The following is a 72,089-nucleotide window of genomic DNA, read 5'->3' on the forward strand; positions in this document are numbered from 1 at the left end:
AATACATTGAATTACTACTTAAGTAGTTTTTGAGGTATATGTACTTTACTTTACTTTACTATTTATATTTTTGACAACTTTTACTTCAACTTCATTATATTCCTATAGAAAATAATGTACTTTTTACTCCATACATTTTCCCTAACACCCAAAATTACATTTTGAATGCTTAGCAAGACAGGAAAATTGTCAATTTCACTCACTTATCAAGAGAACATCCCTGGTCATCTCTACTGCCTCTGATCTGCTTCATTTGTAAAGTGTTGGAGTGATGGAGTGTGCCCCTATCTATCCATCAATAAAAAATGAAATAAAAAATGGTGCTGTCTGGTTTGCTTAATATAAGGGATTTAAAGTGATTTTTACTTTTGATACTTAAGAAATCTCTACAGGATCGGTGGGTCCCCCGCGGGACGGTTGAGCTAAAAAAGGCTAATGTGATTAGCATGAGGTTGTCCCAGGACATAGACATATCTGATATTGGCAGAAAGCTTAAATTGTTGTTATTCTAACTGCACTGTCCAATTTACAGTAGCTATTACAGTGAAAGAATACAAGGCTATTGTTTGAGGAGAGTGCACAGTTATGAATTTGAAAATGTACTAATACACTAATCAGGCACATCTGGGCAGTCTTGATACAACAGTTTGAACAGAAATACAATAGTTCATTGTATCAGTCTAAAAGTTTGCACATACACTGCTGCCATCTAGTGGCCAAAATCTAAATTGCGCCTGGGCTGGAATAATACATTATTGCCTTTCTCTTGCATTTCAAAGATGATGGTACAAAAAAAATACAAAGAAGCGCATGTTTTTTTTTGTATTATCTTTTACCAGATGTAATGTGTTATATTCTCCTACATTCATTTCACATTTCCACAAACTTCAAAGTGTTTCCTTTCAAATGGTATCAAGAATATCAAGAATATGCTTATCTTTGCTTCAGGTCCTGAGCTACAGGCAACCAAATACTTTTAGACTTTTACTGAAGTAGTATTTTAATGGATGACTTTCACTTTTACTTGAGTAATTTTCTCTTAAGGCATCTTTACTTTGACAAGTATGACAATTGTGTACTTTTTCCACCACTGGATTTGGGCACTGATAAACGCCTAAATTGGAATGTAGTGGCTGTACAATTACATGCTACACATGACGTCAGAGCTCTGCCCTTCCCAGCGCTGTATGGGTTTTGACTGACAGGCGTTCTGAACTCGAGCACCTTGTGTGACAAGAAGTTGCTCCCATCCCTCCTGCTAATCAGGCAACTTTTGCACATTATTTGTTATCTGAGTGAGGAAAATGTTGTAAATGAAGAGGACTCAAAAAAGCACTTTACAGTTGAAGAATCTTCTCTGAGTCATAAAAATCCATTGAAATGACTTAGGAACTATGCACACTTTGGAGAGCTGTGGCCACACCAGTTAGTCCTCTCACTCAAATATTGTTATCATGTTACTGAATGTATCCAGAATATTTTCAGATTTCATTCTCACAAATGCATCGAAAAGTACACTAAATGCACTTAAAATCAACAGTGTAATGTTTGGTTTCAGTCTTGTGTTTAGTCTAATAATTTTCTCCAAACGGTTCCCTTTCAATTGTTACCATGGTTATACACACAGTGGAAGTCAGAAGTTTACATACACTTAGGTTGGAGTCATTAAAACTAGTTTTTCAACCACTCCACAAATTTCTTGTTAACAAACTATAGTTTTGGCATTTCGGTTAGGACATCTATTTTGTGCATGACACAAATAATTTTTCCAACAATTGTTTACAGACAGATTAACTAACTTATAATTCACTGTATCACAATTCTAGTGGGTCAGAACTTTACATACACTAAGTTGACTGGGCCTTTAAACAGCTTGGAAAATTCCCGAAAACGATGTCATGGCTTTAGAAGCTTCTGATAGGCTAATTGACATCATTTGAGTCAATTGGACATGTACCTGTGGATGTATTTCAAGGCCAACCTTCAAACTCAGTGCCTCTTTGCTTGACATCATGGGAAAATCAAAAGAAATCAGCCAAGACCTCAGAAATAAATTGTAGGCATCCACAAGTCTGGTTCATCCTTGGGAGCAATTTTCAAACACCAGAAGGTACCACATTCACCTGTACAAACAATAGTACGCAAGTATAAACACCATGGGACCACGCAGCCGTCATAACGCTCAGGAAGGAGACACGTTCTGTCTCCTAGAGATGAATGTACTTTGGTGCAAAAAGTGCAAATCAATCCCAGAACAACAGCAAAGGTCCTATATCCTATATCCACAATAAAACAAGTCCTATTTCGACATAACCTGAAAGGCCGCTCAGCAAGGAAGAAGCCACTGCTCCAAAACCGCCATAAAAAAGCCAGACTACGGTTTGCAACTGCACATGGGGACAAAGATCATACTTTTTGGAGAAATGTCCTCTGGTCTGATGAAACAAAAATAGAACTGTTTGGTCATAATGACCATCGTTATGTTTGGAGGATAAAGGGAGAGGCTTGCAAGCCAAAGAACACCAGCAGCATCATGTTGTGGGGGTGCTGGTGCACTTCAAAAAATAGATTGCATCATGAGGGAGGAAAATTATGTGGATATATTGAAGCAACATCAAGACATCAGTCAGGAAGTTAAAGCTTGGTCGCAAATGGGTCTTCCAAATGGACAATGACCCCAAGCATACTTCCAAAGTTGTGGCAAAATGGCTTAAGGACAACAAAGTCAAGGTATTGGAGTGGCCATCACAAAGCCCTGACCTCATCCTATAGAACATTTGTGGGCAGAACTGAAAAAGTGTGTGCAAGCAAGGAGGCCTACAAACCCGACTCAATTACACCAGCTCTGTCAGGAGGAATGGGCCAAAATTCACCCAACTTATTGTGGGAACCTTGTGGAAAGCTACCTAAAACATTTGACCCAAGTTAAACAATTTAAAGGCAATACTACCAAATACTAATTGAGTGTATGTAAACTTCTGACCCACTGAGAATGTGATGAAAGAAATAAAAGCTGAAATAAATAATTCTCTCTACTATTATTCTGACATTTCACATTCTTAAAATAAGGTGATGTTCCTAACTAACCTAAAACAGGGCATTTTTACTTGGAATAAATGTCAGGAATTGTGAAAAACTGAGTTTAAGTGTGTTTGGCTAAGGTGTATGTACACTTCCGACTTCAACTGTATGCTATTTATATTTCTTCTGTAAGAAACATGTCCATTTAGTCCTATCTGTATAGGCCAATTCCCACACGTGTAAAGGGCCTTGCTCATGGGCCAAAAGGTAGGGGAATATCTTTAGGATTTGATCCCAGCAGTCCTCCAGTTGCCAGATCAATTCCCGTTTTTCCCAGCTCCCGGCCCTGGATTCGAACTGGCCACATTTCGGCTACAGGTCCAACTACTGGGCTAATCATTTCTAATCTACAACGCCTCCATTCAGGAGCGCTGATCTAGGTTGATTTTGAGATATAATGAATATCATTATATGGACAGTAAGGACCTGAGCCTAGATCAGCAATCCCAATCTGAGACGCAGGAGTGTCTGGCCGGTATCCTCTACAGATCCAATTGGCATGTAATAACCCAGGCCTTAACACAGCAGCATGGCAAAAGCCTATTCGACTATTGAGATGTACTCTTCAAGAAGAGCGTGTCTGTCTTCTCCTTTGAGCGGTCTATAATTGGTTGCGTTACCCTGCTCAGACGTTGCATGCGTTAACCAATGGTTGCTTGCCACGTCATCGACTTGCTTTAACATATGTGGTTAGCTGATATGTAAAATACCTATCCAGGCATTGTAAGATCTGGCAGGCGTCAGCAACGCTTGAGCAAAGGAAAATGCCCTATATCTTCATTTGATGTCCGGGGGTTTTTACCCTTTGGAACGCTTCACCAATCAGGGCCTGTCTAACCAGAATGACCCCGCCCACAAATCTGCATATAATTGCACCCACTTCAACTAATTTGGCTATTGCGGTTGTGCCTTTGAAGACTAAACATTAAAAAGAATTCGCTGCTCATTTTAAAGGAGCTTTTATTCACCCACAGACGGTTTGATCTTAATAAAAAGATGGACAATGACAACACAATCTGTCCAAGGTTGATACAAAAACGTTTACTCTGTATATAAAAACACACACACACACACACACACCTACACAGATATCAGAGCAACAGTCTTTCTTTTATTCATTGCGGTTCTTTCACACATCCCTAAATATACTGTATTTACATCATCATTAAAATCAACTGAATCTCCACTCAAACAGCCAGAGGAAAAAAGCATAGCAATATAGTTTTAGAGAAGTTTCTTGTCCCAGTCCATCCTACCATCCCAGCCCTCCATCACATATGAGGGATGGTTCCAGATCCAGGCAGCAGGTCCGGTTTGTCTCCTTCTGTCCCCCTACAGGCTTTCCCCTCCCTGGGGCTCTCTAGTCCCTGGAGGCCCCCGATCATGGAGCCCAGGGTGCCGAAGCTGCTGGCACAGTGCTCCACCTGGGCTGACACGGACACACACAGGGCCCCCTGCTGGGCCTTGGAGCCCTGAGGCACGGGAGTGGTAGCATTCTCACTGAGGCTCTGCACTGTCACACAGGACTGAGTACAAGAGAAGGAAGGGGTAGAAGGATGGAAGGTAGGAAGGGAGGGAGGAAGGAGAGATGGAAGTGGGAGGACGGGAGAGTGGCAGAGAGAGAGAGGGTAGGAGAAAGAAAGAAAGATAGGGGAGGAAAAAGTTGAGAGAGCTAGTTCCAATTTTGGGCTGATAATCAACAGGTGTAATACATTAATGTACAAACGCAGTTTGCCTAGAGTGTAATGCACTCACGTTCGCCATAGAAATGTCGCTCCCCACCAATGTCTTCTTTTTTCTGGCTAGATTGGGGTTCCAGTGGCACACAAGACTGTCGTTCTGAACACTGTAGTTCTTGTGTCCGATCAGCCAATATGTGTTCATTTTCCCTTTACCCTGGGAGAGAGGCGGATATAATACTTTAGATGATTTAGTATGCTCGCTTTATTTTAAGATTGCGCAGTAATGTATACTGAATCTTGAAATCAGCTGAATGCAACAACAGCTTTAAGCACAACTTTTGGCTATTCATAGCCTTTAATATCCCTCCAGAAAAGTGGAGTAGCTCAGATAATGACTGTTGAACAACTCATTTACAATCCGACAGGATATCAGGAAAATGAAGAAGTCAACTGTCATCACACCAACATAGAAGAGAGAAGTGGTGTGTAATGAACTGTAAATAGAATCATTTTCATTGAGTGCTGGTGAAGTGTTTAATTATGTGGAGTCGATCCAGACTCTAATTAACTAACAAGTTAAAAGTGACTCAAAGCCCTCAGTGTGACTCATTGACCCATTAGAGCAGGGGTGTCAAACTTATTCCAGGAAGGGCCTAATGTCTGCTGGTTTTTGTTTTTTCCCTTTCAATTAAGACCTAGACAACCAGGTGAGGGGAGGTCCTTACTAATCAGTGACCTTAATTCATCAATCAAGGACAAGGGAGGGGCAAAACCCTCAGCCTGCCGTGGAATGAGTTTGAGAAAAGGAGGATATACACTGAGTGTACAAAACATTAGGAACACCTTCCTAGTATTGAGTTGTACCCCCTTTTGTTCTCAGAGCCTCAATTCGTCAGAGCATGGATTCTACAAGGTGTTGAAAGCATTCCACAGGGATGTTGGCCCATGTTGACTCCAATGCTTCCCACAGTTGTGTCAAGTTGGCTGGATGTCCTTTGGGTGGTGGACTATACTTGATACACACAGGAAATTGTTGAGCGTGAGAAACCCAGCAGCGTTTTTATTTTTAGATTTAACCTTTATATAACTAGGCAAGTCAGTTAAGATCAAATTCTTATTTACAATGACGGCCTATCCCAGCTAAACCCGGACGACGCTGGGCCAATTGTGGCCGCCCTATGGGACTCCCAATCACGGCCGGATATGAAACAGCCTGGATCACAGTTCTTGACACACTCAAACTGGTGTGCTTGGCACCTACTACCATACCCTGTTCAAAGGCACTTAAATATTTTGTCTTGCCCATTCACCCTCTGAATGGCACACATACACAATCCATGTCTCAATTTTATCAAGACATACAATGATTGAAGTGGATTTAACAGGTGACATCAATAAGGAATCATAGCTTTCACCTGGATTCACCTGGTCAGTCTGTCATGGAAGGAGCAGGTGTTCCTAATGTTTTGTACACTCAGTGTAAGTGGTATGTATCAATCTGAGTGGTCATAACTTCAAAATCATATCTTATTAAACTGTCAAGAGGAGTGAAACAAGGTTGTCCACTATCGGCATATATATTTATTATGGCCATCGAAAAGTTAGCTATTAAAATTTGATCCAACAATACCAAGGGGCTAGAAATCCAAGGTGTCATTGTATGCTCATGACTCATGTTTTCTTTTAAATCCGCAATTTGGATCCCTGCACAGCCTCATAGAAGATCTAGATCATTTTTATAAACTCTCTGGATTACCATCAAACTATGGTAATAGTATTATAACTATGACACTAATATTATCATACATATCATATTTACTTATGGCCCTGCTTACAACATTTTTTAAAAATGGGCAAAACATATTCCACTTTATTTGGAACAGCAAGCCAAACTAAATTAAATGGAAATATTTATATAATGAATATGAATTCGGAAGGCTGACATTATTAGAAGCATTAGATCACTTGTTTTGGTACTGTAGCTTTTTATTGGTTGCAGGTTCAGGAATGGCTGAAGAATTGCAACATTTACCTGGAGCTAAGTCTGCAAATAGCACTGCTGGGTGACTTGAAAAGCCATTGTCAATAGATCAATAATATAATAATACTCCTAATAAACATGTTTATCTTTAATTTACAATCTGTAGAAAATATGAGAATACAAACTTTCTGAACTTTTCTTAACCATTACAGTACAGTTGAAAAATATATAACAATTAGAAATCAAAACTGGATGGTTTTCAGAGATAGATGGGAGGGGTTGAGGGTAGCTGGAATAAAATGAAATAAAAACCAATAAAAAAAGAGAACTAATGTAAAATATACTGCGTCCGTAAAATGTATATAGTATGTACAGTGCATTCGGAAGGTATTCAGACCCCTTCCCTATTCCACATTCTGTTACATTACAGCCTTATTCTAAAATGGATTAGCTAGAATTTGTAACATATTGTACGTTTTGCAAATACATAACATATAAGAGTTCCCACAATATGCTGAGCAATTGTTGGCTGCTTTTCCTTCACTCAGTGGTCCAACTAATGGTGGGAACCACACATGCGGAGATCATCCATTCACCTACTCTGTGTCTCACAAAGACACGGTTACTTGAACAACAACAAAAAATCGCACATTTGGACTCATCAGACCAAAAGGACATAAACTCAGAAAAAAAAGAAAGGTCCCTTTTTCAGGACCCTGTCTTTCAAAGCTAATTCGTAAAAATCCAAATAACTTCACAGATCTTCATTGTTCAGGGTTTAAACACTGTTTCCCATGCTTGTTCAATGAACCATAAACAATTAATGAACATACACCTGTGGAACGGTCGTTAAGACACTAACAGCTTACAGACGGTAGGCAATTAAGGTCACAGTTATGAAAACTTAGTACACTAAAGAGGCCGTTCTACTGACTCTGAAAAACACCAAAAGAAAGATGCCCAGGGTCCCTGCTCATCTTCGTGGACGTGCTTTAGGCATGCTGCAAGGAGGCATGAGGACTGAAGATGTGGCCAGGGCAATAAATTGCAATGTCCGTACTGTGAGATGCCTAAGACAGCGCTACAGGGAGACAGGACGAACAGCCGATCGTCCTCGCAGTGGCAGACCACGTGTAACAACACCTGCACAGGATCGGTACATCCGAACATCACACCTGCGCGACAGGTACAGGATGGCAACAACAACTGCCCGAGTTACACCAGGAACGCACAATCTCTCCATCAGTGCTCAGACTGTCTGCAATAGGTTGAGAGAGGCTGGATTGAGGGCTTGTAGGCCTGTTGTAAGGCCGGTCCTCACCAGATATCACCGGCAACAACGTCGCCTATGGGCACAAACCCACCGTCGCTGGACCAGACAGAACTGGCAAAATTGCTCTTCACTGACTAGTCTTGGTTTTGTCTCATCGGGGGTGATGGTCGGATTCGCGTTTATCGTCGAAGGAATGAGCGTTACATGGAGGCCTGTACTCTGGAGCAGGATCGATGTGGAGGTGCAGGGTCCATCATGGTCTGGGGTGGTGTGTCACAGCATCATCGGACTGAGCTTGTTGTCATTGCAGGCAATCTCAACACTGCGTTACAGGGAAGACATCCTCCTCCCTCATGTGGTACCCTTCCTGCGGGCTCATCCTGACATGACCCTCCAGTATGGCAATGCCACCAGCCATACTGCTCGTTCTGTGCGTGATTTCCTGCAAGATAGGAATGTCAGTGTTCTGCCATAGCCAGCAAAGAGCCCGGATCTCAATCCCATTGAGCACGTCTGGGACCTGTTGGATTGGAGGGTGAGGGCTAGGGCCATTCCCCCCAGAAATTTCCGGGAACTTGCAGGTGCCTTGGTGGAAGAGTGGGGAACCATCTCACAGCAAGAACTTCCAAATCTGGTGCAGTCCATGAGTAGGAGATGCACTGCAGTACTTAATGCAGCTGGTGGCCACACCAGACTGTTACTTTTGATTTTGACCCCCCCTTTGTTCAGGGACACATTATTCAATTTCTGTTAGTCACATGTCTGTGGAACCTGTTCAGTTTATGTCTCAGTTGTTGAATCTTGTTATGTTCATACAAATAATTACACATGTTAAGTTTGCTGAAAATAAACGCAGTTGACAGTGAGAGGACGTTTCTTTTTTTGCTGAGTTTACAAATTGTAATTTATAACATATCATACAAAATGGGTGATGGACATCACAAATGTGTACATACCATACAAAACGTAACATATCATACTAAAAGGAGTGTCTTGGATTTACATAAAGAACAATACAAAATACTCTGAGACCAGATTGAGAGATCATCCACTACTGGAGTGCTTATTGTGAATTGGCAAGAATACATCGTAAAAGGTTATCTATCAATGGAGCTTCCTTCCCTTCATGTCTAATATGGAACAACTCCTTGTTTGCCACAGGTGGAAAGACACTGGCTAATATTACCTGGCAACGCCAAAACATCAGTCAGGTGGGGCAGATCGTAAGGGACGGAAATATTATACCATTCCAACAGCTGATATCAGAGTTTGGCCTGAATAATATAGCATTTCTACATTATTTACAGCTCAATGCTGTGTATTTCCTCAAGGGTTACTGATGTGGGATCTAAAAATGCTTAAGACAACAAACTGAGGGATGTTGCTATTGGTAAAGGAACGGTTTCCGCCCCATAGAAGCTGATTGGCCCTCTAGGACTATGACAATGGACTAGATGTTCACTGGGACACTATCAGAACATGTAAACCATAGAACATAACCTAAATATATCAGTTCATAACCTAATGAATCAATAGTTTTTTATGTTTTAGACGCATGTATGCTGGTCCTGGTGGGGCCTGGTCCATCCCATCGCTTTGGGCTTCACCCAGCCAACGACTCGGCGCGGGTGGGGGGCAAGCGCACCCACTGATAAGAGCAGCCATTCGTATTGAGACATCTTAGCGAGCATGCATAAATATGTCAGAGTCTAGATATGAAGTCATTGTTTTAGCAGTATCCACATCGTTTTTAAACTACAGGAACAATAAACTATGGAACAATAAATCAGCACAATCTACTTTCTCGGTTTTTCAAATTGCACGCGTCTTGGGAGCTAGAATTGGGATCATGTGCAGTGCCTTCAGAAAGTATTCACACCCCTTGACTTTTTCCACATTTTGTTGTATTATGGCCTGAATTGAAAATGGATTAAATAGAAATTGTGTGTCACTGGCCTACACACAATACCCCATAATGTCTGAAATCCCTTGAGTCAATAAGTATTCAACCCCTTTGTTATGGCAAGTTTGAATTTGTTCAGGGGTAAGAATATGCTGAACAAGTCACATAATAAGTTGCATGGACTCACTCTGTTTGCAAAAAGTGTTTAACATGACTTTTGAATGACTACCTCATCTCTGTACCCCACACATCTGTAAGTCGAGCAGTGAATTTCAATCACAAAGACCAGGGAGGTTTTTCCAATGCCTCGCAAAGAAGGGCACCTATTGGTAGATGGGTCAAAATAAAATAAAAATTCCCTTTGAGCATGGTGAAGTTATTAATTACACTTTGGATGGTGTATCATTTCACCCAGTCACTACAAAGATACAGGTGTCCTTCCTATCTCAGTTGCCGGAGAGGAAGTGAACCGCTCAAAGATTTCAACATGAGGCCAATGGTGACTTTAAAACAGTTACAGAGTTTATTGGATGTGACAGGACAAAGCTGAGAATGGATCAACAACATTGTAGTTACTCCAAAATACTAACCTAAGTGAAAATAAGGAAGCCTGTACTGTCACGACTTCCGCCGAAGTCGGCTCCTCTCCTTGTTCGGGCGGCGTTCGGTGATCACCGGCTTTCTAGCCATCGCCGCTCCATTTTTCATATATGCATTTGTCTTGTCTTGTTTTCATACACACCTGGTTTTCATTTCCCCAATCAATCTCATTGTATTTAACCCTCTGTTTCCCATCATGTTTTGTGTGTAATTGTTTTCATGTCAAGCGATGTTCTTTAGAGCTTTACTTTATTTTTTCCGAGCGAGTTTGTTTTGTTGTGCTCCCGGTTTGGAACTAAATAACGTACGCTTTACTTATCATACTCTGCTCTCCTGCACCTGACTTCGCCTTCATACACACCTTGACATGTACAGAATATGCATATTGTTTGCAATAAGGCACTAAAGTAAAACTACAAAAACGTGGCAAAGAAATTCACTTTATGTCCTGATGCAACAAATCCAACACATCACTGAGTACCAATCTTAATATTTTCAAGCAATGGTGGTGGCTGCATCATGTTATGGGTATGGTTGTCATCGGCAAAGACTAGAACAGTTTTTTAGGCTAAAAAGAAACAGAATCGACGCTAAGCAAAATCCTAGAGGAAAACCTGGTTCAGTCTGCTTGCAACTTACACTGGGAGACAAATTCACCTTTCAGCAGAACAATAATATCTATGTGTGATAAGCTCTTAGAGACTTAGCCAGAAAGACTCACAGCTATAACCGCTGCCAAAGGGGATTCTAACATGTGGTGTGAATACTTATGTAAATGAGATATTTCTGTATTTTCAATAAATTTGCTAAAATGTCTAAAAACATGTTTTCACTTTGTCATTATGGGGTATTGTGTGTAGATGGGGGAGAAAAATATATACATTGAATCTATTTTGAATTCAGGCTGTAACACAACAAAATGTTTAAGTCGAGGGGTATGAATACAGATACAAAAAAGTATTATGTCGGGCAATGTGCAATATGGAAACTTTGTAAACACGGAATTTGTGGAAAGTGCATGGAGGAAGCCATCTTTATGGCTGTCTAAACACAACCGTTCTCTCTATACAATAAGGCCAGTGTTTCTTAATCCCTGTCCTGGGGACACACATCTTTGTTTTTGCCCTAACACTACACACATGATTTCACTAATCAACTCATCATCAAACATTTGATTAGTAGAATAAGGTAGTGCTAGAGCAGCGTTTCCCTAACTCGGTCATGGGGACCCGAAGGGCTGCACGTTCGATGTTTAGTTGATTATTTGAATCAGCTGTGTAGTGCTAGGGCAAAAGCCAAAATGTGCACCCTTTGGGGTCCCCAGGCGAGGATAAAGAACTACTGCAATAAGGCAATCTCAGCAGTTTCCTTATAGGATGTCACTTCTTGCAGCTGGGGGGAAGTAATACATAAGGTGATGGGTCAGGTCATAGGTTAGGTTAGCCCTTTCATGTAGCATTGGAGTCATTCCACGTCCCTTTTGATTAGCTAAGGTGCAGTGGTGAAAGTAAGCTGGTACTGTCCGGGATGGAATACTGGCAAAATAAATAATGACGGTACACCGTACCGATTAAAGATGAGCCAATAGCAATAATAAGACCAAAGATTTCAATGAACCCGAAGGCTTCTACACTGGAATTTATCATTACGCATGCCGGCTGCATAAAAAGTTAGCTAATGGACGTGTGGGCTCGTCTCTGCGCGAGGACAGCAGTGGAAACATCAACCTATACTCAAGCCAGGTTACAAGTGTCTCAATCGCCAAACCTCATTACAATTTCTGGTGTTTTTCTGGCATATGTCTTTTTCCATTCATCAAATGGCTGGTGTGCTGTTGGACGCTGGAATTATTTTAGTGGATGAACGTGTGCAGGTAGCCTACGGGGCCTTCGAAGTGATTTGTTTGACAGTCAGATGAAAATGTTATGACTGGTTCTGCTTAACGGGATGCCACATATAAGCTGAGACCCCGATAGTCAATACACGGACGCAGAGCCCCCTCCTTCTTCTTCACAAAAAATAAATTTGAGGAGGCGGGTGAAGTGGAGGACCGAATGTACCCCTGACGCAGGGATTCGGAGACATATGTTTCCATAGCCTCCGTCTCCGCCTGTGAGAGGGGATACACATGACTCCTGGGAAGTGCAGCGTCTACCAGGAGGTCTATCACCCCGTCGATGATGTGGTGAATGAGTCGCCTTCTTTTTGGAGAAGGCGAGAGCCAAATCGCCAAATCGGCACCAACGGAAACCCCTAAACACCTACCTGAGTACACTCGCGACCACCCCGTGAGAGCCCTCTGTGACCAAGAAACAGTGGGGTTATGACAAGCTAACCAGGATAGGCCCAGCACCACGGGAAACGCAGGAGTCAATGAGGAAGAGACTAATTCTCTCCGTATGACCCCCCTGCGTCACCATGCCCAAAGGTGCGGTGACCTCCCTAACCAACCCTGACCTTAATGGTCGACTATCTAATGCGTGAACGGGGAAGGGCACATCCACGGGAAAGATGGGGATCCCTAAACTATAGGCTATAGCGCTATCAATAAAATTCCCAGCCGCGCCTGAATCGATGAGCGCCTTATGCTGGGAATGCGTGGAAAATTCAGGGAACGTGACAGACACAAACATATGAACAACAGAGGACTCTGGGTGAGAGTGGTGCCGGCTCACCTGGGGTGGCGCCAGAGCGCCCTGCCTGCTGCCTCGCTTCCCAGAGGAACCAACCCGGCACCGAACAGCAGTGTGACCTCTGCTGCCACAGATGGTACACGAACATGAACCCCCTCTGGTCTCCCTGCGCACCTTCCCTCCCAGCTCCATGTGCATCGGAGAGGGAGTGCGGGAGGGTGGAACCACCAGACCCCGGTCTGAACGTCCGCGAATAGCCAGCAGGTTGTCCACCTGCTGGTCGAACGTGAGGGTGGTGTCTCTGCAGGCCAGCTCCTGATGGACATCCTCACGCAGACTACAGCGATAATGGTCGATCAGTACCCTGTTGTTCAATCCCGCGTTGGCAGCCGGGTCCTAAACTCCAGGGCGAACTCCTGGGCGCTCCTCGTCTCCTACCTTAGATGGTAGAGGAGCTCTCCCGCCGCTCTACCCTCGAGGCTGGTGGTCGAAGACTGCCTGGAAACGGTAGGTGAACTCCTCAAACTGGTCCAACGCCGCATCTCCCTCTCTCCACACGGCGTTGGCCCACTCCAGGGCTCTCCCGGTAAGGCACGAGATGAGGGCGGACACCGTCTCACAATCCGATGGAGCCGGGTGGACGGTGGCCAGATAAGGTCTAACTGCAACAAGAACCCCTGGCAGTTCGCAGCCCCCCCGTGGTATTCCTGGGGCAAGGAGAGAGGGATCCCACTGGGTTCAGGTGGGAAAGGGGCGCTCAGGGGAGACCCAGGTTGTGCTGGCGGAGGCGCTGGAAGAACTTCCTTTCTCTCCCAGCGGTCCATTCTCTGGACAACTCGATCCATGGCAGCGCCAAGATGGTAGAGCATAACTGCATGATCCTCCACCTTAATGGCCGGGGTACCCTCTCCTGCTGACTCCATAGTTGTGGTCAGAGATTCTGTAATGGGTGCATGTCGGTGGCAGGGAAGTCAGGCGCAGGAAAACGAAATTGGTATAAACGGAGTTGTTTAATAAGTGCTCATACAACTCCAAAACCAAAATAATCAAAAATAATGTAAGTGGGTACAAAACCCGTCGCACACCGACACATGAATTGCATGTACATACAATAAAACACTCTCCGACAAGGACATGAGGGGAAACAGAGGGTTAAATACACAACATGTAATTGATGGGATTGGAACCAGGTGTGAAGGAAGACAAGACAAAACCAAACCAATGGAAAATGAAAAATAGATGAATAGATGATTATTCTACAACGTAGAAAATAGTGAAAAATAAAGAAAAACCATTGAATAGGTGTGTCCAAACTTTTGACTGGTATTGTATATCATTCACAAGTGATAGGCTAATATTGTCACTCATTACAGTATTCTTGATTTAATCTTGTCTTAATATGTACTAAATAATATATGTGTGAAATTTGCTTTTGATTTAGAATGGACCATCATCATGCACCTGTCTCGAGACAGGGGCAGCGGAAAAAAATACTTGCCCTTAAATAGCGAATGAAGAACGCTTTTCCAGTGGGTTCATTTTCATGCTAGCCAGGTAGGCTATACTCCTGTTGTAAAGATAAGCAATGTGCTTAATATTAGGAAAGATGAGAAATAAATAGGATATAGTAGGGCTAGTCTATAGAAAGTTGATGGGACTCCTCTTTTTCATAGAGGCTATCACTCTGTTTTCTCACGCAATTGCATAGCATATAGAAATGTTGTGCAACATGAGATCATGGGCTCTCATGAAGTGTTTGATTTGATTTTTGATTACATTTGCATTGATGTCAGAGTGATTAGAGGGACAATAGAATGCTGAGTGTCAGGCAGTTAGCAAGTTTGGTAGGCTACTAATGACCAGCAGCAGCATCAGAACTTGGATGAAATGAATTTGACTGCTGTCATGACTCGTGACCGCTGGTGTGGCGGTAATACGATCACCGTAAAAGCCCTACAGACGACTCATACTAAATTCTTCCACTGCTCTGCCGTTTGCTACATACCTTAGTCTGAAACTGCCATCATCGTCTTTTGTGGTGACCAGGGGCACGAGGGGTGTTGCACAAAAAGTCTTCAGCAATTGGATCGTCTCTAACCAATCAAAGCCAATGACGATTTTTCAAACTGCTGCTTTACCCATGTGTGTTCTGGCTCTGGCCCAACCCATCGGTTTCTGGACCAAATGTATTCATACTCTGTGAAGTGCTCAGATCCAGACTCATTCTGGAGAAGGAAACCGTGGGCATGGCGTAGTGTTTGGACAGATGAAGATGAAGCCTATTCCAGGACTAAAAATGGAAGTGTATTTCCCTCTTAGAGATCTTATGCTATATTACTCTATATTCCCCAGTGTCAATAGAAGAGCCTTACCTTCACCTCGATCTCTCCTCTCAGCTGGAGCTCGTAGGCACCGTCCTTCATCAGAGCCAGGTATACGGCTGAGCTGGCGTGGATCCTCTGAGCTGACACACACACACACACACACAGAAAAGTTGAATGCTTGTACGAAAAGAGACAAGAGTGTGTGTGTGTGCACGCATGCCGTACACCTACGCAGGCTGGTGGACTCCATTCTAGAGGCTGTGTTGACAGTATCTCCAAACAGGCAGTATCTGGGCATCTTGTAGCCGACAATACCTGCCACACATGGACCTGGTGCAAGGAGAGCAAATGAAGAGAAAGACAAGCCTGCTACATCATAATATACTCACTGATATTTACTTTGGTAATAACCCTAGGTTATAGATAGATAATCAGGATATAGACTGAAATCAAACCTACCACAGCAATAAGTATGCAATATATAGTATATACACTGAGTGGACAAAACATTAGGAACACCTTCCTAAAATTGAGTTGCGCCCCCTTTAGCCCTCAGAACAGCCTCAATTGTTCGGACGATGGACTCCACAAGGTGTTGAAAGTGTTCCACAGGGATGCTGGCCCATGTTGACTCCAGTGCTTCCCACGGTTGTGTCAAGTTGGCTGGATGTCCTTTGGGTGGTGGACCATTCTTGATACACACAGGAAACAGTTGAGCGTGAAAAACCCAACAGCATTGCAGTTCTTGACACACTCAACCCAGTGAGCCTGGCACCTACTACCATACCCCGTTCAAAGGCACTTTGAACAAATATTTTGTCTTGCCCATTCACCTGCTGAATGGCACACATAACCATCCATGTCTCAATTGTCTCAAGACTTAAAAATCCTTCTTTAACCTGTCTCCTCCCCTTCATTTACACTGATTGAAGTGGATTTAACATCAATAAGGGTTCATAACTTTCCCCTGGATTCACCTGGTCAGGCTATGTCATGGAAAGAGCAGATGTTCCTAATGTTTTGTACACTCAGTGTATATTACCACACATAAAGTTCCCTCTCAGGAAATGAAAATGGTTTGAATTGAATGAAATATTGCTTGCGTACCCATGTCTGAAAACTCAAAGCATCAGCCTGTTAGGTGAGTTTATCAGGTACTTTTCCAGCACCTAAAACTATTATGTGATTTGAACATGGGTAAGAAAGGTGAGTGTGGGTGTGTGGTGTGTGTGTGCGTGCGTGCGTGCATAATGTGTGTGACCTCTCACCTGTGTGTATGCCTGCGCGAAGCTGCAGTCTCTTGTTGGGCATGTGGGGGATTGCCACCTGTCGAACTGCTGCCACCAGGTCCAGCGACATCTTGGCGATCTCATCTGCGTGCTTGTCCCCATTCCTCTCAGGCAGCCCACTCACCACCATGTAGGCATCGCCTATCGTCTCCACCTGGGGGAGCAAATAAAATGGGTCCACTCATGATAAGTGAATTTCAGATAGGTCGGAAACATCCCAATACTCTACACTATTTAGTATGAAGTGACTTATTAGCCGTGCATACTAAATAATATGCTAGTATGTAGATTGGGACATATTACACATAATTGTGTTTTAAATAGTAGGCGCTTTGAGTATGTAAAAATAGAAAGTTTTACAGCTTTAAATGCCAGGATGTCACACTTTGTGGTGGCTTATTTCTGTATTTACCAAATGAGGAGAAACAAATTTCACACACCAGTCAGAGTTATACTTAAACTACATTTTTAATAATAAGAGCTTTGCAATAGCATTTGACTTTCAATGATGCGCTATCTCTAATGAACCATTGAAAGTGCAACAGAAAATTACAAAGATCTTTTATAGCCAAGATACACCCCTCTCAACCTACATGACGAACCAAAGATCTTAGGAACAGTTCACAAACAAAGACTTTTACTTGAGATAGAGGAATATCCCATAGCCAGATAGCATTCACTATAAATTATCGTTCCGTTTGGTCCCTAAGACGAGGTTCTAATCTCGTTCCTGGTACTTCATAGCACAAAAACATTACCTCATGTTATCTGGAATGCTCTTTAGGTTTTATCACCCAAAGACATCGTAAATCTCCTCTGTCAGTGCTCTCATAGAGGGTCATCCTCAGTGGAACACACACGCAATAGTTAACAGAATACTCTATTCTGTCGAATAAAACAACCATTATAATGCAATACAAGCATTATAACATAAACTTGCAATTTTCCACGACAACTTACTTAGGCTTTTTGTCTAGTATGAATTTGCTGCACACTATTGAGTGGTCTTATCAGACCCACATATGTTTGACAACAGCTAGTAATCAGATAAGGGGATGGGCTGTATCAAAATTAAGGAATGGGGGGAACAACCCCATTGCCAATTAGATGATGCCTTCTCAGTATGGATGAGCTTAGTATGTTGATATTTGTTCCGTTTTTGTTAAAAATAGTATGTAGTATGGGTAGTACAAAGTATTAGGCAATAAAGATTTTGGTCCAATCCAATCTCCATGTAGGCTACCCCAGTTCAGTCTTACCTTGTAGACATCATAGGAGTCGATGCGAGTGTCGAAGCACATGTACAGGTTGTTCAGCATCTCCACGACTTGCAGAGGGGTGCAGGAGGCCGAGATAGTGGTGAAACCAACGATATCAGAAAAGAAAATAGTCACCTGTACAGAAAAACATTTTAAAGATGTCTCTCTTGGCCTCATCATATGTTAAATTGCGATTGCTAGTACAGTCAGTACATTGTAATTTTAGTAATTTCTCTCTTATTTATGCCCATAGGAGGACCATGTGCAAATGCCTCCTCAGATTTGTCTTGTTATTCATTTTTCAGATGTTAAATTAATTACTAAACAAGTCAACGTTTTGTCATAATTAGTTATAAAAAGATGCGTCAGCTGCAGAGGGGGCACACTAACTGGACCAGGCAAAGAGTACCCCCCCTATTCTCCCTAGTAAGATGGGCAGGACTCACAGGAGGTGTGCTTGTAAATGAATTTGATCAAGCTATGTATGTTGACTATTGATTCCTTCTTGATGAATAAATAAAATGAAAATCTTTTGTTGTTTCTCTGTAATACTAGCCACCTAGCAATTTTATGAAGTAACTACCTTCCAAGCCATTTCAGGCTATCAATCAAGTTAGACCAGCTTGTCTAACTACACTATATATACAAAAGTATGTGGACACCCATTCAAATGAGTGGTTTCGGCAATTTCAGCCACACCCGTTGTTGACAGGTGTATGAAATTGAGCACACAGCCATGCAATCTCCATAGACACACATTGGCAGACTAATTACCTTACTGAAGAGCTCAGTGACTTTCAACGTGGCACCGTCATAGGATGTCACCTTTCCAAGAAGTCAGTTCATCAAATTTCTGCCCTGCTGGAGTTGCCCCGGTCAACTGTAAGTGCTGTTATTGTGAAGTGGAAATGTCTAGAATCAACAATGGCTCAGCCACGAAGTTCACAGAACGGGGCTTCCGTGTACTGAAGTGCATAAAAATTGTCTATCCCCGGTTGCAACACTCACTACTGAGTTCCAAACTGCCTCTGGAGGCAATGTCAGCACAAGAACTGTTCGTCGGGAGCTACATGAAATGGGTTTCCATGGCTGAGCAGCCGCACACAAGCCTAAGATCACCATGTGCAATGCCAAGCATCAGCTGGAGTGGTGTGAAGCTCGCCACCATTGGACTCTGGAGCAGTGGAAATAGGTTTTCTGGTGTGATGAATCACGCTTTGCCATCTGTCAGTCTGACGGACGATTCTGGGTTTGGCGGATGCCAGGTGAACTTTACCTGCCCAAATGCATAGTGCCAATTGTAAAGCTTGGTGGAAGAGGAATAATGGTCTGGGGATGTTTTTCATGGTTCGGGCTAGGCTGCTTAGTTCCAGTGAAGAGAAATCTTAATGCTACAGCATACAATAACATTCTAGACGATTCTGTGCTTCCAACTTTGTGGCAACAGTTTGGGGAAGGCCCTTTCCTGTTTCAGAATGACAATGCCCCCGTGCACAAAGGGAGGTCCATGCCGAAATGGTTTGTTGAGATTGGTGTGAAAGTACTTGACTCTTGGTGGGACCAACTCCATTTTAATGCCCATGATTTTGGAATGACATGTTCGACGAGATTTTGGTTCGACATCATTTTGGTCATGTAGTGTATCTTAGCTGGCATGCTTGCTGGCAAGGATGTTATACTTTAGAAATGACTGAAATTGCTTTAATTATTTTGTTAGGATACTATATACCAGTGTGGCAGTTGTACTAATCTCATAAGGTATAAAAGTTCTTAAGGAATCAATGTAGGGAGGAGGTCAGAGACCTGGCCGGGTGGTGCCAGAATGACAACATATCCCTCAACGTATTCAAGACAAAGGAGATAATTGTGGACTACAGGAAAAGGAGGACCGAGAATGCCCCCTTTATCATCGACGGGGCTGTAGTGGAGCAGATTGAGAGCTTCAAGTTCCTCGGTGTCCACATCACCAACAAACTAGAATGGTCCAAACACACCAAGACAGTCGTGAAGATGGCACGACAAAGCTTATTCCCACTCAGGAAACAAAAAAGATTTGGCATGGGTCCTCAGATCCTCAAAAGGTTCTACAGCTGCAACATCGAGAGCATCCTGGTTGCATCACTGCCTGGTATGGCAACTGCTCAGCCTCCGACCGCAAGGCACTACAGAGGGTAGTGTGTACGGCCCAGTACATCACTGGAGCTAAGCTGCCTGCCATCCAGGACCTCTACACCAGGTGGTGTCAGAGGGAAGGCCCTAAAAATGGTCAAAGACCCCAGCCACCCCAGTCATAGACTGTTGTCTCTGCTACCGCATGGCAAGCAGTACCGGAGCGTCAAGTCTAGGACCAAAAGGCTTCTCAACAGCTTATACCCCAAAGGCATAAGACCGGCTAACCGGACTACACATTGTGTCTCGCCCAAACCCCTCCAGCCCCCTGCCAACCCCTCTTTTACGTTGCTAATACTCTCTGTTTATCATCTATGCATAGTCACTTTAACTAATTCTACATTGACATATTACCTCAAATAGCCCGACTAACTGGTGCACCCGCACATTGACTCTGTAGCGGTACCACCTGTATATAGCCTTGCTACTGTTATTTTTTACATTTAAAAACAAAAATATATATTTCTTTACTTATCTATTGTTACCTATTTTTTACTTAAAAACTGCACTGTTGGTTAAGGGCTTGTAAGTAAGAATTTCACTGCCAGGTCTACCTACACCTGTTGTATTTGGCGCACATGACAAATAAACTTTGATTTGATTTTGTGCATAATGTGCATAATTAATTAAAATTATAATTGAATTGTTAAAGAGGTATGCTTAGATAACTTATGTAAAAAAAATAGACTCATTTTTTACATAGAATTAGGCATTATGATTATGGCTCTAGAGTTCAAGAAAAAGCTGTTTCAGGTGTTTAAAAAAATTCTAAATTCTACGACTTCCGATAACCCCCCCTCCATCAACACGTACTTTGTGTCCCCTCTAAAATAATAGCTGCATGACGCCATTAGTTGACGCCATTGTGATTTCAATCTACAGTATTTTACAAAAGAGACAGTGATCCACTGTAAACATGAGCAAACCAATGGCGTGTCATTTGTAAATGTACTGCAGTCATATTGTATACTTATAGTGTCTTTGTTAAGCACAATGAGGGTTCCCCAGGAATCTGTCTTATGGCCTTCACTGTTTAGCTTATATGACCTAAGACAGTATGACCTTCCTCACGTGTTATGATGTTGATACACAAATGTATGCAGATTATACTCTTGTGCCAAAATTGTGTTCCATTTTCAGAATGTTCCATTGCTGGAACTCAAAGAAGCCTGTGTAAAAACGGACCACATCCCCTTTGGTAGCTAATAGCCCTGAGCAGAGTGCTTTTGGCCCAGCTGCTTCAAGCACCTCAATGAGCTGGATGCAATTTGCACCTGCGTAACCCGTTTTATCTCCTAATGAATATGGAACACCGTAATTATAGGCAATTACAACAACAATAAGAACAAAGAAACCAAATGCAGGGATCATTCAGCGCGTTGGTTTGGTGATCTTGCCAAAGTATTGCACCAATACGGTCCTTTACAAGGCCCTCACACTAATTTGTTTCAATGCTAAAAGTGATGAGGAAGAGGGGGGGGGTGGCATGAAAATAAACCTTGTGCCAGTGTCACAGAGAAAGTGTATAATCTTGCTGATATTTAAGTTGGTTATAGACATTTTAAAGAGTTTCTTTAACTTAAAAGTTGTGGTTAGAGTGTGCTATAAAGAAAACAGGATTCTTGAGAGGTTATTTTCTCTACACAAATAACCGTTTTCTCTTCCAAATGGTTCTTTATAATGTTGAGAGGGATTCACTGAAGGGTTGTGGCTCATTTTGAATTCCTAACTCTCCAGCATAACCAGATAGTGATGACCATGGGATATGGAAATGCAGACGCAGCAAGAAATGGAATTGATCGACATGATGGAACTGAAATCCCAAATCTGCTCAGATCAATCAAACCCACCTTCTCATAGCTCTCCGCCTCCACGTGCTTCTGCTGTCTCAGCTGCTTGGCTACGGTCTTGGGCAGCATCTGGTGCAGGAGGTCCTCGGCCAGCTGTCTCTGGCGCTTCAGGTCCACGGTCCTCTCCTGCAGGCTGCATGCATAGTTCTGGATCCACTCCGTCATCTGCTTGAAGGACACCAGCACCAGCGGATAGATCAGGCAGGCCAATGTCAACAGGGAGATCCGCATGCTGAGCCCTGAGAACATGGCCCTGGATCGGAGCTTCAGAGCTGGCAACGCCCCAGCCAGCAGGCACGCCTGGGTATCCCTCAGAGCCTGGATGCCAGTCTGAGAGCCTGTGAGGATGCCCACTGTCCCCACCGCGTCAACCGCTGGGATCTGCCAGGGGGTGGAGTCAAAGATGTATGGGTCAACTTTGAGGCTGTTGGTCAGGTTGAGCTTTAAGTGAACGTTCTCCACCCAGCAGTCCTCTAGCGTTTCTGACAAGAGCTGGGCAAAGGCTAGACGGCTGAGGGCATGGATCCACTTCTTGTGAAAGTCAGCTTGGGTTCCTACAGAAGGGAATTCACTGAACTGGTGGTTGAGTTCCAGGAATGTGACCATCAGTCTCAGTGAGAGGACATCTTTCCAGTCTGAAAACTGCTTGACCTGACTAATGTCCTGTTCCATGTCCCCCCAAATGTCCAGGAGTCTGACAATGGTCAAAGAGAACACGGACATGTCATTGTTGTCCTCAACTCCCCATGTTGTGTTCAGAAATTCTGTCAAATCTTCCCTAAGTTTCTGGGAGAACTCCACCAACTCCTCGCTGCATGGGTGACCCTGACTGTTTCTGTGGCCCTCCATATCAGTGCAAAGTCTAATAATCACTGGTAAAATGCTAGTCAGTGGACTTGTACACTTTTCTTGGTGTGTCTCGTTACTCCTGTAGTACTTTCTGCATAGACTTCTCCTGTTTTGGAGTTCCCCTATGAGTTGGAGAATAGCAGTAGTCCTGCATGAAGTCAGCTCGGTGACAGTGGCCTCTGTGGCGCGCAGCAGGTCCAAGTTGGAGCTGAGGTTGACGGAGACTGAGCCGAGCAGAGCCAGAAACGAGAGCAGACAAGCAGTCAAGATGCGACGAACAGTGCGGTTACTGCCAAGACACAGAGAGAGAGAGAAACTGCAATATATATATATATTCCTAACTCTCCAGCATAGATGTATATATGTATATATATGTATACACACATACATACAGAAATAAGGATCTGATTAAATAATACAAATAATAAAATAGATTTTCAATATGAAATATTATAAAAGTATACCATTATCATATAAAAACCTTGGAATCAAGGCTGAGTTGCTATTTATTGGTGAATTAATTAACGTGTAGGATGTAGATGTTTGATTACACTTAGAAAAAAAGTTTCTGGACAGAACCAAAAAGGGTTCTATTGCTTGCTTCATACACTGAGTATACAAAATATTAAGAACATAGTTCCATGACATAGCTTTCACCTGGTCAGTCTATGATTCCTTATTGATGTCACTTGTTAAATCCACTTCAATCAGTGTAGATAAAGTGGAGGAGACAGAAATCCTTTTTTAACCTTCACACAATTAAGACATGGATTGTATATGCGTGTCATTCAGAGTGTGAACGGGCAAAACAATATATTTGAATGGGGACATTAGTAGATGCCAGGCACCGCAGTTTGTGTCAAAAACTGCAATGCTGCTGGGTTTTTCACACTCAATAATATCCCATATGTATCAAGAATGGTCCACCACCCAAATGACACCCAGTGCAAATCAGTACTAGGAAGACGTTGCTAATATTTGGTATACTCAGTGTATATGACATTTGTAGGGTTATTTGATCAGAACCCCATGGGTTCTCCACTGAACCAAAATGGGTTCCACATAGAACCTTTGGGCTCCATGTAGGGTTCTGTATGGAATCAATTTCCTTTTTGGTTCTATCCAGAACCTTTCTTTCAAAGAATGTAGGCTAATAAATTAGTCCACTTACTCTATCAAATAGGCTATCTTTCTGCGAAAAGGCTAAAATAACGTAGCACTTTATAGGATAGGCCTACAAAAGTAAACTAAGATGTTCGGTTTGTAGGCTATTAACATTTATAAAACAATACACAGAATTGACATACACACCTGCAAATATTGCAGCCGCTGTCTGTCTCTTCCTGTGTCTTTGGTGCGACTCTTCGTTTACGTCTGCTTTTCTGAATTTTGGTAATTGTTCCTTTCAGAGAAGCCGAGGACAGGGTCCCAGATGCGAAGCATTCCTTTTTCATGTACTCCAAAGATGACATGGACTCGTCGTTCGAAAGTAAATCGCGAATATATAAAAAAAAAAAAAAATGTCAAGAGATTAAAATTTGAACATTGTGACCTATTATTTACAAAAATGTCTGTCATTTGGACCTGGAATATCGCATGTTCCAGCTATCAGATAGGACTCATAGAATGGTCGCAACTAGTGACGTGCGTTGGATAATTGTGAGGTTTAATTTCTGCCTAGGGAGGGAATACATGCCAATCAAATCTCACCTCGTTTCATCCAGGCTTTTAAACAGAAAAAAAGTAATACATTATATTCACATTTTATCATGCTTCTCTTTTAAATATTTTATTACATTTTCATATTGACATTTTTATTTGATGGCAATTTATAAAAAGCACAATCAACAATTGCCCATCATCTTAAAATAGTTCAAATATCCTGTATTATTACACTCATTAACAATATTAATTCTTTCATGTTTAACACGAATGGTTGAGGTAACAAAGTAGGCAGGCTTCTGTGCTCAAACTCCAAAATGATGGGCAAATCCTTATTAGCGTACAAAATTATCCTATGGACTCCAATTGAGTTGAATTTGATTTTATTATTTGATTTTCACTCATATCTATAATTGAGAGATTTTCCTTTATCGGAAGAGTTTGTTGAAAAATATGCGTTTCCACGAACGGGGGTATGAATTAATATTGCGTAATTGGTTTTGTTTATGGGACTCCATGACAGCTGTGTCCGTCCACCTTTGAGCATAGGCTTAGCCTATCGATATTTGAGACAGTCTAAATAAAGGGAAATACGGTCAATCTTTGCATGCAGAATAAGGACTGCAACAATAAGGGAACAAGGGAAATTGTAGGCATCCAGTTATTGATTTGCCTAATTCAGTGTCTGCTCCATAATAATATGAAAAAAGAAGAAATACTTCTTGCCATGCGTTTAAACTCCGTTTGAATTACTGTTCATGGCTTATGTGAGTTTTCATCCTTTCTTGAAATGTCCTTTGTTTTGGTGGGGTGAGAAAACGCAGGACATTGCCTTAGCTTGGAACCAAAAACGAACGTATTTAAGGTTGATTACCAGTGCTTGACTTCCGATGAAAGAAGCGCAGGAACTGTCTTTTTCCAAGTCGGTTCATTAGACTATGTTCACCGAAATCCACAAACGACATTATGCTACCTCTGATTATTCACTGTAAATGGTTCATACACATTTTCCATTACTTTTAACAAAATGTTCATTACTATTATCATAGCCTACATGAAAAAGTAAGCATTATTGACACTGGAAAGCTGCTGTGTCTAATCACACGTAGACCTATCACCTCCTGCCGTTGACCCTTTGATCAAGGCACTTAGTCCATCGCGGGAAGTAGTTTGGGCGTGGTGCAAATTGCAGGAAAAAAATGTTGCCTGGACTGAAGACATCTACACTACCAGTCAAAAGTTTTAGAACACCTACTCATTCAAGGGTTTTTCTTTATTTCAATTTTTTTTTTTTTTTTTACATTGTGGCATAATAGTGAAGATATCAAAACTATGAAATAACACATATGGAATCATGTAGTAACCAAAAACGTTTAAAACAAATCAAAATATTTTCTTTATTTGTGATTCTTTAAATAGCCACCCTTTGCCTTGATGAAAGCTTTGCACACACTTGACATTCTCTCAACCAGCTTCACCTGGAATGCTTTTCAAACAGTCTTGAAGGAGTTCCCACATATGCTGAGCACTTGTTGGCTACTTGTCCTTCACTCTGCGGTCCGACTCATCCCAAACCATCTCACTCACTCACGCCGCCAAGCTTACCCTAGTAAAACTGACTATCGTACCGATCCTCGACTTCGGCGATGTCATCTACAAAATGGCTTCCAACACTCTACTCAGCAAACTGGACGCAGGCAGTCTATCACAGTGCCATCCGTTTTGTCACTAAAGCACCTTATACCACCAACCACTGCGACTTGTATGCTCTAGTCGACTGGCCCTCGCTACATATTCGTCGCCAGACCCACTGGCTCCAGGTCATCTACAAGTCCATGCTAGGTAAAGCTCCGCCTTATCTCAGCTCACTGGTCACGATGGCAACACCCATCCATAGCACGCGCTCCAGCAGGTGTATCTCACTGATCATCCCTAAAGCCAACACCTCATTTGGCCGCCTTTCGTTTCAGTACTCTGCTGCCTGTGACTGGAACGAATTGCAAAAATCGCTGAAGTTGGAGACTTTTATCTCCCTCACCAACTTCAAACATCAGCTATCTGAGCAGCTAACCGATCGCTGCAGCTGTACATAGTCTATTGGTAAATAGCCCACCCTTTTTCACCTACCTCATCCCCATACTGTTTTTATTTATTTACTTTTCTGCTCTTTTGCACACCAATATCTCTACCTGTACATGACCATCTGATCATTCATCACTCCAGTGTTAATCTGCAAAATTGTAATTATTTGCCTACCTCATGCCATTTGCACACATTGTATATAGACTCCCCCTTTGTTTTCTACTGTGTTATTGACTTGTTAATTGTTTACTCCATGTGTAACTCTTTGTTGTCTGCTCACACTGCTATGCTTTATCTTGGCCAGGTCGCAGTTGCAAATGAGAACTTGTTCTCAACTAGCCTACCTGGTTAAATAAAGGTTAAATAAAATAAAATAAAAATTTGGTTGAGGTCGAGGAATTGGGGAGGCCAGGTCATCTGATGCAGCGCTCCATCACTCTCCTTCTTGGTAAAATAGCCCTTACACAGCCTGGAGGTGTGTTGGGTCATTGTCCTGTTGAAAAACAAATGATAGTGGAACTAAGTGCAAACCAGATGGGATGGCGTATCGCTGCAGAATGCTGTGGTAGCCATGCTGGTTAAGTGTGCCTTGAATTCTAAATAAATCACAGACAGTGTCACCAGCAAATCACCCCCACACCATAACACCTCCTCCTCCATGCTTTACGGTGGGAAATACAAATGCGGAGATCATCCGTTCACCCACACCACGTCTCACAAAGACATTGTAACCAAAGATCTCAAATTTGTACTCCCAGACCAGAGGACAAATTTCCACCGGTCTAATGTCAATTGCTTGTGCTTCTTGGCCCAAGCAAGTTTCTTTTTCTTATTGGTGTCCTTTAGTAGTGTTTTCTTTACAGCAATTCGACCATTCACACGGTCTCTGAACAGTTGATGTTGAGATGTGTCTGTTACTTGAACTCTGTGAAGCATTTATTTGGGCTGCAATCTGAGGTGCTGGTAACTAATGAACTTATCCTCTGCTGCAGAGGTAACTCTGGGTCTTCCTTTCCTGTGCCGGTCCTCATGAGAGACAGTTTCATCATAGCGTTTGATGTTTTTTGCGACTGCACTTGAAGAAACTTTCAAAGTTCTACAAGTTCTACAATGTAGAAAATAGTAAAAATAAAGAAAAACCCTTGAATAATTTAGGTGTCCAAAATTTGGACTGGTACTGTATATTTTTTCTCTCCAGATTTTTCAGGGGATCACCCCTACTTCCCGCGGCTATGCATGTTGTCAACCCTCTCCACCTGGAGAGCTCCTTGGAAATAATTTCTTCATTCAATAAATCAAAGATCAAATGGATAAGGTAGGCTACTTCAAAGCAGTAGAAGTAAGTGGATAAAAATAACTGGGAAAGCCAAGCCCACCCCTCCCCTCAAAAAAATAAAAGCCATATTACAACCTGTGTTGTGATAATTGTGTTGTTTGCTCTATAACCTATTAATTAATATGCTTTGTGACCGTGATATATAGGCCTAAAGGCCGAGACAATAAGAAGACACAGTGGCAGAATCAATTCAAAACATATTTGTTTTATCACAAAACCACAAATCATATTGCAGGTACAGTAACTGATAGTTATTGTTTGACATTTTCGGACCACTAAACAACTATTGATTTAGAACCACAGGGAGATACTGCAAGTCGCAAAGAAAACAGGAGCTGCCTCCACTATTCCAGGACCATTTCAACTGAATCTAATACAGTGACAACTAAAAGATTACAAAAACTGTTTAGTCCAATCAACGCAAGCTAAATATGACGTGGCTGTCCATGGTTCTGATTTGTGTGTGTGTGTGTCAGCGGTGATTTTAGCATGTAAATCTTGGTGGGGCAAAAAATATATATATGTGGGATGCATGCCAGCAAAGCCACTACCCAACACTAAACAATACATTCATTGCACTATACCACTGCTACACCTGGCTATCAGCAGAGCCTTGTCTGGCAGTGAAACAGTTAATTCAGCCTCATTTACAGGCTTTAAAAAAACCATAGCCATATTAGCTGAATTGCTGAAACAAATGTGGTTTCTACTGACAATTGAGATGTACAAACTATGTCATAAGGGGACGATAAGCGGATAAGAGGCAATCCGTAATTTCAATTAAGACAATGTGTGAGCTAGGAAGGACATAAGCAGACAATGAAAGCTCTTACAATGTTCATTGATGACATTTCTCCAAAAAAGGTTATAGGCTACATATGTGCCACCAAGTCAGAACAGTAGGTGAAATTAAGAGGTGAAAATAGACAAAATTATCAGCGCGAGGCACATGGGCCACTAACAGCTTACTACACAACATACACTTCATATTACTTTCTTTGCTACAGTATATATATCTTCCTGGCATATTACATCATGTATGCAGTAGCATACAATACATTTTTGGACTCAACGTGATGTGCTCACTTGAACAGGAAGATGACGGTCCTTCGTGGGCAAATTTTGTCATCAAAGTCTGGCATTCTCTGGATTTATGGTGCTTTCAAGACAACAGCACTGTAAAACTTTTCCCTGTACATTTACAGCATTACATGGCACCACAGTGGCCAGCTTAATACTATAATTTTGCTTTACAGCAGAGATGCTGTAATATGTTTTACAGTACTATTTTCCTTACTGTAAAAACATATTACAGCATCCTTGCTGTAAATGTACAGGGATGCTGTAAGGTTTTACAGTAAGGAAAATAGTATTGTAAAGCAAAATTACAGTATTAAGCTCTGGTGCCAGGATAAAAAAAGTATTAAACTCTGGTGCCAGGATAATGCTGTAAATTTACAGTGATATTCTACCTGTAATCTAAATGAAAGAAAAATACATTTATTCAAATTGGTAAAAACATAAAAAAACGAATTAACGACAGAATTGCAAATAGAAGGAACAAGAAGTTAACACATATGTAACCAAATAAGAGAATCATTATAACACTAATGTAAAAACTATATTGTGTGCCTGTTGGCTGTGGGGGAGAGAGAGACAAAGAGAGAGAGGGAGTTAAAATTTGGATTGGGTACAATCCTAGATCTTCCGATTCAGAACTCCAACATGCAGAACTAAGTGAAATAAAACTATGAAAATGGTAATAAGAAAAATAGAAATAGTACTATATACATAATAACTGTAGCAGTGATAACTAAATTAATATCCATTGTGGCTAAATGGCCATTGAAGGGGGTGTTGGGGCCAAGTGAAATAAAACAATAATTATACAAATATACAGTACATGCTGTATTTACTGCAGCAGTGATGAATGTCATTGGGGTGTGTGTGTGTGTGTGTGTGTGGGGGGGGGGGGGGGGGGTAGTGGTGGTGGTGGCTATTCAGCAGCCTGATGGTCTAGGGGTAGAAATTGTTGGCCAGTCTTTGCCATAATACTCCTGTGCTACCCGCGTCTGATGAATAGAAACGGGGCTAACAGGCCATGGCTTGGATGGCTGAGGTCCCTGATGTTCTTCTTCGCCTTCCTGCGACACCTGGTATTGTAGGTGTCCTGGATGGCAGGCAGTGTGGACCCTGGACCCAATGGTGCGTTCGGCTGTGTGTATCGCCCTCTAAAGGGCCTTGCTGTCTGCGGTGGTGGAGTTGCCTTTACCAGGCTGTGATGCAGCCCGTTCTATGATCAGGGGCAACTCTGTTGGGTTAAGTGGGTCCAGAGGAGGGGAAACACACAACAGGACAGTTTGGGCCAGAGAGCATCCAGGAGAGAGAAATCAGCGCAGCATCAGTTGTTCATGATGGGGCTCTTTAACAAGCCTCCTCAATTATGATTTGTGTGGTGGCATTTTTCTGCTTTACCAAATGAGAAGAGAGTTAAACTTCACAACACCAGTCAGAGTTACACTTAAATTACATATTTTTATCAAGAGCTTTGCAATAGCCTTTTTGACTTTCAATGATGATGATCTCTAATGAACCATTGAAAAGCACCAGAAAGTACAAAGATCTTTTATAGCCAAGATACACCCCTCTCAACTTACATGATGAACCACAGATCATAGGAACAGTTCACAAAGGTTAAGATTTGTATGAAATATATCTTTAAAACATAGCAGACAGTTACTGCTGTGTCAACAGTTCTCATTATAAAGACCCGTGTCTGGCCCTCTCCTACTCCAAACTGGAACTTGTCTTACCCTGGTACGGTATAGCACGAAAACATTACCTGATGTTATCTGGACTGCTCTTTAGGCTTTATTACCCAAAGACATCGTAAATCTCTTCTGTCAGTGCTAACTCAGAGGCCCATCCTCAGTGGAACACACACACACAATAGTTAACAGAATACTCTATTCTGTCGAATAAAACAACCATTCTAATGCAATACAAAGATTACAATATAATCTTACAAGCATTATAACATAATCTTGCAATTTCCCACGACATTTGTTAGCTCTTCTCACCCCTAGGACAAGCATAGAAAAAGAAAGAATAGACAGAGACAGAGAGCACCAGGCTGTTACATTGTGGGTAAAAAGACAGGGGACAAGGGACATATCAGGCTGGAGTTGTGAGTATCTGTACCCACCTCACTCAAGGTTTTCATTCAAACTCAGTGAGCTCTTGGAAGAATGGGGCAAGGTAGGGATTGAGAACTGGCTTCCTCTGGACCACATTGTTATGCACATTGTTCCATCTTCAGGATTTATCCTCTTGAGTTGATTGAACATACAGCATATATCCAATCAGTGGTGGAAAAGGTATCCAATTGTCATACTTGAGTAAAAGTAAAGATACCTTAATAGAAAATGACTCAAGTAAAAGTAAAAGTCACCCAGTAAAATACTACTTGAGTAAAAGTCTAAAGGTATTTGGTTTTAAATATACTTAAGTATCAAAAGTAAAAGTATAAATAATTTCAAATTGCTTATATTAAGCAAACCAAACAGCACCATTTATATATATATATATATTTTTTTACAGATAGTAATAATTTACAAATGAAGCATGTGTGTTAAATGAATGTGCCAGATCAGAGGCAGAAGGGATGACCAGCGATGTTCTCTTGATAAGTATGTTAATTTGACCATTTTCCTCTCCTGCTAAGCATTGAAAATGTAACATGTACTTTTGGGTGTCAGGGAAAATGTATGGAGTAAAAAGTACATGAAGTAGAAGTCAAAGTTGTCAAAATATAAATAGTAAATTACAGATACCACAAAAAACTACTTAAGTAGTACTTTAAACTATTTTTACTTAAGTGCTTTACACCACAGTATCCAATATAGTTTATGAAATCAATTGAGGCATTGAACAAATACAAATAAGACAGCTAGATACACCTACTTCAAACCCTAGCAAACTAATACAACATTGCTATAGCCTACACAATATCACAGATTATCTTACCAGACTCATAACATTTTCCTTTCTAGCTGTGCCACCAAATGGTTAGTCGGAGAGGCAATATTGACAATCCTGCCCCACAAAAATATTATTTATGTTGCGCAGATGAGTCAAGTGAACCGAATCACACAGGGTTGTGACAGCTAAAGGTTGTGACACCCAGTGTTTTTGCCATTTATGCTCTCCCCATTGAGTAGAATCGGTGACATCTAGATGGCTACCAAAATGACTTGAAATACTGTATAATCCAAGGAGGGGAAAATTCACCGCGTTACTAGTTTCCACCGCCGACACTGTGTTAGGCTACAGCTGACCAGCACTTTAGGTTGGCAGGCACCTCTATACTAAGATTTCTGAAATGACAACCCGGGGACATTTCCAGTTTGGTGGTCAATATATCATTAAAATATCCAATGTTATTATCTATGAAATAAAAAAGGGGGACAATTCCGGTTTCATGTATTTAGTCTAACAGGCTGTGATAGAGAAAACAACTATACTACAGAAACACTACAGACAAGACAGAACTGATCTGAACAGTGAACCATTCAGTGGTCCTGCTAGAATAAGAGCAGAAGAGAACATGAGCAAAATTGAAAAAACAGACAATAGTATATGTGAAATACTTAACATAATAAAGAAATAAGATGCTGATGAGATTGGCAACTACATAATATACTTATACCAACCTAATCTGTATATTTCTCAGAAGAATGTATTTTCTTCAGGATTGCTCTGTTTTTGGACAGCTTCTCCGTGAACTCCTGGCAGGGGAGGTTAAAGTTTGTCTTCACAATAAGCATGGCCTTGATGGTAGGAACAGTGAACCTATTTCTTGCTGCTGTCCATATATCATTCATTTGGGAGAACACTCTCTCGACTGGTGCATTACTTCTAGGTAAGCACATGACAACAGACGCTAATCTAGCCAGGTTAGTGTGTGGGATGTTGTTCTCTTTGAAGTGGTTAACCACTGTGCTCCATCTCTGACTAAACGGTGTCTCAGATGTTTTCCATTCTTCAAGCGATCCCCTCTTTAGGAACTCTTGCAGGCCAGTAACCTCGTCACACAATGCATCCTCATTGATGGTCACATTGGGGCATTTTTCCTGCAGTGTGCCTGCTGCCTTCTGGAACTCTTCACGCAGAGGTTGCCTTTTTAAAAGGAGACAATGTAAATCTTTTAGATTATCTGTGTGCTTTCCCCATGCTTGCAAGTAGTTCACAGCCATAGTGAAGAATGATTGGGATGTTTTGAGAAAGCTCTCTTTAGACATTGCTCCATTTTCCTCCAGCACTCTCAGAAGTCCGCTGACCACTGGGATGAAGTTGTCATCACGTCTTGCAGTCAATTTTGCAGCGGAGTCCACAGCACAGTGGTCCTGGCCTTCAAGCATCTTGATCGTGTCACTGAATACAGTCACGTTTCCATGGTCAAAGGCCAGCCAAAGTTCAGTCAGTGGATCTTCAAACATTGTTTGCAGGACAACAGGGCATTTGTCTTCAGAAATAAAAAAGGATTTCAATGGCACATTTTCAGCACTCTTTCTAGAGCAGGGAGCATGGACATCCAGCGAACATTGCTGTGTCCTAAAATATTATGGTACTCCTGGCCAACAAACTCACAAAAGCCCTTCAGTCTTTCTACTCTGACAGTGAAAATAAGAACATATTCAAATATCTTTGTGAGCAGATACTCAACATCATATCCAAAGCTGTTCTGGCCATGTTATGAATGATGTGGGCAGGAAAACCTAAGACCCCCCCAGCCTACTCAGTCCTCCAAAGTTGGTATTTGTTGTCGGCAGAGAATGTTATCCAGGTTATATTTTTGGATGACCACCAGGACCTCAGCTGCAATTTCCTCCATTCCTCCATGTTTCTCCATTCAATTCAACAAAACCAGGCAGTTTTGTTTCCACAGATGTGCTGCTATCATTTATATCTGACTACTAGTGGCAGCAGCTTTACATGTCCATGATTGGATGCGTCAATGGACAGGGACACAAATTCAACCTGGTGTAGGTCCTGTGTTACCAAAGTAGTTGGCCATGTTACTAACACGTTATTCACTATGGCGTCACATTTTGTCCAAGCACATGTAAACTTCGGCTCATAAAGCTTTCGTGTCAGTTGTGCTGTGCAGTCCATAGATCTGTAACTATGATTGTGTCACATAGTGTGGTATGCAAAGACACCCTCCTGCACAGCTAAACCATATTATTCCTGGGAAGGCTCTACCTTCTTGAAGAATGTGGTGACAGAGGACATACCAACACGGGCAATCAGAGAGGCTTTATGCTTTTTCATCTGCTGATGTTCTACCACTGCCGTTCTTCACCGGCTGCCTATTGAAAGAGAGGATGCAGTGAACCATTCTATCGTCTTGACCTGAGCGTATGAAATGGAAATTCATAATGTTTATGATAAAAAGTGAATTTCTTGGAAAGAGTCATTGTATCTCCTGTCTGCTCTTCTTCACTCTGCTTGTGCCACTCTTAATTACTCTCTTAACTATTTATTATCCTCCTCTTTTCTTCACTCGTCTTCCTTTCCTTCTCTTCACCTTTCCACCTCACTCTTCTACACTCTCCTTGCTTCACTCTTTTTACTCCCTTAATTTTTCCTTCTCCTTCCACTCCAACCTGTATTAATAAATAGTACACTATTAGATAACCAAAGTATTTTAACAGATTGCCTCGTGTTTGTATTTTATCTCAAAAACATTGTTTGGAATAATAAATTGGCAGGCTCTGTAATCATATCTTTACCTTTCCTCCTCTGTCTCCTTCACTCTTCTTCCTATCCAGTCTTCCTCCTCTCCACTGCTAATATTATCCATGGACATTTCTAACTATATTTCCACACTACTTATTATAATGCCAAACCATTGAAATTGTAATCTACAAAAATATTCTCAGAATTAATTGTGCATTCATTTAATACAATCATATTTTCAAAATAGCCCGTCCACTGCATGTTTACATGTGAACGCTTTTTAACCTAGCTATAACAGTAGCTAGCTAACTTAATCTACATAGCTAACGTTAGCTAGCATAACCTATTTAAAACCTTATAGAGCAGATCATCTATCATGTGGTGATGTTGTGGATTCACCTGACACTTGCTAGCTTCTGGCCGAGTTTTCCACAGCAGTTTTCTCTAAAAGTATTGCGAGCAAGTAGTTAGTAGAAGAAGAAGAGTGAATGAAGCTGCTATAGCGAGCAGCCCCCTCTGCTGGACAAAACAAGAACAACGCGATTGAGACTTCAATCGGTAGGCTCTGCTGCCCGGTCTTAATTGCCAAGTTAAATATTTCACTTTGCGGTGGGTTTTTAACGCACAGTTAAAAACTGGGACATTTCCCAGAAAACGGAGACGTCTGGTCACCCTACTCTATACAATATTGTGCACTGGTAATTTACATCAGCTTTTAGCGGCTCTCGAGTACGGCCCACAACGCGGTGTATGTAAAATGCGGTCCGTCAATCCCAACAATATGGGTCATCTTTTGAACTGCCAGAAACAAGCCCTTTTCTCTGTAGTAATGGTGGAAACATAACGGTCACGAATCTGCGTTCAGTTTATTCTCTATGGCACTCAGAGGCCGCGATACAGCTTATAATCACAATATTCTCTGGGTGATGTTTTTCTAGGTCGCACAGTGTGAGGTTCTGTGTTATACACTATAGCCCTTACCATATCATATGTGATGGAATATTATTTGCTGTTGGCTTGTGTGGGTATATGTGTCATGCAACATAGCTGACTTGAGACATTGTTAACAGTTTCAGGGCCATGGGCCTTTCTCATGATGGAAAAATACAGAATTACATGAAGACAGGAACTGTGCAATGAGTTGTGAGGGCACATTCAGAACGTAGTGTTGCGGGAACAAACAGTCTTTTGTTAGATAACATGAGCCAGGTGTGAGATAACTGTATTGAGTGTGTGAGCGCATAGATATTCTACACAACTACAACGACTGACTACTGAAGCGCCTAGGGGGCTGGGACCAGCCTGTGCGCCAACAATCAACGATAGGCTGGGTGAGTTTAAACCACGCCCAGTCTCTACTCTGACATGCTGGCTCGGGAAGCAGGAACTACTTCTGTCATCAGAGTATATTATAATATCTTTGTCAGGAACAAGTCAGTTCTCTGAGGCATGACAGAGAGCCCGTATATACGAAAATTGCATTTACCACTTATTGCTTAGCTAATAAAAAAGACATAGTATACAATGCGGTGACTCATTGTCATATTTATCCTGATACCAGATTCAATTGACGCAACCCTAACAACAGCTAGATACAGCAATTTAGAGCAGACCGAAATGGCTTTTGTCAACTTGAGCTAACGTTAGCTAGCTAGCAAACATTAGCCAGCTATCTAGCTAGGTTAGCTAAGCAAACATGCAGTTATTCAATGTTGGCTAGCATAAATATGCTTAGAAACAAGACAAGGTAAAGTTACCTACCCAGCAGTTGCTGAGAATATTCTTCCACTTCAAAAATATATTTCCTAAAATAGTTTGAGCTTTATGTGTCTCACCCAACAGCATTAAGTTGACGCCTGAAACGTATCATTTGAATCTACAGTAGGCATAAGCTATTACTGTAAAGCAATACAGTATGTTAGAGTAATTTTTACTGGAGGCTTTCGAATTAGGTAACAGCATTTTCCCCATAATGCAGTGCAATATACAGCATGAAGGCTGTAAAACACATTCATGGTATTATACTGTAATGACCTGACTAGATCATAAAGGAACAATTGTCCAGACAGAGGATTGAGTTTACGAATTTACGGTTTATTAACCCAACTTCACACAGGCTACTGTTTGGCTGTAGCCCACGCCAAATAAAAGGATACCCTATAAAACAACTGTGACCTCTTGTGAAGTCCAGACGTAAGAGAGAGAACAATGGCTAAACCTGGTCTTGACTTCCAATACTCCATCCCCCTGTCCAACCCCCTTCCACGCCACTCCGCCAACCACCAGGATGCCCGGCATCAGAACATTCCAGGCATTCCTGTGATAGGCAGATAGCAGGTTGGTTGGCATGTCGAACCCCGCGAACACTGGGTACTGGTAAGTACAACACAACCAACTAATAACCTAACAAATAACACATAGCTGTCTGTGTGGGTCACTGGGTGCATCCTACAGTGTTTTACTGTTGAAATTACAGAAAGGTCTTAGTGTGGGAACTCGACAAAAAAAGGTATAATCATGACGTCAGTGATCTTCAGGTCGTAGCTCTAGGAAGAGGCCCGATTTCCTGATTTACAGTTTCGAGGTGGATGAAAGTTCAAAACATATTTTCCCAGTCATAGCTCGTTTTTCCAGAGTTCCCAGTTGTCTTTAACTCACTTAAGTCAGATTTTGCAGTTAACAGTTGTTTTTGAGCATGGCACAAATCATGCTTCATTAACATCATTGCCAATGTTTAGAATTTTAAACTAGGAACAGAGACCCTTAATCTTAGAATTGGAACCCCACAGCCACTCCATTGAATAGCAGGCCAATGATTGGTTTGCTATGCTTCCAAACCACTCATTGTTGAATTTACGATTTCCAACTTGTTGTGTAATGTTTATGTCCAATGGCCGATGAGCACTGATACATTTTTTAAAATCTATAATTTGTCTTCGTTATTTCTCTTCATATGACAAGCATTAACCTTTTATAACTAGGGGGCAGTATTTTCATTTTTGGATAAAAAACGTTCCCATTTTAAATGGGATATTTTGTCACGACAACATGCCCGACTATGCATACAATTGACAGCTTTGTATAGAAAACACTCTGGCGTTTCCAAAACTGCAAAGATATTGTCTGTGAGTGCAACAGAACTGATGTTACAGGCGAAACCCAGATAAAAATTCAACCAGGAAGTGCCCCATTTTTTTAAAGCCCTGCATGCCAATAACTCCTTATATGGCTGTGAATGCGCTACGAATGAACTTACGCTTTCTACGTATTCCCCAAGGTGCCTACAGCATTGTGACGTCTTTTTACGCATTTATGTTGAAGAATAGCCATAAGGGACCACATTGAGCAAGTAGTCACATGATGGCTCCCGCAGAGAATCTTGCGTAAAGTACACAAGTAGCCATTTTTCCAATCGCTTCTTATGAGAAACCAATTGTCCCGGTGGATATTTTATCGAATAGATATGTGAAAAACACCTTGAGGATTGATTCTAAACAACGTTTGCCATGTTTCTGTCGATATTATGGAGCTAATTTGTAAAAAAGTTCAGAGATGTAGTGACTGCATTTTCCGGTCGATTTCTCATCCAAACGTGAAGAACAAACGGAGCTATTTCGCCTACAAAAATAATATTTTTGGAAAAAAGGAACATTTGCTGTCTAACTGGGAGTCTCCTGAATGAAAACATCCGAAGTTCTTCAAAGGTAAATTATTTAATTTGATTGCTTTTCTTATTTTCGTGAAAATGTTGCCTGCTAGTAGCAGAGCCTAGCATAGCATTATGCCATGATAAACTTACACAAATGCTTGTCTAGCATTGGCTGTAAAGCATATTTTGAAAATCTGAGATGACAGTGTGATTAACAAAAGGCTAAGCTGTGTCTCAATATATTTCATTTGTGATTTCCATGAATAGGACAATTTTCTAGGAAGATTTATGTCCGCTGCGTCATGCTAATTAGTTTGAGGCTGTGATTACGCTCCCGCATGCGGGATGGGTAGTTTAACAAGGATTTGCCAGTAGATTGTTGACTTGATTCATGATGATGACTACTAGCTAAGATTTTGAAAGTATGATCAGTCAAATCAAAGCTACTGTATATATAACGTGATTTGACGTAATTTTATCTGTGGCCAATGACCTTGAGCCTTCTTGGATGGGCACTTCTAATGTAACTCTATGGCAGCACCAGAGGCAAGAATTTTCACGGTCTACCCTTAGACTTGGCGGTGACGTAAAGTCCCCATGAGTGACAGAAAACTGAGCCAATCACAGAGCAACGTTCCTTATTTTCTGTTGACCACCACGCTCGGCTGAAACACCTGCATTTTGTAGCTGCCTTACTCAAGAAAACAAAAAAAGAGACCATGTTTGTATGCAGCTTTATTAACTCAATATATATATTTTTTTGTACATTGTTTGCAAAATATTAATACCAAAATAACATGAAAACAATTTTTTTGCCAAAAATGTGGGGCTCTGTCCCACCTGCCCTGAATGACAGGTCGCCACTGGTGTGCGCTTGCGCGTTCCTGTAAGTAGAAAAACATGTTTGACTCACCCTACTTGTAGAGAAATGCCAATGCCAATGCCGTCATCCTCTCTTTCATGTTGACGAAACGGTCTATCACTCTGTCATACAGTACAAGCTTTTAGTTTTTGTTGTCCTTGGCAACATGGCTAAAATGCTTGCTCGCTAGCCTAACTTCCATTCATGAGCAACGTTAGCTAGTTAACATTAGCCTTCTACATCTAGCTACGTATTGAATTTCCATCATCTCAGGCCAGGGGCACAACAATGTACGAATTAATCATTGGATCAGAATCTCCGTTATTATGCTCATTGGTCAGTATGGAGAATTAAGTCAAAATCTCTATCTCCATCCATGGATAATTTAGGAAAGGGACAATTTTAGCCACCAGAAGAAAAAAAACAATATACAATGAGATGCAACAATTCAAGTTTTTCCTATCAATTATTTATGCTCTCAATGGGTTCAAAATCCAAGCTGGCTTCCCATGACACGTTTTTTTGGTGTGCCAGTTTAAGATCAAAGCAGATCTTTTTATACTTTTAATTTTTTTTATCAAGTGAGGCAAAATGCTCGCTGGCTTTCCTTGCCTTCAACGCTACCATACAGCATCAGATAGATGGCCTACACGTAGAGACAAAGGGGGCTCTGTTTCGATGCTCAGGAATCTTTCTCCTGAGAGATACATTCAGCTTCTTGCGAATTGAAGGGAAATTATGAAAACAAAGAGACGAAAGCAAAGTTATTTTATCTAAAAATTAAAAAATGAGGATGCCTGGCTTCCCTTGGCATCCATGAATACAAGCCACTGCTTCAAATCAAGCTAACTAGACATGTTTTTATATGTAATGTTTCGGGGGAGATCTATGCACAGAAAGTTATTTGTCAATTACGCTATTCGTATATTTTTAACGTTGCAATTACATTAGTATTTAATAGAGGGGAATCCCAGCTTTCCAACGGTGCATATTTATTTAGGCTCTACAGTGCCGGTGGAAAGGCAACAATTAAATTAATACCTAGTTCGCTATAATTAAGTAGCGAGATAACTGCAACAATTACATTTTGAATTGGTGATCTAGTTAGGTCACAGTCATTATTTTCTACCTGCTGTTGAAACGTCGCGCTCCCACTCCTCGGGCAACGGACCACTCACACTGGCACACAGCACGACAGACATACACTGAAGGGCCATTCCGATAATGGCTGATATGTAGTTTATATTTAAAAGTGTGCTTTCATGAACTACATTAAAAACAATTATTTAATTCATTTCCATGACCTTGCAAACCCTCATTTGACAACTTGGAACAGTGCATCATGTCATTCAGTCTGGCACATTATCAATTTGCGTAATCTCCAACAACATACGGTCTTTCACAGATTCACATACTAGCGGCAAATACACCGGAACAAAGCGGAATGAGGAAATGAATGACCACTCTCCATTGCTATTCATTCAGCTCTGATCAGAGGAGCAGGTACGCAATTCCCCCAAAACTAGAAGAGAAGGTACAGCGTTTCAGACAGCTCCGGCCCAAGTCAATCACTGTTGAATACAAATAGAACTTCATAGATTTGACAAAATAGTTTAACAATTTCTCTGACAACATACTTTAATTGAACACATTTACAAACGTATAATTCAAAATCTTTATGTATACATTTGTAATTTATCCAAATCAATTTACAATAACATACACATACATTTTTATTTTCTCTCAAATCACATTATATTCAAGTACAATCCAACCAAACTGTAGGTGTAATCAGAATAAATTAATTTTAAAAAGGCACACTCAGTAGTTCGTTACAATCAAAATAACGGATTCAAAAAAGCCCTTAAATTCTATATGAACAAAGATGAAAAATACATAAGAACAAGAAAACAATTCACACTTCACAACAAATCAGATTGGTAGACTCAGTTTATCTAGTAATTTTGGAGAATTTAAAAACAACATTAAGCGCATAAATTCACTCAATCATGGTAGATTAATTTGCATAATAGAGTCTAGAGCTTGATATCCTTTGTCTACTCTTATGGACTGCCCTCTTCAATTCATACCACAGGTTTTCAAATGGGGTCCAGAGACTGCGATGGCCATTGCAATAAAACATTTTTGTGTTAAATTAAAGATTTCTTTGTGTAATTTGATGTGTGCTTGGGGTTATTGTTTTGCTGGAAGATCCACTTGCGGTCAAGTTTTAGCCTCCTGGCAGAGGAAACCAGGTTTTTGGCTAAAATGTCCTGATACTGGGTAAAGTTCATGATGCTGTAGGCCCTAACCAGTGGAAGCAAAATAGGCCCATAAAAAAAGATCCACCACCATATTTTACAGCAGGTATGAGGTTTTTTCTGCTCATCACAGCCTTCTTTTGACACCAAACCCACCACTGGTGTGCGTGACCAAAGAGCTCTATTTTCATGTCATTCAATAAATGTCTGGAGTTTGTTAAACGGCATTGGCACTGACTTGGATTGGAACCAGTGCTATGTTCAGATGACATGCAAATAGAGCTCTTTGGCCACACACACCAGTGGTGGGTTTGGTATTGAAAGGAGGATGTGATAAGCAGAAAATAACCCAGTACCTAAAAAGGCTCAGTGCTGTTATCCTCACAAGGGGAGGGTAACGGAGTATTGAAAACGGGTGCCAAAAATTGACCCATCTTTTATATATTTTGTATTACTTATTAAAAAAACAAAAAATTCAGAGATTGTATTAGTATAAAATATAATTTCAACAACAAAAAATGCAAACACAATATACCATCTTTATGAAGGGTGCCAATCATTTCAGTCATGAGATGTCATGAAAAACAGGGAAGGGAAACTCACATATTCCAGAATTCTATATGGTAGAAACAGCACAAAGCAGTGACTAGAACCATATAAATTATATCCCTATTCTAGGATTTTACTTCTATGACTACTACATCTCCCGTAAAGGGACAGGAAAAGATCAGGAAGTTAATATATTTTGGTCACCTTAGCAATGTTTGGTGTTCAGAAGCAGAGGTCTTGAAGAAGTGCATTGAGTGGCAGACTCAGAGCAATTCACCAAGATGACTCACTTTTTCCACTAGGAAATTAAGACCCAATCAATGCACACTGCCGGACGGACCTGCTAATTTAGCATCAGTTTGATATCAATGGGTCTTTAGACTAAATTGACACTTGCTCGGCACAAGCTGATCCTCAGATTTTTTTTATACTTAATTTTGACTATATTAAGCTTGGCAGAAAATAGACAGGGGTATAGGAAATGGACCTTTTTAAATTATTAGAAAATCCATCCCCTGTAACAACAACACTGGTGAAAGCTAGATAGTGGAACCCTTTACCAATGCAATCATTTTAGACCATATTAGACTTCCATGTAAGAAAGCAAGGATGGATATTAACATTTACCAACAGGACCAATAATGTGAATGATGATGGTATTCATTCAAACCGACAGGTCGCCCTGCCAAAATGAACGGAAGCACTGTAAAGAATGACAGACTTTCACTTGCCTTGCCAATGAAAGACCTCATCAGGCAATGTGAGCTTTTTTCTCTGAATTCAGCTCCAACATGTCGAAAGTCAAATCAACACATTGACCATCTCAACACAAATATCATTATCAAATAATGACCCCAATCAGATGACATGAACAGTAACATACTTTATGGCAATGTAATTCGCTGGCTGCTACTCTGCACCTGTGATGTCATGGCTGCTTCCTAAGCTTCCATTTCCTCACTTGGCTTCGTCACCTGGTGAGTTTAAAGGGGAGGGTTATAAACAGGAAGAGCAAACAGGAAATGCAAGACAAATCCATTTGAATTAAATCACTTTTTGATAGCACCCCTTTTGATTTGAACAAAACCTTCCATACATATTGGCCCATTGTAGAAGTGATCAGAGAGTGACCTTTCGGACATGAATGCCAAAACATTCAAGAGATAAAGGGGCTCAAAGTTGACTGATTTCACATACCATAAGACATCCATGTCATTATCACTGGAAAAGATAAATGGTTGAGATGTATGTAATTTAAAAACGTAGAAATAGGTGGTCAAACTGTTATCATTTATTTAAGAAAAATAATTTAAAAAATAACAACCTTAAAAGTCAATTATCCAATAACGTGCAAACTCAGATTTTTGTCCTATTTGCATAGGTTGTAGCTTAGAGCCCATTTGACATCTGAGGTCTTTGTGTTGTTTCCGCCATCGGTTGAGACACAACATGCTCTTGAATACATGGTGGGTGTCATGCTTGGGCTGATAAATGTACTAAAATGGAAATATAATTAAAATACCAACTTTTAAATGGCACCCCAAAGATGGTTGGAGGTCTATACATCAGAGAATGTTGACTTGAATAGGAATATTCGTTTTAAATTATACAGTCAACCCTCCATAGAAAACCAATTGAAATCATAGAAATATAGATGATAGAATAGATATGACCATTTAAGTTGACGTTCGATGGTGGGTAGACTAGCAGACATCTTTGTGGTAGTAATTAGAAGTTCAAATGTACATTTACATTTCAATGGTGTACCAGCTAAATCGCAGTGGTCTGAAGGGATAGGTCCATTCTATAAATTTGATTTCTATGATTGAAATGACACCCACCCTGTATTCAAGAGCATGTTGTGTCTCAACAGATGGCGGGCACAACACAAAAACCCCAGATGATGTAAGTCGGGTCTAAGCTACAATCTATCCGAATGAGAAATGTGTGTTTATGCTTTTTCAGATAATTTACGTTAAATGTAAATAAAATATATATTTTTATTAAAAACATGATTTTCATGAAATGATAAGTTTGAAAACCCTGTTTGTAAGGTTTTAAATGATATCAAACTGAACTGTTTATATTATCCAGTGATGAAGACATGGTGTCTCATGATATGGTAGGGTATACAAAATGGGTCAACTTTGAGCACCTCAATCTCCTGAATGTTTTGGCATTCAGGTCCAAAAAGTCACTTTCTGACCATTTTTCCATGGGCCAGAATGAATCAGTTGGACGGGCATTTGATTTCCATAGGCTCCCCACTTTTTCCCAGGACCTTCTGTGTGTGCATGCGCTTGCACACATGTTCTAAATAGGTGTAATAGTAAAGACCATACGCAGCTCAGGAGTTTCAAGTTTGAGGAAGCTTACAATTTATCCTACAATTTCTACCAATCTACATGCCAGTAATTAATATGTGCACATTTCATGGAACAGTTTAATTTCCTTATACCTTTGTCTCGAGTAGGTGTGCACACGTGTGATGCACACTCAGGCATTACACAGGAACAATGTTAACAACAACCCTCTCTCCCCTCCCTTAATCATAAAATGATAAAAATCTAAAAAGTTCAAACTCAACTATGGCTAGAGGACTAACCTCTACCATATGGACACTGTGATCCATTGGCGGCTAAATGGGCACTTTCCTACTGATGCATGCATTCTGGAGACGCACCATATCTTCGCCACACCCCTCTCCCCTTCTTCATGATGCAACATTTTAAATTAAATGATATATGTGTGAAGACACATTATCTTCACACATATTTTAGACGCTTTTCACCGACAGCCGCAACTCAATCAACTAGACCTATTGCCACGCACCCTACCCAAATGGATGGCTAAGTCAAGCTCCTTGGTGAAGTATTTAAAATAAAATAAAAAAATACATAATTTTGGCAAAACATCACTTTACTTTAGGGAATCCAGCATCCTAACAGTGCCCTATGCACCCGCCAACTTTCATTTCAAATTTGCAAGAGGCTGAAATCAGAGATCTGTATATAATGATGAGATGCTCATCTCTCCACCCTAACAATGGGAGTCTTTGTCCCAAAGTTGGGAAAGCAGGCGACAAGCTTAGGTCTGCATATTATTCCCATAGAAACGCATTGGACAGATTTTGTCAAGAGTGAGCCATCTCGCTTTGCCTCTCTCTCTGCTGAAACTACATCACTGGAGAAAGCATCCAAGCGAGTGAAACAGATCGATGCGTCTTTCTGTCTGAGCGCGTCTCGGTCAGATAAATGATCAATATTTCAATGTTGAATTTGGACGGTTGAGGAGGTATAATGCCCATAACGCCAGCACTGCCATGGGCAAACATATATGCAAAGTGTTGTTTAAATCAAAAAGGATGCTGTCAAAAAGTGATTGAATTCTGATTCAGAAGAGGACTGGCCACCCCACATAGCCTGGTTCCTCTCTAGGTTTCTTCCTAGGTTTTGGCCTTTCTAGGGAGTTTTTCCTAGCCACCGTGCTTCTACACCTGCATTGCTTGCTGTTTGGGGTTTTAGGCTGGGTATCTGTACAGCACTTTGAGATATCAGCTGATGTACGAAGGGCTATATAAATAAATTTGATTTGATTTACCCCAATCCCAAAATCGACCCAAGCTTGAGCTTCTAATCCCAGGGCAAATGTGATCTAAGAAGATTGGAAAGGTGTAAGAAATATGGCAGAAATTCCACCTGGCCTATCAGAAGACATTGTGGAGCTACTGGAACGGTCATCGAAATCTCTACAAGTGCCTAGGAGCTAGAAGTCGGTTGGGGATAGGATGAGTGCCTATACACACATAGGTATGAGTAAACAGCAAGCTTATTGTTAGATTGGTTATCAAAGAGAGACCAATTTAATTCCTTAATTTAATCAGTGAATCAAAAGAAAACACCATCCAAAAAATACAAAAATACACACAAACCAAAACGATGCCACGCGGCGAAAAGGGATTAGTTGGCGGCGCTCAGTCATAGTTAATCAAAGCACAACCACTTACAGTAGAAATGTCCATCCTAAGTAGTGCCCATGATTTCAAACACACATCTAATTTTGCAACAAATACTGTAGATACAGTGCCTTGCGAAAGTATTCGGCCCCCTTGAACTTTGCGACCTTTTGCCACATTTCAGGCTTCAAACATAAAGATATAAAACTGTATTTTTTTGTGAAGAATCAACAACAAGTGGGACACAATCATGAAGTGGATATTTCAAACTTTTTTAACAAATCAAAAACTGAAAAATTGGGCGTGCAAAATTATTCAGCCCCCTTAAGTTAATACTTTGTAGCGCCAACTTTTGCTGCGATTACAGCTGTAAGTCGCTTGGGGTATGTCTCAGTTTTGCACACCGAGAGACTGAAATTTTTTCCCATTCCTCCTTGCAAAACAGCTCGAGCTCAGTGAGGTTGGATGGAGAGCATTTGTGAACAGCAGTTTTCAGTTCTTTCCACAGATTCTCGATTGGATTCAGGTCTGGACTTTGACTTTGCCATTCTAACACCTGGATATGTTTATTTTTGAACCATTCCATTGTAGATTTTGCTTTGTTTTGGATCATTGTCTTGTTGGAAGACAAATCTCCGTCCCAGTCTCAGGTCTTTTGCAGACTCCATCAGGTTTTCTTCCAGAATGGTCCTGTATTTGGCTCCATCCATCTTCCCATCAATTTTAACCATCTTCCCTGTCCCTGCTGAAGAAAAGCAGGCCCAAACCATGATGCTGCCACCACCATGTTTGACAGTGGGGATGGGGTGTTCAGGGTGATGAGCTGTGCTGCTTTTACGCCAAACATAAAGTTTTGCATTGTTGCCAAAAAGTTCAATTTTGGTTTCATCTGACCAGAGCACCTTCTTCCACATGTTTGGTGTGTCTCCCAGGTGGCTTGTGGCAAACTTTAAATGACACTTTTTATGGATATCTTTAAGAAATGGCTTTCTTCTTGCCACTCTTCCATAAAGGCCAGATTTGTGCAATATACGACTGCTTGTTGTCCTATGGACAGAGTCTCCCACCTCAGCTGTAGATCTCTGCAGTTCATCCAGAGTGATCATGGGCCTCTTGGCTGCATCTCTGATCAGTCTTCTCCTTGTATGAGCTGAAAGTTTAGAGGGACGGCCAGGTCTTGGTAGATTTGCAGTGGTCTGATACTCCTTCCATTTCAATATTATCGCTTGCACAGTGCTCCTTGGGATGTTTAAAGCTTGGGAAATATTTTTGTATCCAAATCCGGCTTTAAACTTCTTCACAACAGTATCTCGGACCTGCCTGGTGTGTTCCTTGTTCTTCATGATGCTCTCTGCGCTTTTAACGGATCACAGTGCAGGTGCATTTATACGGAGACTTGATTACACACAGGTGGATTGTATTTATCATCATTAGTTATTTAGGTCAACATTGGATCATCCTCACTGAACTTCTGGAGAGAGTTTGCTGCACTGAAAGTAAAGGGGCTGAATAATTTTGCCCTGCCAATTGTTCAGTTTTTGATTTGTTAAAAAAGTTTGAAATATCCAATAAATGTCGTTCCACTTCATGATTGTGTCCCACTTGTTGTTGATTCTTCACAAAAACATAAAGTTTTATATCTTTATGTTTGAAGCCTGAAATGTGGCAAAAGGTCGCAAAGTTCAAGGTGGCCGGATACTTTCGCAAGGCACTGTAGATGAGTATCAAGAAGCTTTTGGAAAATTCCCGGATTAGAACCACCTCGTTTAACCCCGTTAGCGTTTTCCAGTTTTGGTCTCTCTTTGGCTAAATGCCCGATGGGCATATTTTGTCAGTCTAGAATGTCAGACCCCACTATATTTTACAAAATCTGGCGTTTTAGGCCTGTAGTCTAAAATGAGACATGTACATTTGATTAGAACGATTGATTGTGTGTCATTGAACGCACCAGTATTAGGAGTCCTCATTTAAGATGGCGGACCACAAGAAGCTCAACCTTGGGTCGATCTGGGCTCAGTCATTTCTTGCTGAAATTATTATGCCGCGTGTCAAATCGAGGTGGTCGAAATTAGGATAGTACTGAAGCGAACAGAACTGAAAATATTCAAAACCCACATTCGTACACTTGTTGATTGAGAGAAGACTTGAAGGCACCAGTAAAGGGATTGAACAAAGGGGGACAAGACACATCATTAGCTATGCCAGAGGCTTAAGGTTGGGGGGAAACCTGGTTTGCATCCACACGGACAGGAAAAGCTACAGCCTACATTTGGAAATATGGTTAAGGTCAAAGATAATGGATAAAATGACGAGATGCTTGTGTCTCCACTAACAATGGGATTCATTGTCCACAGAGCGGAACGGCAGGCTGTCAAGCTCCCGCCTATTCCAGTCTTTGGATTGGTGGATACATCTTCTTTTTTTTTTTTTTACACCCGCAATAACACCGGCTAAATATGTGTATGTGACCGATAAAATTTGATTTCGATTTAACGTGTTGACGTCAACTGCTTTTATTCAATGGAGAGTGAGATTCTATGCTAGCCTCGAATTTCGACCGGGACAACTCTGATATAAAGTGTATTTTCTCAAAGTCACGTGTATCACATTGATATCAGTACACTTGTAACAACCTAAGCATTACGAAACCTTATTAGATCAAATAAATTCACACATGAATTTTAACTAGACTAAATTCGACACTGATTAGCCCTCATACAAAAACTCCACTTGATTAATAAATAATGATCTGCTTGAAGTGGACAGATTTTGGGTGGAGTTAACACACTCACTTCGCCTCATCCTCTCTGATAAAGTACAACAAAAGGAGGTTGCTTGCACTGTTTCTGAAATCGATGGACTAAAACAACTTGCGTCAGGAAACAAGTAAGACTATATTATCGATGCATTAGTGCATGTTAGGGTTGTCACAACACCAGTATCGCGATACCAGATCCATGGCAACAAAAAAAAACATGAAAAAGATTAAACTATGGTCCTTGAAAAACCTACTTATTTTGTGTTTTTTCAACATTAGGACAGTTGTTCGGGAGAAATGAAGTCCGCTTCATGTTTTGTTTTTTCCTTAACACGATACTAGTATTATGACAACGCTAGTGCAGATAGTTAAATGTTCAGTAATAGAACTGGGATTTTGTGGTCCGCCATCTTAAATGAGGACTCCTTATACTGCTGCGATCAATGACAGACGTTTTCTAATCAAATGTACATATCTCATATATAGGCTTAAATTAAAAGGCCAGTCATTGCAAAATATAGTGGGGTCCGAAATTGTTGACATCCTTGATAAAGATGAGCAATAATGACTGTATAAAATAAATAATTCAAATACTGAGTTATATTGGGGGGGGGATTATATTATACGAATACAACTTCTCTTACTCTGAGCAAATGTTTTACAAGTACCATTTTTTTTCGTTTCAAAGAGGTAGGGGTCAAAATGACACCCCTAATTATTCATAGAATTTTTTAATATTTTTTAAAAATAAGTCAGTTAAGAACAAGTCAGTTAAGAACAAATTCTAATTTTCAATGACGGCCTAGGAACAGTGGGTTAACTGCCTGTTCTGTGGCAGAACGACAGATTTGTACCTTGTCAGCTCGGGGATTTGAACATGAAACCTTTCGTTTACTAGTCCAAAGCTCTAACCACTAGGCTACCCTGCCGCCCCAAATAATAAATAAGTAGTCAAAAGTTTAGTATTTGGTCCCATATTCCTAGCACGCAATGATTACATCAAGCTTGTGACTCTACAAACTTGTTGGATGCATTTGCAGTTCGTTTTGGTTGTGTTTCAGATTGTTTTCAACAGAAATGAATCATAAATTATGTAGTGTCATTTTGGAGTCACTTTTATTGTAAATAAGAATATGTTTCTAAACACATCTACATTAATGTGGATGCTACCATGATTACGGATACTCCTGAATGAATCGTGAATAATGTTGACTGAGAAAGTTAGAGGGTTAAAGATCATGCCCCAAACATGCAAACCTCCAGTTATTGGTGAGAGGTTAGCATGTCTTGGGGGTATGATCTTTGACCCTCTGTAACTTCACTATTCAATCAGGATTATCCATAATCATCCACATTAATGTAGAAGTGTTCAGAAACATTATATTCTTATTTATAATAGTGACTCCAAAATGACACAATACATTATTTACCATTCATATTCTATTGGGCACAAAATAATCTGCAACACAATCAAAAAAACTAACTTCAAATGCATCCAACAAGTTTGTAGATTCACAAGCTTGATGTAGTCATTGTGTGCTCGGAATATGGGACCAAATTCTAAACTTTTGACTACTTTATTTATAAGAATCTTTAGGGAAGTCAATAATTTTGGACTCATTTTGAGAGAAACAAAAGTATGACTTGTGAAACAAAATCTCAGAGCAACTGTATTAATATAAAAATAATACAACCTCCCAATTTTGTTGAGCTCCGTAATGGGAGTCGTTTAATTTATACAGTGATTATTGCTTTAACGGGGGTTATCTTTAACAAGGGTGTCAATCATTTCGGACCCCACTAAATATTGTGCATTACTTTCCAATTAGATAATTTGTCGTCAAATGACTTCTCAAAAAGATTGCTTTCATCCATAGAAAACGACAACACACCAAATAATTTCTGGTTTGTACAGAGGGGAGCAGGAAAATGGGCGAGGGGGTGCGCAGCAATTATGCAAATCCACTCCAAAGACAAAATCCCACACACACATCCAAACTCTATCTCTGCTAAGACAGACAGATAGACACCCGAAAAAGCATTGAAGAAAAAGGGAATTCTCGCCACCACACAGAAAAAACTAATCGAGAAGAGGACAACTGACAGTTTAGTTGTTAATCAGTTCAAATCAGTTTGCTGTGGACAGCTTTTTGTTCATCAGTTCAAAGTAGTTGTGTTTGTGTTTTTATACCTTGCTCCTGAAGAGGGGCTTGGCGCCGGGGCCCCAGTACTCATTGTAGATTAGCTTGAAGAGAAAGAGGTGGAAGAGGGTGATGAGTGAAGCCACGCTGAACCAGAAGAGGAAGGGCAGGCCCGGGTACTGCTTGGCCATGTGCTCCTCGTGTGCCAGGATGGCCTTGAGGTGCAGCGTGTGCCGCAGGTCCTGCAGGTGGCGAAGGTCCGTGGAGATGTAGAGCAGCGGAGTGATGGGCTGCGTCACCATCACAGGGAACACGTGGCCCTTGGCCTCCACCAGCGACGACGTCAGCTCCACCGGCTCGTTGAGGCAGCCCGCCTCGCAGGCGTACAGTGCCACGGGCTTCTCCTGGGGCTTGACTGACACGTGCAGAAAGGGTTTGCCCTCGGAGTCCAGCAGCACAGCTAGGTTGATCAGGTCCTGGTTGTAGTGGATTCCACGCAGCGCGTAGCTGTTGTGCAGCACGTCCGGGTCTGCCTGGAACTGAAGGTGGTTTTCGTTGAATGAGAGGCCTCCGAAGCTGAGCACGGCACCCTGCATAACGCCGTGGGCGCCCGCCGCCACCAGCACCTTGCAGCCCCTCTTCTGCAGGGTGAGGGTCCACAGGTTGACCAGCTGCAGGACTTGGGCCACGCTGCTGACCCGCTCCGGCCACAGGTTCTCAGCGTGCATTGTGGCATGCCCGCTGAAGCAGTGGTCGGCGTAGTTGAGGCTGGACTCCAGACGGGCGCGCTCCTCAGTGCCAAGACGGCGGTCCAGCAGGGGAGCCGGCGAGGCCGAGAGGACGTAGTAGAGCGTGGTGTTGACTGTGGCGCTGGATGGCGTGTGTGCGTCAGTGATCTTACGCATCTCCACCCCTGCAGGACAGATACACACACAGCAGATGTGGGAACAGAATATGTCAACATAGTAGAGCTGGGATGAACAACTGAAAAGTACCGGCGCTCCAGAACATCTCACGGAACTGCGGGGACTGTGAAGGGGATACACACACAGAAACAAACACACACAATTGTTGTAGTTGTATTATTTTTGGTTGTATTATTTGTATTTTGTATATCGTTGTATTTCAAATGTGTGGCTGTCCTTGTCTATCAGTGTTTAATTAATGGTCATGTTTGGTGTTTTCTTTTTTTGTGGACCCTAGGAAGAATTGCTGGTGCCTCTGCAAAAGCTAACAGAGATAGCCTTTTTATTACCAAAGCAGTTTGCTTACTATCTCTGTCTGCTGTCACCACATGCTTCAAGATGGCCACCATTGTTCCAGTACCCAAGAATGCAAAGGTAACTGAACTTAATGACTATCGCCCTGTAGCACTCACCTCTGTCATCATGAAGTGCTTTGAGAGACTAGTCAAGGACCATATCACCTCCACCTTACCTGCCACCCTAGACCCACCTCAATTTGTGTACTGCCCCAATAGATCCATAGACGATGCAATCGCCATCACTCTGCACATTGCCCTATCCCATTTGGAGAACAGGAATACCTATGTAAGAATGCTGTTTATTGACTACAGCTCAGCATTCAACACCACACTACCCTCCAAGCTCATCATTAAGCTCAAGGACCTGGGTCTGAACCCCGCCCTGTGCAACTGGGTCCTAGACTTCCTGATGGTGAAGGTAGGAAACATCACCTACACTCTGCTGATCCTCAACACTGGGGCCCCACAAGGGTGCGAGCTCAGTCCCCTCCTGTACTCCCTGTTCACCCATGGTGGCGTGGCCAAGCACGCCTCCAACTCAATCATCAAGTTTGCAGACACAACAGTAGTAGGCTTTATTGTCAACGATGACTAGACAGCCTACAGGGAGGAGGTGCGGGCTCTGGGAGTGTGGTGCCTGGAAAACATCTCACTTAATGTCTACAAAACAAAGAAGACCACCCACACAGACAATGTGGTGAAGAAGGCGCAACAGAGCCTCTTCAACCTCAGGAGGCTAAAGAAATTTGGCTTGTCACCTAAAACACTAAAACTTTTACAGATTCACAATTGAAAGCATCCTGTCGGGCTGTATCACCACCTGCAACGTCAGCTGCTCCGCTTGCAACCGCAAGGCTCTCCAGAGGGTGGTGCCGTCTTCTCAACACATTACCGGGGGCAAACTATCCGCCCTCCAGGACACCTACAGCACCCGATGTCACAGGAAGGCCAAAAAGATCATCAAGGCAATCAACCACCCGAGCCACTGCCTGTTCACCCCGCTATCATCCAGAAGGCGAGGTCAGTACAGGTGCATCAAAACTGGGACCGTGAGACTGAAAAACAGCTTCTATCTCAAGGCCATCAGACTGTTAAACAGCCATCACGAGCACAGGAATGGAACACTAGTCACTAACAATGTTTACATATCTGGCATTACTCATCTCATATGTATATACTGTTTTCTATACTATTCTATGGCATCTCATTCACTTAATAATGTTTACATATCTGGCATTACTCATCTCATATGTATGTACTGTTTAGGACACCAATAAAATGTTATTTGATGCGCCCGATGAGCAGAGCCAAGTAGCCTAGGCCTAGCGCTGGAAAGTTTTTGTAGGACATCAGCCTAGACTTCCTGATATATTCGGGATGTGGATTCGATACGAATCATCTAGATAAATGGGCCCCGTTCAGACACAGGAACAATATGTTTTAGTTTAAACGATTCCGTTTGATTAGCGAACTAATCGGTGCAATTCGGTTCGATGCACTACCATTTGTTGTATAAACACATTAATGTTCCATTATAAATTCTAATCTGCTGATGGAGCTCATGGCCTCTCTGTGCTGACGTGTGTACGTGTTTGTGCGTGGGTATAAATAATGTATGTACTATGTAGGCCCCTTAAGGGAGACAAGGCATCTACCATCCCACTAACACTATCAGATTGTAGCCTATGGTTTTTGTCCCCGCACTTTGGTTCTGAAATCCCCATCACCTACTAATTAACTTGCAATTTTGCAGATTAAGTGTTAGCTAGTAATGTATCAATATTTGTTTACAAATTAGCTATGACATAGGCAATGAATATATAGCACAACTTTGGATTTCACCACCCCATCTCAAAATCGAATGGTTTTGAACGTTTGGAAGTTTTTACAGATTGATCTTCTCAACGGCCAAGCAGTGCACCTTGCAAAAGTGACTTTTGTCCTTGCTATGACATTTTAAACTTTAACATGTACATCTAAAAATGAACATATATTATTTCAAGCAAAACTACCAAAGCTATTGCTGGTGGTGAATCTAAATCTATTGTAAGCCCCATTCAGCAGGTATAGCCAGATGAGAGTTATCTCCGGTAGCTTACTTTTATTTTGCTGTTAGATTCTAGCTTGAAATGTACTTATTCATGTCACCATACTCAAACTCATTAATACATTTACATGTATAAGGAATGTACACTACCGGTCAAAAGTTTTAGAACACCTACTCATTCAAGGGTTTTTCTACATTGTAGAATAATTAGTGAAGACATCAAAACTATGAAATAATGCACATGGAATCATGTAGTAACCAATTTTTTTTTAAACAAATCAAAATACATTTTATATTCTTCAAATAGCCACCCTTTGCACACTCTGGGCATTCTCTCAACCAGCTTCATGAGGTAGTCACATGGAATGCATTTCATTTAATAGTCGTGCCATGTTAAAAGTTCATTTGTGGAATTTCTTTCCTTCATAATGCATTTGAGCCAATCAGTTGTGTTGTGACAAGGTAGTGGGGTAGTGATAAGGTACAGAAGATAGCCCTATTTGGCAAAAGACCACGTCCAAGAACAGCTCAAATAAGCAAAGAGAAACGACAGTCCATCATTACTTTAAGACATAAAGGTCAGTCAATATGGTTTTTGCAGTCACAAAAACCATCAAGGACTATGATGAAACTGGCTCTCATGAGGACCGCCACAGGAATGGAAGACCCAGAGTTACCTCTGCTGCAGAGGATAAGTTCATTAGATTTAACCAGCCTCAGCAATTGCAGCCAAATTAATTCTTCACAGAGTTCAAGTAACAGACACATCTCAACATAAACTATTCAGAGGAGACTGTATGAATCAAGGCCTTCATGGTCAAATTGCTGCAAAGAAACTGCTACTAAAGGACACCAATAAGAAGAGGAGACTTGCTTGGGCCAAGAAACACAAGCAATGGACATTTAGAAAATGTGAGATTTTCTGTCTTTTTCAAACACACATTGCAGAGCTGGCTACAATTTCAATTTCATCCCCCTGAAAAGATAGAACAAATATTACCACAAATATTATGGCTGAACTCAAAAGTGCTGGTTGATAAAATACCTGTATTTATGGGAAAGATGTTTGAAAAGGGTATTTTGTTCTTAACTTTACCATTACAATTTACAATATAGTTTATGTCCTTCATGGAGTTATCAGAATTGTACGGGAAGGTCTGCTCAATCCAAGAGTACAACCAATTGATTACAACATTGCCCCAAAAATGGAGGAGGCGGGTGGCAAGGGGGGGAGGTGGGGAACTGGTCTGTCAGCCCAATATAAAGAATCAAAACTGGCGGAAGAATAAAAATAACATAAATAGGAAAGTTTCATTTGAGGACCAGGATGTTGACAACTGTGCCATACAGATTGCAAAATAGTTGGGAAGATATTTTTGATGTACCGATTCCATGGTATGATTTGATATATGAAACAACGCAAGATTTAAAGACTTCGTGCTTTTCAGCTAAAATTATTATATAGAATTCTTGCCACCAACAAAATGTTGAATATTTGGGGCATAAAATCATCAAAGCTCTGCAGATTTTGTTGTGAGGATACAGAATCAAGCATTTATTTAGGTATTGCCCTCAGGTAGCCTGTTTCTGGTCTCAGGTTCAGGAATGGCTGAAAATGCATAGCATTGATTTAAAATTGACCCTAGAAATAGTACTGTTAGGAGATCTGGAGAGACCGGGTCAGTCAATTACTAATACTCTTAAAAGTATTTATCTTCAACTCGCAATCTGTAGATTCTATTCGATTAGATAGATTGAAATTGTACGTTAAACATCATAGCATAGTTGAAAGATATGTGTTACATAGAAAACCGAAGTGGATGACCAGCAGATAGATGGGATGGGCTGAGGGTTGGTATGTGGAATTGGAGACAAGTGAGAGTGGAGGTGCTGTGTGAGAGAGAGAATGATGGTCAAAAGATAAAGGGAAAAAAAGGCTAAATAAAACAAGGTACATTTGAATGACACTAAGTGGCAGTGTTTTTACAATTAACTGATGCCGTGCAAGTGTTTGTACACATGATTATACACACACTCTCATTCAAATAAACACATACAAGAACACACACATCCATGTAATAGTGCCAGACATGCACACAAACATATACAGTTGGCATTGCTCTTATTATTTCAGTTGTCCTTGATGTCTTTTGTTTAAAATGGATTATTTTGCTGATTTTTTTTGGCATTGTTGTTTGCTGTTTTCTTCTGTCTTTTCCTTTTTTCTCTTTAGTTCATTATCTTGGTTGTTGGTGCATTGGGGGGTTCTTGGGGGTGGGGAATGGAATTAATTGTATTGGGGGGCCGTGCATTATCATGCTGAAACGTGAGTTGATGGCGGCAGATGAATGGTACAACAATGGGCCTCAGGATCTCGTCATGATATCTCTGTGCATTCAAATTGCCATCGATAAAATGCAATTCTGTTCATTGTCCGTAGCTCATGCCTGCCCATACCATAACCCCACCATAGGGGTACTCTGTTCACAACGTTGACATAAGCTAACCGCTCGCCCACATGCCGCCATACACGTGGTCTGTGGTTGTGAGGCCGGTTGGACAAATTCTCTAAAATGACGCTGGAGGCAACAGCTCGGGTGGACATTCCTGCAGTCAGCATGCCAATAGCACACTCCCTCAAAACTTGAGACATCAGTGGCATTATGTTGTGTGACAAAACTGCACATTTTAGAGTCGCCTTTAATTGTCCCCAGCACAAGGTGCATCATGTAATGATCATGCTGTTTAATCAGCTTCTTGATGTGCCACATTTGTCAGGTGGATGGAAAATGAGAAATGCTCACAAATGATTTTATTTGAGAGAAATAAGCTTTTTGTGCGTATGGAACCTTTATGAGATCTTTTATTTCAGTCCATAAAACATGGGATCAACACTAGTATCGCATCGTCATTTTTTTTCTTTTTTTCTTTGATTTACCACGATATGGAATTTTGTCTATATCACCCAGCTCTATAGTAATTTGATCTAGAACTACATCCTTCATTAGCCTAGTCATTCATCATAATCAGGTAGCATGCAAATACCATCCAATAATGGTTTCATCCTGCACAGTCTATGAGAAAGCATGTGAGAGTTCTAAATACCACAACGTCATTCTGCACTGCAACGCAAAAGGCATGGCATCTCAGCCTCAACTTTGTATTCACTCACCAGAGATGAAGAGGTCCATCCAGGCCTGTTGGTGGTCCTGGACCAGATCTTCTACGTTGGCCCTCAGCAGCTCTCCCAGTTCTTTCTTGGCTCCGTCTCGGAGCCTGGTGAAGGTCTCCTCCAGCTTGGCCGACTCGATGGGCTCCGACATCCACACCACCGACAACACATTCTCGGCAAACTCTGACTTGGCAGCCACCTGGATGCGGCTGCCAAGCTTATTGGTGGCCACCACCACCAGCACTATCTGGTTCTTCTCAGGCAGAACCACGCGGCCCGATGACAGCACGACCTCCTTGTCCTCCACCTTCTCCACACTGGCTGAGAACTTGCTCCCGAACGAGGGCATTTCGGTGGACACCTCCATGGTGGCGGCCCGCTCAGAGGGGTTGTTGATGTGGATCCTCTGGAGGAAGACATTGGGCCGGCTGCGGTGGGCGATGAACTCTTCTCGGATGGTGAGGCAGTCACGAGCTGATCCGGAGCTGCCGGCTCCCCCTGGGAGGACGCATCGGACGGACAGGACAGCCCCTTTGCGGAACCAGAGCATGGTGGCCCTCGCCTTGGCCCGCATCCCCGGGACGTGGATGCCCACTATGGGTGAGTACTCAGTCTGGTAAACTGGGGCCGAGCCGGGCTGGGAGGACGAGGCCACCCACAGTCTGTTGGAGTCAATGTCCACCAGGAAATGGCCGTTACCTGAGACGAAAGGCGTGACTGCTTTCTCCTGGGGAGTAGTGTAGATTCCCTCACCCCGGTCCACCAGTGACTTCCACCTGTGGATCTCAGTCTGGAGGCATTGTCCAGCTGGCCCGCCCGACTGACCTAAGCCACTGAACAACCTCAAAGCGCCGTCTGAGCTAAGGTACCAGTAGAAGATTAGGAAAAACAGCAGTCCAATGAGCATTCTTCTAGCCCAGCTGCTTGACAGCAGACCTGGTAGGCCCTTTAGTCTTTGCTGGAGCCACATTGTTTTTATGCTTTAGAGACACTATAACTCAAGTTTGCAATTTGAGTAGTTAGCTATAGTACCTAATTACCAGTATAACAAAAAAAACTGGACCGTCAAAGGTGGTTCTCCATTCTCTCTAACCAATATCAACGTTAGATCAGGAGATGACCGCTTAAGTTGAGTTATTAGTGTAGGAAGTCTTTCCTGTTGACAACTATAGTAGCTAGCAATGCACACGGTAGGTAAGCTAACTTTACCTAGCTAGATAACGTTAACTAGCGATGCTAATAACCTGGTACTCAAATATTGTATAGCTACTGTATGTTGCTATCCAAATAACAGCACCTTGGCTAAAATGTCCATGTCAATTCTTGATTGCTGTCAAACCTATCCAGTTAGCATGCTAACAAGCTAACCAAAACAAGCTAAGTGAGCTAACGTACCTAGCGAGCTAGCTAAGTTATGGCGGTTGCAAACTAGCATTTCGCTGCTAGTTAGGCGACACTTTGCATTTGTTTCTCACATCGTGGCAATAAATCCATTGAGTGCAATTGTTGCTCATTTTTTGCTTATGTCTAGCAGTTGGGATTCCATTCCTTTTTGAGGTGGATTACTTTTCAAGCAACTCACCAATCTATCGTTGACACTTCTGCATGGGTTTACTGAAATTACCGCAAATCACGTTGGATGATAGCACCGGAAGTGTCGGAATTAGTTGGGAATTTTTACGACACTGTGTTTTTTATCAGCTAGAAAGTTGTAAATTGTCACGTTTGTGTCTGAATTGAGGGAAAAAATGAGAGAGAAGAGGTCTAAGAGATTGAGGGACGAAGAGGGTGAGTTTAGAAGAGGGTGAGCTTGAGTCGGATAGAAATTGTGGGAAAAAAGGGAGATGGTTTGTCAAAGAAGAATGGTAGACAGGAGGAGAAATGGAAGTGAATGAGGGTGAAGTATCGGAGGTGGTAGATGTGGTAAAGTTATCGGAGACCGTGGTATGCACTGAGGATCAGGATGTGAAGAAGAGTATGTGACAGTAGGAGTGAAGTGGAAAAGGTTGCCTTTTGGCTGATCCATTTGTGGTTTCACTGTGGGGGTGTTGGGTCAGGTGGAATCGGTGAGGGTAACTAGAAGTTGGGCTAGTGATAATTGTTTGTGTTTCTGTTGGGCAGAGGAAGAATGCGCTTGAAGTAAAAACGAATGGGTGCAAGGAAAGTGAATTGTTTCGTTCTCAAGAAAAGGGCACCAATGAAAGGAGTGGTAACTGGGGTAGCAGTAGATATAAACGTTGACTAGCTGAGGGAAAATATTCCCGGTGTATGTGATGCTCGTCGTTTGATGCAACACAGACAGTGGGGTGAGAGGGAGGAAACGGACGAGTCATTGTCTGTTCTTTTGAGTTTTAAAGTGAAGTTAGGATATATAAGTTATCCATTAAGATGTTACAGGTGTCAAGCTTATGGGCATGTGGCAACAGTGTGTGGGAGAGAGGGCCCAAGGTGTGAGACAAAGGAATGTGTAGTATTGGGGAAAGTAGTGGAATGTGTTAATTGTATGGGGTGCCCATGGAGCTGGGGATCAGAAATGTCCTGTGAGAAAGAGGCAGGTTGAGGTTTCCAGGGTTAAGAGTAGAGCAGAAGTTGTCATATGCTGAGGCAGTGAAGAAAGTAGAGGAAGATGGGTTAAGGTGAGAGTAGTAGAGATATACCAGTACAGAGGGATAGGCCAAGAAGTGAAATAAGTTTCAGTAAGATTGGATTTTTAGCATTTATAGCAATGGTTATTAATTGTACTGCAGGGATGGATCAGAAGTGTCAGAAAATGTAGGTTGTGGTGGCAGCTGCAGAGAGTTATTTGGGTGTGCGAGACTTGACAGCACATGATTGTGGTCAATACAATAATATCAGAACGAGCAATGTCAGTCTGGAATATACAGTAGCTTTCACCTGGATTCACCTGTTCAGTCTACGTCATAGAAAGAGTAGGTGTTTTGTGTGTTTGTGTTTATCTATCTACACACAGACACACACTGAGTGTACAAAACATTAGGAACAACTGCTCTGTCCATGATGTATAGTGGCCAGGTGAATCCAGGTGAAAGCTACTGTATGTTGGAACATTGCTGTGGGGACTTGCTTCCGTTCAACCACAATAGCATTAGTGAGGTAGGGCACCAGATTCGTTCATCGAACTGCCAGATGGTGAAGCGTAATTCATCACTCCAGAGAAGGCGTTGTCACTGTTCCAGTCCATTGGTGGCGAGCTTTACACCACTCCAGCCGACGCTTGGCTTTGCGCATGGTGACCTTAAGCTTGTGTGCGGCTGCTCAGCCATGGAAACTAATTTAATGAAGCTCCCGACGAACAGTTCTTATCCGGAAGGACGTTGCTTCCAGAGGCACTTTGGAACTTGGTGGTGAGTGTTGGAACTGAGGACAGACTCGTTTCAGCACCTTGCGGTACCTCGTTCTGTAAGCTTGTGTGGCCTATAACTTTGCAGTTGAGCCGTTGTTGCTCTTAGACGTTTCCACTTCGCAATAACAGCACTTACATTTGTCTCAGGGCAGCTCTAGCAGGGCACACATTTTACGAACTGACTTGTTGGAAAGGTGACATCCTATGACGGTGCCACGTTGAAAGTCACAGAGCTCTTCAGTAAGGCCATTCTACTACCAATGTTTGTCTATGGAGATTGCATGGCGATGTGCTTGATTTTATACACCTGTGAGCAACAGATGTGGCTGAAATAGCTGAATCCACTAAGGGGTGTCCTCGTACCTTTGTGTGTATATATAGTGTATAACATCAGCCATTGAGAACTGCAAAAGTTTTGCTGCTTTTCTCAACAATATTGATGCCCTGAATTTAGCTGGCGCTATCTACAGATAAGTTGGAAAAAGTTGTGATGGGCTACTTTCTGCACACGCCATGGTCAGTGTGAACCGGAGTGACTTGACAACGCTGGCCAAAGAAGATGTAGCTACAAACAAAACGGAATTAAATGGTTCCAGTCTGCTGTGAATTGTCATCCATGTATACGGGTAAGAGTCTAGCTACATTTTCAGATATTATATACGTTTCGAATTTTGTCAAAGTCATTTTCATTGCAAGTTACAGTGTACTGTTTGCTAGCTAACAAACGTTAGCTTGCTGGCTCGCTAGCTAACTTTACATGTATGATTTACTTTTGAGAAAATGGCCCTTGAATGTTTAAGTACACCTACTGGAGAGCTCTTCTTTGTCTACACCCATTCAGCATCGTTCACACCCTCTTAAGCCTTAGCCCCACCCATCTCTTTAGGATTCACATGTGAGGCCATGTGGTTAACACACGCGATATCAAATACAATCTAAGTTTATTTGTCACATGGACAGGATCCAGAAGGTGTAAACGGTACAGTGAAGTGTCCAGCCCATTCATTATCTCAGCTAATCATGGCTAGCAGAATGGTTCCTGTTTTTTGTTGTTGTGGCTAAACCAACTCGTAATTTTAACAATTGAATCGTATTTATGGATTGAATACAAATTTGTTATTCAGGCACATGAATATTCAATATTCGACTTTTTCCACATTTTCTTGTTAGTCTGAATTTAAATTGCATAAAAAAAATTGTCACTGGCCTACAAACAATACCCCATAATGTCAAAGTGGAATTATGTTTTTTTAAATTTTAATAATTAATTCAAAATGAAAAGCTGAAATGTCTTGAGTCTAGGTATTCAACCTCTTTGTTATGGCAAAACGAAATAGGTTCAGGAGTTGAAATTTGCTAATCAGTCACATAATATGCATGGACTCACTCTGTGTGCAATAATAGTGTTTAACATGATTTTTTTTATGAATACCTCATCTCTATCCCACACATACAATTATCTGTAAGGTCCCTCAGTCGAGCAGTGAATTTCAAACACCGACTTAACCACAAAGACCTGAGAGGTTTTCCAATGCCTCACTAGGAAAGGCACCTAACTGGTCGATGGGTTAAAAAAAAAGATTGTCAGAAGTCTGAAGTGGTGGCATTTACATTATAGATCCCTCAGTCGAGCAGTGAATTTCAAACACCGACTTAACCACAAAGACCTGAGAGGTTTTCCAATGCCTCACTAGGAAAGGCACCTAACTGGTCGATGGGTTAAAAAAAAAGATTATCGAAGTCTGAAGTGGTGGCATTTACAATATACAGTGCCTTCGGAAAGTATTCAGACCCCCTTTTCCGCATTTTGTTAAGTTACAGCCTTATTCTAAAATGTATTAAATATTATAATTTTTTGTCATCAATTTACACACAATACCCCATAATGACAAAGCGAAAACAGGTTTTTAGAAATGTTTGCACATTTATTATATATAAAACAGAAATACGTTATTTACTTAAGTATTCAGACCCTTTGCTATGAGACTCAAAATTGAGTCTCCATTGATAATTTCTACAATTGATTGGACATGATTTGGAAAGGCACACTCCTGTCTATGTAAGGTCCCACAGTTGACAGTGCATGTCAGAGCAAAAACCAAGCCATGAGGTTGATGGAATTGTTCGTAGAGCTCAGACAGGATTGTGTCGAGGCACACGTGCGCAAGGGTACCACAAAATGTCTGCAGCATTGAAGGTCCCCAAGAACACAGTGGCCTCCATCATTCTTAAATGGAAGAAGTTTGGAACCACTGAGACAATTCCTAGAGCTGGCCGCCCGGCCAAGCTGAGCAATCGGGGGAGAAGGGCCTTGGTCAGGGAGGTGACTAAGAACCCAATGGTCACTCTGACAGAGCTCTAGAGTTCCTCTGTTGAGATGGGAGAACCTTCCAGAAGGACAACCATCTCTGCAGCACTCCACCAATCAGGCCTTTATGGAAGAGTGGCCAGACGGAAGCCACGCCTCAGTAAAAGGCACATGATAGCCCGCTTGGAGTTTGCCAAAAGGCACCTAAAGACTCTCAGACCATGAGAAACTAGATTATCTGGTCTAATAAAACCAAGATTGACCTCTTTGGCCTGAATGCCAAGTGTCACGTCTGGAGAAAACCTGGCACCATCCCTACTGTGAAGCGTGGTGGCAGCATCATGATGTGGGGGTGTTTTTCAGCGGCAGGGACTGGGAGACTAGTCAGGATCGAGGCAAAAATGAATGGAGAAAAGTACAGAGAGATCCTTGATGAAAACTTTCTCCATAGCGCTCAGGACCTCAGACTGGGGCGAAGGTTCACCTTCCAACAGGACAACGACCCTAAGCACACAGCCAAGACAATACAGAAGTGGCTTCAGGACAAGGCTCTGAATGTCCTTGAGTGGCCCAGCCAGAGCCTGGACTTTAAGCCAATCAAACATCTCTGGAGAGACCATAAAATAGCAGTTCAGCAATGCTTCTCAACTAACCTGACAGAGCTTGAGAGGATCTATAGAGAAGAATGGGAGAAACTCCCCATATACAGGTTTGCCAAGCTTGTAGCGTCATACCCAAGAAGACTCCAGGCTGTAATCGCTGCCAAAGGTGTTTCAACAAAGTACTGAGTAAATGGTCTGAATGCTTATTTATTTCTAAAAAACTGTTCTTGTTTTGTCATTATGGGGAATTGTGTGTAGATTGATGAGGATTTTAAATACATTTTAAAGTAAGGCTGTAACGTATAAAAAAAATGTGGAAAAAGTCTATTGGTCTGAATACTTTCCGAAGGCACTGTAACATGCATGAGTCTCATCACTAAGACCTTTTGGTAATGTCCATGTGGGCTGTGTTATGTAGGTAAAACCTCTTGTTCGCTCAAACAGAGAATTAGTGACCATAAAAGTTAAATCAGGAGACATGACAGAGATTATCCAGTTGTAGTACATTGTAATGTCCAAAAACATGACAGTTCTACCTTTTTTTTTGATTTTGTGGCATAGAGAAAGTCAAGATATCAGATAGGGGAGGTGATATAATTAATGCTCTGAGCAAAATAGAATGTTTTGGGATTTTCACCCTCCAGACATTGTTCCCAGAAGGTCTTAACATGCATGGGCATTTCATCATTATGTTGTAAATGTGAACATGAGTTAATGCTGCAACTTCAGATTACTCTGTTTTTTTCTTGTACTGTACCCAATTATTTATGAAAACTTACTTGAAAACAAAGGAGCTGATCGTGGACTACAGGAAAGTCATTAACATCGACGGGCTGTAGTGTTGCGGGTCGAGAGTTTCAAGTTCCTTGGTGTCCACATCACCAACGAACTATCATGGTCCAAACATATCGAGATAGTTGTGAAGAGGGCATGACAAAACCTTTCCCCACTCAGGAGACTGAAAAGATTTGTCATGGTTCCCCAGATCCTCAAAAACGTATACTGCTGCACCATCGAGAGCATCCTGACTGTTTGCATCACTGCCTGGTATGGCAACGTCTTGGCATCTGACCGAAAGGCACTACAGAGGGTAGTGCGTACGGCCCAGTACATCACTGGGGCCAAGCTTCCAGCTTCCAGTGTCAGAGGAAAGCCCATGACATTGTCAGAGACTCCAGTCACACAAGTCAGACTGTTTTCTCTGCTACCGCACGACAAGCGGTACCGGAGCGCCAAGTCTAGGACCAAAAGGCTCCTTAACAGCTTTTACCCCAAAGCCATAAGACTGCTTAACAATTAATCAAATGGCCACCCGACTATATGCATAGTCACTTCACCCCTACCTACCTGTACAAATTACCTCAACTAACCTGTACCTCTGCACACTGACTCAGTACCGGTACCCTGTGTATATAGCCTCATTATTGTGTTACTTTTGATTATTTTTATTTATTTTTTACCTTAGTTTATTTGGTAAATATGAACTCTTCTTGAACTGCACTGTTGGTTACGGGTTTGTAAGTAAGTATTTCACGGTAAGGTCTACGCTTGTTTTATTCGGCGCATGTGACAAAGTTTGATTTGATAGGTCGATGTCCTCATTGTGGTTTCACAGACATGTTTTATCTACACACTTTATTAGAATACTTTTGAAATGCACATTGTTTTATTTGGTAACACTTGCTTATTTTCCCTCAACTCCAACCCCCCTTGATGCATGGAACGGATGTGGGTGGAGCAATGTCTACATAAGGGTGCAAATTATAAACACTCACAAAAGCTCTGTACAGAAGACTTGAGGCCGATATGTAAAGCATCATAAAGAGCAGTGATACTAGCATGAGCAGTATGCAGGTTTCTTATTTTTTCTCTCTTCTTATTCAACTGTTCGCTTGGATGTGCGAGTGCCTTTTTGAATATGAAATTACTCAAATGTAAAATGAGAAAATTGAGGATGAATCAAAAACATTATAGTTCATCCACAATACTAACCTAATTAACAGAGTAAAAAGAAAGAAGACTGTACAGAATAAAAATATTCCTAAACATAAATCCTTTTTGCAACAATGCACTAAAGTAATACTGCAAAAAATGTGGCAAAGCGATTAACCTGTTGTCCAGGAATACAAAGTGTTATGTTTGTGGCAAATCAAATACAACACATTAAGTACCACTTTTCATATTTTCAAGCTTATGATGCAGCCACCACTGTTATGGATACTGTGATGATCATCCTTACGTCCTCTGTCACCTAATCTAAAGCCAGGCCTTATTCTAAATAACCAAACATTGCAAATGGTTAATGATGTATGAGAAGCACATTTACTAATTGTATTTGTGTGGTTAGCTATGTCCTTTTGATTGACTATCATCTGTGAAAGAGAGAAGAAATGTGTGTTCGAGTTTGTCGCACGCCCACAGTTGGTTTGTGTGTGCAAAACCTCTTGTTGTGCAGTGCCCAGTATGATGCTTGTTCTAATCATGTATATACTGGTCAAAACTTACAGCTACAATGTTTAACTATCATTTTCTTAAGGCTAAGCAAAATAAATGTATATGTTTACCTTGTTTTCCTTGTTAATTGAAGAGTGTTATCTGTTCATTTCCAGGTCTGAGTTTTCACAGGCGAACAGTGGATGTGTTTGAGTGCATGGTTTGTTCAGGGTATCGGTAATGCGGTCGTAGCTTATGCCAGGGGGACGTACATGTTTAAATCCCAGGTTGTAGTAATGCGTAGATCAGGTGAAGCATCTTTTATTGATACGTGAATGTATATGTTTACATATGAATACATATGTTTATGAACGGAACATGTTGAGTTTATTGCATTGTGAAGGTTAACTGATCATTGTGTCAGGTTGTTCTCCTATTGGCTGATGCATTGTGGGTATGTGTATTTAAACCCTATTATTGTTTGGTGGACACGACTGAAAAAGACAGGATAAGAGTGGCATGCTCCCGGGTTAACAGGCAGCATTGAGCCTGGGTTTTCCTTTGGGTTTATTAGGCCTACTTTTTGTTCATTGCGCAATCCACGTGTAGAAAGCTCTTCGACTTAGCCAGAAAGACGCACAGCTGTAATTGCTGCCAAAGATTCTTCTACAAAGTATTGACTCAGGTGTGTGAATGCTTATGTTAATGTAATATTTCTGTATTTAATTTTCAAAAAATGTGCTAATTATATATAAAACATTTTCACTGTCATTATAGGATATTGTATGGGTGTCATAAAAAATTCAGGCTGTAGCACAACAAAATGTGGCGTAAGTCAAGGAGTAGGAGTTCTTTCTGAAGGCACTGCAGCTGCACAATTTAGATAATGCATTGAGATATATATATATATATATATATATATATATATATATATATAGCTTGCTAAAATGAGAATGGCGAGAACAAAGAATATAGCTGTTTGATAATGTACGTGTGCTGTCCATCTGGAATCCGACACTGTTTCACTGGAATAATTTTTTATTTTTTTATTTCACCTTTTATTTAACCAGGTAGGCCAGTTAAGAACAAGTTCTCATTTACAACTGCGACCTGGCCAAGATAAAGCAAAGCAGTGCAACACAAACAACAACACAGAGTTACACATGGAATAAACAAACGTACAGTCAGTCACACAATAGAAAAAACATCTATGGCTGCTCTCACAAAATGCTGAACCTGGCTAAGACAAAGTCCACAAGGTGGTAGTGTAGCCTTGAGTATGTATTTTGTGAGAGCAGCCGTAGACTGGGCAATTTAGAGTTCCAGAGGATCTATTCAGTCTTATATTATTAAAATTGATCCTGCTTTATTTAGTTTTCATTACATCACACAGTCTCTCTCTTTGCTTTGCGCGTGTGTGTGGTGTGGTGTGTGTGTGTGTGTGAGAGAGAAAATAGAGTGCAGTGGGATATGCTATTCTCACAGCAGCAGTTGAATGGCATTATCATTTCGAGGCCAGGTTATGGCCAGTATAAACTCCTAGCCCTAACATGAGCCCATAATACAATTCACATCCACCATCACATTAAAGTATGCTTCAACTGATTGTGTAATGTTGCTATGCTGACACTGATCTATAGGACCTAAATTAAATGGTGTATGTACTTATGGGTCAGTGTGTGTATGTCCTCATGAAAGATAGTGGAGTATAAAAGGATAATTTTGCAAAAAATGTGCTAAATCTATTGAATGTAAATGCTACGAGATATGATTGAGAGCACATTCATTAATTGGTAATGTGACAAAAAATTATTGTAGGTCTAACTCTGTAAACACCTACATGTAATGCTTTAGTGATTTTTATTTTTCTTCCACCCAGGGTGCTAAACTTAATACAAAAATGAAATGTAAAATCAATGATTTGGGTTCGTGCCCCTCCACCTCTCTTCCTCCTCCCAAAACCTACATAGTTGGGTGACTCAGACAGTTGATTAACTGACAAGTGAACAGTATTGATTAATTAAGGCATTTTATACCATTTTTAAACATTGAGACAGAGACAGAGATTTCACAACACACTATGTACCCTCAGGCCACTACTCCACCACTACCACATATCTACAGTACTGAAGTGTATGTCTAGTCATGTTATTGTGTGTGTGTGCCAATGTTTGTTTTGCTTCACAGTCCCCGCTGTTCCATAAGGTGTTTTTTTAATCTGTTTATTTAAATAAAATGTTACTGCTTGCGTCAGTTACTTGATGTGGAATAGAGTACTTTGTGCCTTCCATAGTCTGTTCTGGACTTGGGGATTGTGAAGAGACCTCTTGTGGCATGTCTTGTGGGGTATGCATGTGTGCCAGTAGTTTAGACAGAGCTCGGTGCATTCAACATCTCTCATTAATAAAAGCAGTGATGAAGTCTTATCTCTCCTCCACTTTCAGCCAGGAGAGATTGACATGCATATTATTAATATCAGCTCTCTGTGTACATCCAAGGGCCAGCCGTGCTGCCCTGTTCTGAGCCAATTGCAATTTTCCTCAGTTCTTTTTTTGTGGCACCTGACCACACGATTGAACAGTAGTCAAGGTGCGACAAAACTAGGGCCTGTAGGACCTGCCTTGTTGATAGTGTTGTTAAGAAGGCAGAGCATCGCTTTATTATAGACAGACTTCTCCCCATCTTAGCTTTTACTGCATCAATATGTTTTGACCATAACAGTTTACAGTCTAGTGTTACTCCAAGCAGTTTAGTCATCTCAACTTCCTCAATTTCCATATTATTTATTACAAGATTTAGGTGAGGTTTAGTGAGTGTTTTTTTTTCTTCCAAATACAATGCTTTTAGTTTTAGAAATATTTAGGGCTAACTTATTCCTTGCCAACCCACTCTGAAACTAACTGCAGCTCTTTGTTAAGTGTTGCAGTCATTTCAGTCACTGTAGTAGCTGACATGTATAGTGTTGAGTCATCCACATACATAGACACTCTGGCTTTACTCGAAGTCAGTGGCATGTCGTTTAGTAAAATGGAAAAAATCAAGGGGCCTAAACAGTTACCCTGGGGAATTCCTGATTCTAACTGGATTATATTTGATAGGCCTCCATTAAAGAACGCTCTCTGTGTTCTGTTAGACAAGTAACTCTTTATCCGGCTTCTAGCAGGGGGTGTAAAGACATAACACATATGTTTTAACAGCAGCAGACTATGATTGATAATGTCAAAAACTCCACTGAAGTCTAACAAGACAGCCCCCACAATCATTTTATTATCAATTTCACTCAGCCAATCATCAGTCATTTGTGTAAGTGCTTGTTGAGTGTCCTTCCCTATATGCATGCTGAAATTCTGTTGTCAATTTGTTTACTGTAAAATAGCATTGTATCTGGTGAAACACAATTTTTTTCCAGTAGTTTACACATCAACTAATCCTCCAAGTCAAAAAGTTGTAGGCTAGGTGCTTTTGGAGGTGGCGCACGGCACAACAGTGCACCTGGAAAACCTCTGCAATAGCGCAAATACGCAAACGTAGTATTTTTAAGGTTGGGTAAACTTTTGGACATTTGTTAGTTTGGACAATATTTCGGACATCATGGCTTGGCGTGTCATTTTTTTTGTGATTAGGTGAAAATAGCATTGTTTTCACGTCAATGAGAAAATGTGCCTGAAGATGGCAATAACATTTATATGTTTAATGAAGAGGATATGTTGGTCAGTGGGATTAGGAGATCTTCAACCTTTCATGTGAGTAACCATACTTCATTATTCATTACGATAGCCTACAAAATGCATACATGCATACATGGCTCAACCCAATACATTATTTTTAAAACACTGGAGATTGCGCAGCACTGGTCCAAGACGGTCATGGTAGAGCCAATAGCATCATTATTTTACAATCACTTTGAAACTATTGTATTGCATTTATTGCTAATCAAATCAAAGTTGATTTGTCACGTGCGCCGAATACAACAGTGAAATGCTTACTGACAGGCTCTAACCAATAGTGCAAAAAAGGTGAACAATAGGTAAGTGAAGAAATAAAACAACAGTATTAGCTTAATTTCTGTGATACAGTAGCCTAGACCACATCACTTATGCATTGCATGTATTTTCAAACAATGATTCAATGATCCCTGTCAAAAAGAATGTCTTAGCCCACTAGGCACACCACTGTCATTTCGACGTGGACATTTTTGTGATATTTGGTTGAAATTGATCAGTTTTCTACTGACTTTTATTCACCCACTCAAAAAGACAGTCAGAAGTCCTAATGTGTTATCACTATGCTTTCAACCATCTTAAAAACTACCAAATTATATTGAACAAAAATAGAAACCCAACATATAAAGTGTTGGTCCATGTTTCATGAGCTGAAATAAAAAGCTCAAACAGATTTTCCATCTGCACAAAAAGCTTGTTTCCCTCAAATGTGTTTATATCCCTGTTAGTGAGCATTTCCCCTTTGCCAAGATAATCCATCCACCTGATAGGTGTGGCATATCAAGAAGTAGATTAAACAGCATGATCATTACCCAGTTGCACCTTGTGCTGGGGACAATAGAAGACCACTCTTAATAGTGTAGTTTTGTCACTTAACGCAATGAGAAAAAAAGAAGAAACCAGCACACTGCTATTGCTAGTATTACTGCGCTTTATTAAGCCCGATGTCTCGGCCTCAAGCTCTTCCTTAGAGCTTTTGTGAGTGTTTATAATTTGCACCCTTATGAAGACATTGCTCCACCCACTACCGTTCAATGCATCGAATGGGGTATCAGTCGAGGGAAAATAAGCAAGTGTTACCAAATATATGTGCATTTCATAAGTATTCTAATAAAGTGTGTACATCAAACGCATTAAACAAGTCTGTAAAACCTCAGTGAGGACATTGACCTATCAAGTAAGTTTTCATAAATCATTGGGTACAGTGCAAGAAAAAACGCCAGAGTAGTCTGAAGTGGCAGCCTTAACTCATGTTCACATTTACAACATAACATGCATGGGCATTTAATCAATCAAATGTATTTATAATGCCCTTTTTACATCGGCCAATGTCACAAAGTGCTGTACAGAAACCCAGCCTAAAACCCCAAACAGCAAGCAATGCTGATGTAGAACAACGGTGGCTAGGAAAAACTCCCTAGAAAAGCCAGAACCTAGGAAGAAACCTAGAGAGGAACCAGGCTATGAGGGGTGGCCAGTCCTCCTCTGGCTGTGCCGGGTGGAGATTATAACAAAACATGGCCAAGATGTTAGAACGTTCATAGATGACCAGCAGGGTCAGATAATAATAATCACAGTAGTTGTAGAGGGTGCAACAGGTCAGCACCTCAGGAGTAAATGTCAGTTGACTTTTCATAGCCAACAGCAGGTGCGGTAGAGAGAGAGTCGAAAACAGCAGTTCCGGGACAAGGTAGCATATCCAATGAACAGGTCAGGGTTCTATAGCCGCAGGCATAACAGTTGAAACTGGAGCAGCAGCATGACCAGCATGACCAGGCATGGTCCTAGGGCTCAGGTCCTCCGAGAGGAGAGAGAATTAGAGGGAGCATAATTCTCCAGATATGAGAATACCCTAGCCCCCCGACACAAACTATTGCAGCATATTGTGTCTTAATCATTAAGACCTTCTGGGAATGTCTGGAGGCTGAAAATCTCAAAACATCTTTTGCTCAGAGTATTATTTATATCACCTCCCCTGTCTGATATCTTGACTTTCTTTATGCCACATCTAAAGGTAGAAATGTCATGTTTTTGGTCATTAAAATGTACTGCAACTGGATAATCTCTGTCGTTTCTCCTGATTTGAACTTTTATGTTCCTTAATTCTGTTTGAGAAAATGAGAGGTTTTACCTACATAACATAGCCCACATGGACATTTATTAACGTAGATAACATAGATGGTCATAAATTCTTGACCTAGACCTGAATTTTGGACCTAGACCTGGCGCTCCGGTACCGTTTGCCGTGTGGCAGAGAGAACAGTCTATGACTTGGGTGACTGGAGTCT

At 41.3% G+C, this 72,089-nt stretch overlaps 2 protein-coding genes across 2 annotated transcripts; both read right to left on the reverse strand.

The window, feature by feature from the left end:
- Positions 1–4,024: 4,024 nt before the first annotated feature.
- On the reverse strand, positions 4,025–25,838 carry LOC109869473 (uncharacterized). Its single transcript, XM_020459652.2, has 8 exons — positions 24,205–25,838; positions 22,045–23,182; positions 18,026–18,160; positions 16,746–16,920; positions 15,709–15,807; positions 15,526–15,617; positions 4,837–4,977; positions 4,025–4,607 (listed from the first exon to the last, which is right to left on the reverse strand). Exons 1-8 carry the CDS (start codon positions 24,363–24,365, stop codon positions 4,353–4,355), a joined length of 2,196 nt encoding a protein of 731 aa, XP_020315241.1. The 5' UTR covers positions 24,366–25,838; the 3' UTR covers positions 4,025–4,352.
- A 13,247-nt stretch (positions 25,839–39,085) lies between these two features.
- Positions 39,086–59,021, reverse strand: kiaa2013 (KIAA2013 ortholog). The gene is made up of 3 exons (XM_020458714.2): positions 57,373–59,021; positions 50,940–51,802; positions 39,086–43,009 (listed from the first exon to the last, which is right to left on the reverse strand). The coding sequence occupies exons 1-3, from the start codon at positions 58,340–58,342 to the stop codon at positions 42,977–42,979; spliced, it is 1,866 nt and encodes a 621-aa protein (XP_020314303.1). The 5' UTR covers positions 58,343–59,021; the 3' UTR covers positions 39,086–42,976.
- Between the last annotated feature and the right edge of the window lie 13,068 nt (positions 59,022–72,089).

This window comes from Oncorhynchus kisutch, linkage group LG24, assembly GCF_002021735.2.
Source record: "Oncorhynchus kisutch isolate 150728-3 linkage group LG24, Okis_V2, whole genome shotgun sequence".
Classification (NCBI taxonomy): Eukaryota; Metazoa; Chordata; class Actinopteri; order Salmoniformes; family Salmonidae; genus Oncorhynchus; species Oncorhynchus kisutch.

Coding starts and splice junctions, on each gene's coding strand:
- LOC109869473 (XM_020459652.2), bottom strand. CDS start 24,365: ATGTCATCTTTGGAGTACATGAAAAAGGAATGCTTCGCATCTGGGACC. Junction 16,921..18,025: donor ACTCCTATGATGTCTACAAG/GTAAGACTGAAC, acceptor TTGCTCCCCCAG/GTGGAGACGATAGGCGATGC. Junction 15,808..16,745: donor TCGCGCAGGCATACACACAG/GTGAGAGGTCAC, acceptor TCCTTGCACCAG/GTCCATGTGTGGCAGGTATT.
- kiaa2013 (XM_020458714.2), bottom strand. CDS start 58,342: ATGTGGCTCCAGCAAAGACTAAAGGGCCTACCAGGTCTGCTGTCAAGC. Junction 51,803..57,372: donor GATGGACCTCTTCATCTCTG/GTGAGTGAATAC, acceptor TCTGTCCTGCAG/GGGTGGAGATGCGTAAGATC. Junction 43,010..50,939: donor AGCCCCTCTTCAGGAGCAAG/GTATAAAAACAC, acceptor TAAACTCACCAG/GTGACGAAGCCAAGTGAGGA.